Below are 72,089 nucleotides of genomic sequence, written 5' to 3' on the forward strand. Positions count from 1 at the left end.
AGATGACAGTCTGATAACATATTTATTGTATAGGATAGGTTTTGTTAGAAAAATGTGCATATTTCAGGTAGAAATCATAGTTTACAATTGCACCCACCATCACAACTCGACTAGAATAAATACAGAGAGCAACGTGTATTACCTAATTACTAATCATAAAACATTTCTTAAAAATACACAGCGTACAGTAATTGAAAGACACAGATCCTGTGAATCCAGACAATATTTCAGATGTTCTAAGTGTTTTACAGCGAAAACACAATAAATCGTTATATTAGCATACCACATATGCAAACGTTACCCGAGCATTGATTCAAGCCAAAGAGAGCGATATCGTTATCATCGCCAAAATATATTAATTTTTTCACTAACCTTCTCAGAATTCTTCCGATGACACTCCTGTAACATCATATTACAACATACATATAGAGTTTGTTCGAAAATGTGCATATTTAGCCACAAAAAAACGTGGTTATACAATGACAATACTAGCAAAACTAGCCTGAAAATGTCGGGCGCCATCTTTCACAGTGATCTTGTCTCATGAATAACTATTCATAAACTTGACTAAAAAAATATAAGTTGGACAGCTATCGAAAGACAAATTAGTTCTTAATGCAATCGCTGAATTACATTTCTAAAATTATCCTTACTGTGCAATACAGGGTTCGCCAAGCGAAGCTATACCAAAAAAAATGGCGGAATATGCGTTTAACATTTTTCGACAGAACAACGATTTATCATCTTAAATATTTCTTACTATGAAGTGATCTTCCATCAGAATCTTGGGCAATGTATCCTTTCTTGTGTGGGGTTTTTATAAGGTTTTTTGACATGCTTAACTAACTATAAGCTAGTAGGGCTTCTTATGCATTAAAGTTTGAATTGCTGACTCTTGTGAACCTGCATTTTCCATTGTTCTCACTTTTACCAGCGCTCAGGGCCTAACCATGAATATCAGCCTGAAATGTGTGTGTGTTAAAGAGAGCGCTGTACTGTATGAAATATGTGTGTGTATGCAACAAAGTATCAGTAGTGTGGGCGCTGTACTGTGTGACGAGACTGTGCTAATCTTAGAGAGACACAGGAGGGGGTGAATCAGGAGACTGCTGACTGTGGTGTACAATGGACAATAACAGATAAGCTATATACACGAAAAACATATGTGAGGTTCTGAGTCATGCACTATAACCCAATACTATAACAAACGTGATTAGCAACTATATCATATGTGATTGAATACTATAACAAACGTGATTAGCAACTATATCATATGTGATTTGATATTGACAACCTGTTTGGGCGCCTGGATGTCTGTGTGTGTGTGCTGGAAGTAACAGTTAGCTCAGATAAGAAGCTGGGAAGCTGTAGTTAGCCTTGAGCGAGAACAGTGGACAATGTATACAGGTGCAGATATCTCAGACAATGTTATAAAACTGTCTGACCCCAGTCTCTGGGGTGAAGGAGCGTAATCTACACAGCAACAGCAAAAGGACACCAGAAAGCGCAAAGAAGCTGGGACCAGCTTATGTGCCAACATCAACGATAGGCTGGGTGAGTCTAAACCACGCCCAGTCTCTACTCTGACAGGCCGGCTCGGAAGCGGGAACTAACCTCTGTCACGAGTATAATATAATATCTTTGTCAGAAACAAATCAGTTCTCTGTCTTATCCTGCGTGATGAAACATTGAACCCGTATATACGGAAATTGTATTTGCCATTTATTAACTTTTGAATTAAACAATTATTTTAACCAAGTTCAGGTGTGGTACTGTTCCTATCTCAGTTGAACTTTCGCAACCCTAACACTTGGGTCTAATCTTCTTTTGGTCGAAAGATGTCCTCTTGTCCGTCGAAATGCCCACTAACGTTCGACCGGGACCCCGAAACGTGCCCGGCGCTTCAAAGTGCATCACAAAGCAATGCCTCAAAATCGCACTAAACGGATATAAATTGCTATAAAACGGTTTAAATTAACTACCTTATGATGTTTTTAACACCTATAACGAGTAAAAACATGACCGGCGATATATTACTGGCTAAACAACAGCTTGGAAAGAGAGCAGGTCCGACGTCCATCGTGCGTCAGGCGCAGGGAGCAAAAGAACGGTACATCCGGTCTTTGGCCTTTTATACAGGCCCTGATTGCGCAATCGACTCCATTCAAATTGTCACCACTTACTGACATCTAGAGGAAGGCGTGGGCAGTGTTTGTATCCTCATAGCATTTACAGGGACTTTAAAACTGACCTGGGACCAGAGGCCAAGATTTCTGAAATCTCACTCCCTGTCAGGAAAAGTGCTGTAGAATGAGTTCTGTTTCACTCAGAGACATAATTCAAACGGCTATAGAAACTAGAGAGTGTTTTCTATCCAATAATAACAATAATATGCATATTGTACGAGCAAGAATTGAGTACTAGGCAGTTTAATTTGGAGACCAATTTTCCCTAAGTCGAAACAGCACCCCCTATATCCCAGAGAGGTTAAGAACGGAGACAAATTTGACCCTAACAATTACAGAGGCATTTGTGTGAACAGTAACCTGGGGAAGGTTTTCTGTAGTATTATAGGTCTAAACTTCCTTAATAAGCACAATGTCTTGAGTAAAAGCCAAATTGGATTTATACCAAAACATCACACAACTGATCATATTTACACCCTACACACCCTGATAGATAAACATGTCCAGCAAAATAATAACAAAATATACGCTTGCTTTATCGACTTCCAAAAAGCATTTGATTCTATTTAGCATACAGGACTGTTCTACAAAGTTATTGAAAGTGGTGTAGGGGGTAAAACATATGACGTAATTAAAACTTCTTATGGCTGCAAGCCCTAAGTCGGGCTCAATATGACAACAGCCAGTCCAAGTGCAGGGTGCAAAATTCAAAAGATATTTTTTTGAAATATTTAACTTTCACACATTAACCTGTTTGGGCTGCAGGGGCAGTATTGAGTAGCCGGATAAAAGGTGCCCATTTCAAACGGCCTCGTACTCAATTCTTGCTCGTACAATATGCATATTATTATTACTATTGAGTAGAAAACACTCTCTAGTTTCTAAAACCGTTTGAATTATATCTGTGAGTAAAACAGAACTCATTTTGCAGCAAACTTCCTGACAGGAAGTGGAAAATCTGAAATTGATGCTCTGTTCTAGGCCCTGCCTATAAAGGTCCTTGATATTTATTAGAATTCATGCACTTCATACGTCTTCCACTAGATGTCGACAGGCAGTGAGAGAAGAAATGAAGTGTATAACTTGATCTGGGGTCGAATAAAAGCTCTTTGCATGACGTGTCACCAGTTTCCTGTTTTCTGGAGAGCGCGTGAAGGGACCTGGATTTGCCTTCTGATAAGCTGTCGTTATAGACGACTAATATCTCCGGCTTTGATTTTATTTGATACATGTGACAATATCATCGTAAAGTATGTTTTTTCAATATAGTTTTATTAGATTATTGAAATTTTTTCGGGACGTTAGGCGTGTTGCTTTGTCTGCGTATGTTCAGGAAGGAGAGCTTCGCGCCACTTTGCTAGCTTTCCGTACTAATTGACTGGAGAAGAGGACATTCTAAATCCAAACAACAATTGTTCTGGACAAAGGACCCCTTGTACAACATTCTGATGGAAGATCAGCAAAAGTAGGACGCATTTTATGATGTTATTTCATATATCTGTCGTACATGTGAACTAGTAGTTTGCGGCCAGGTTTTGGGCACGCTCTCGCCATAACGTAAACTGCATATCGTAATGAAGTTATTTTTAGAATTCTAACACGGCGATTGCATTAAGAACTAGTGTATCTATCATTTCCTATACAACATGTATTTTTTAGTTATGTTTATGAATAGTTATTTGGTCAGAATATGTGTGTCAGAAAAAGTGTCAGAAAAATATCCGGACGTTGTGGGAAAAAGATGCTACGTTAGCACAATGTATAACCACTGATTTCAGCTCTAAATATGCACATTTTCGAACAAAACATAAGTGTATGTATAACCTGATGTTATAGGACTGTCATCTGATGAAGCTTATCAAGGTTAGTCAAAAATTATATATCTTTTGCTGGTTTGTTACGATCGCTAACTTTTGCTGCTGGGGAATGGCTTGTGTTTCTGGCTATTGTGGTAAGCTAATATAATGCTATATTGTGTTTTCGCTGTAAAACACTTAATAAATCGGAAATATTGGCTGGAATCACAAGATGCCTGTCTTTCATTTGCTGTACACCATGTATTTTTCAGAAATGTTTTATGATGAGTATTTAGGTATTTGACGTTGGTGTCTGTAATTACTCTGGCTGCTTCGGTCCTATTTGTGACGGTAGCTGTGATGGTAGCTGCAATGTAAAACTGATTTATACCTCAAATATGCACATTTTTCGAACAAAACATAGATTTATTGTATAACATGTTATAAGACTGTCATCTGATGAAGTTGTTTCTTGGTTAGTTTGGTTGGTTCTTGGTTAGTTAGGTTGGCTTTGTGCATGCTACCTGTGCTGTGAAAAATGTCTGTCCTTTTTTGTATTTGGTGGTGAGCTAACATAAATATATGTGGTGTTTTCGCTGTAAAACATTTTAAAAATCGGACATGTTGGCTGGATTCACAAGATGTGTACCTTTCATTTGCTGTATTGGACTTGTTAATGTGTGAAAGTTAAATATTTCAAAAAAATATCTTTTGAATTTCGCGCCCTGCACTTGAGCTGGCTGTTGTCATATTGTGCCCGGCTTCGGGCTTGAAGTTAACAAGTCCAATACAGCAAATGAAAGATAAACATCTTGTCTAAACATTTGACAGAAATACGAAATAACATCATAAATGGGTCCTACTTTTGTTGAGCTTCCATCAGAATCTTGCACAAGGGGTCCTTTGTCCAGAACAATCGTTGTTTGGTTTTAGAATGTCCTTTTTCCCTCTCGAATTAGCAACCAAAGCTAGCTAAGTGGCGCGAAGCTGTCCATCGTCACCAAACGCAGAGAACGGAACACGCCAAAACTCCCGAAAAAATTTCAATAATCTGATAAAACTATATTGAAAAAACATACTTTACGATGATATTATCACATTTATCAAATAAAATCAAAGCCGGAGATATTAGACGTCTATAACGAAAGCTTTTCAGAAGCCAATACTGATGTCCTTCCTGCGCCTTCCTGAACAAAGGAAATTGGGGTCATGTCATTCCAAGACCTCTCTTTTGACCATAGATATAGCTAGACACCCCATTTCACCTCTCACAGCCTATTGACATCTAGTGGAAGGCGTATGAAGTGCATGTATACTAATAGATTTCAAGCAAATGAATAGGGAGGCCCTGGAACAGAGCCTCGATTTCAGATTTTGCTGCAAAATGAGTTCTGTTTTACTCACAGATATAATTCAAACGGTTTTAGAAACTGGAGAGTGTTTTCTATCCAATAGTAATAATAATATGCATATTGTACAAGCAAGAATTGAGTACGAGGCCGTTTGAAATGGGCACCTTTCATCCAAGCTACTCAATACTGCCCCTGCAGCCATAAGAAGTTAAATCAATGTATACTGGCAATACGTGCAGCATTAAAATTGGCAAGAAAATAACAGAATTCTTTAACCTTTCACGAGTATCAACCCCGTATCCGGGATCACCCCCCACCCCCCCCACACTGATTAGCATCGCTAGCATAGCTTCACAAGTAAATAGTAGCATCTAAATATCATTAAATCACAAGTCCAAGACACCAGATGAAAGATACAGATCTTGTGAATAAACCCATCATTTCTGTTTTTTAAAATGTTTTACAGGGAAGACACAATATGTAAATCTATTAGCTAACCACGTTAGCAAAATACACCATCTTTCTTTGTCCACCATTTTCTCTCTCCACCACTAGCTATCACCAATTCGGCTAAACTAAGATATTGATAGCAACAAACCAAGAAAAAAACTCATCAGATGACAGTCTGATAACATATTTATGGTATAGGATAGGTGTTGTTAGAAAAAAGTGCATATTTCAGGTAGAAATCACAGTTTACAATTGCACCGACCATCACAAATCGACTAGAATTACTAGATAGAGCAACGTGTATGACCAATTTACTCATCATAAAACATTTCATAAAAATAGACAAAGCATAGCAATGGAAAGACACAGTTCTTGTGATTTCAGACCATATTTCAGATTTTCTAAGCGTTTTTCAGCGAAAACACAATAAATCGATAAGTTAGCATACCACATGTGCAAACGTTAGTAGAGCATGAATTCAAGGCAAAGGGAGCTATAACGTTATCATCGCCAAAATATATTAATTTTTTCACTAACCTTCTCAGAATTCTTCCGATGACACTCCTGTAACATCATTTTACAACATACATATACAGTTTGTTTGAAAAGGTGCATATTTAGCCATACAAAACCGTGGTTATACAATGGAAATAGTCACAACTCAAGCATCAAAATGAGGGACGTCAGCTTTCAGAGTGATCTAGTTTAATCCAAAGCTAATCATATACTTGACTAAAAAATACAGAGTTGACAGGAATCGAAAGACAAATTAGTTCTTAATGCAACCGCTGACTTACATTTTTAAAATTATCCTTACTTTTCAATACAGGGTTCGCCAAGTGAAGCTATACCAAACAAAATGGCGAAATATGCGTTTAAAATATTTCGACAGAACAACGATTTATCATATTAAATATTGCTTACTTTGAGCTGTTCTTCCATCAGATTCTTGGGCAATGTATTCTTTCTTGGGTTTAATCTTCTTTTGGTCGAAAGATGTCCTTTGTCCGTCTAAATGCCCGCTAACGTTCGACCGGGACCCCGAAATGTGCCCGGTGCTTCACATAGAAATGCATCAAAATCGCACTAAACGGATATAAATTGCTATAAAACGGTTTAAATTAACTACCTTATGATGTTTCTAAGTCCTATATCGAATTAAATTACAGACGGATACATTTCAAGTTGATAACCGAGCCTGTGAAAATGGCATCCGGAGGTCCCTTCCTGCGTAAGGGCGAGCGTCGAAAGGGGGGCTACTCTCACTCCTTGGTCTTTTATAACCTCTGAGAGCTACGGAGAAGGCCCATTCCACTTCTCATTGGTTACTGACATCCAGGGGAAGGCGGGTGCAGTTCGTGTCGTTCCATAGGATAGACAGAGACCTTAAAAACTGATCTGAAACCAGAGCTTCGCTCTCAGACCTTTCACTGTCTGTCATGGATTTCGCTGTAGAAAGAGTTCTGGGTCACCCACAGACATCATTCCAACTTTGTATGAAACTAGAAAGTGTTTTCTATCCAATAGAATTAATAATATGCATATTGTACGAGCAAGAATTGAGTACTAGGCAGTTTAATTTGGAGACGACAAAATGCTAATTCGGAACAGCACCCCCTGTAGTCGCAAGAAGTTAACTAGGTGCGGGGCCTTCGACAGGGTTGCAATCTGAGCCCTGCACTCTTCAATATTTACATCAACGAATTGGCCACTATTCTAGAAAAATCGTCAGCCCCTGGTGTTAGTCTCCACAATTCACAGGTTAAATGCCTACTCTTCGCAGATGACCTATGCCTGCTGTCACCCACAGCACATGGCCTACAGCAGAGCCTGGACCTGCTAGAGCAGTACTGCCAGACCTGGGCCCTGGCAGTAAACCCCAAAAATACTAAAATAGTGATTTTCCAGAGAAGATCCAGATCTCAGGGAATTAGACCAAAGTTCACCAATTGGTACAAAATATATAGAGTACTGCACACACTACAATTACTTAGGTTTAAAAACAAGCTCAACTGGACACCTTAATGAGGCAGTGAATGAACTTAGAGAGAAAGCACGCAGGGCATTCTACATCATTAAAAAAAACGAATTCAAATTGAAATACCTAAAATTTGGCTAAAACTAATTGAATGTGTCATTGAACCAATTGCACTTTATGGCAGCTAGGTGTGGGGTCCACTTGCAAAACAAGATTTCATCAAATGGACAAACACCCAATTGAAGCCCTGCATGCACCAAGTAGGTCCGTTTAGAATCCTCTGTGGAAAGGGTTCAACATGGAACCCAAAACGGTTCTACTTGGAACCAAAAGGGTTCTACCTGGAACCAAAAAGAGTTCTCCTATGGGGACAGCCGAAGAACCCTTTCGGAACCCTTGTAGTTACAGTGTTCATGCTTTGTCCACATTCCCCGACAGTAGCTCTCTGTCTCCCCCCCCTCTCTCTGTCTCTCTCTGTGTCTCTATGTCTCTCTCTCTCTCTGTCTCTCTCTCTCTCTGTCTCTCTCTCTCTCTCTCTCTCTCTCTCTCTCTGTCTCTCTCTCTCTCTGTCTCTCTGTCTCTCTGTCTCTCTCTGTCTCTCTGTCTCTCTCTGTCTCTCTCTGTCTCTCTGTCTCTCACAGCTCTCTGCGTCCTCCCCCAACAGGACGGGTAGCCTACTCTCATCAGAGAGTTCTTTGAAACCTTGAATAAGGGTTTCAAATTTGGGGAAATGACACTCTAATTGTTTTATATTTTTCACATCTTGTCAGGAAATGCAGCTCCGTCTCAGGTTCTGCTGTTGTGCAGTGGTTGCACGGCCTTTCCTCTACAGGGAGCCAGGTTTTCCTGTGTCTACCCTTCTCAGTGGCAAGGCTGTGCTCACTGAGCCTGTACTTTGTCAAGGATTTTCTAAGGTTTTGATCAGTAACCATGGTCAAATAGTTAGCTACGGTGTACTGTCGATTTAGGGCCAGATAGCACTGCATTTTGCTTTGTGCTTGTGTTTCCCAATAAGCAATGTAGTTTTGTTCTGACTGTGTTGTAATTTGGTTTATTCTGATTGATTGGATCTTCTGGTCCTGAGGCTTCAGTGTGTTAGTAGAACAAGTTAGTGAACTCAGCCCCAGGACCAGCTGGATGAGGGGACTCTTTTCTTTGCTCAGCTATTGGCATTGCAGGGCTTGGTAATGATATGAGGGGGTCATTGTATTTTAGATGTTTCCAAAACTTAATTGATCTTTTTTGAGTTTTTATTATTAGTGGATATTGGCCTAATTCTGCCCTGCATGCATTATTTGTAGTTTTCCTCTGGACATGTTGGATAATCTTACAGAACTCTTACTTGGAACCAAAAGGGTTCTACCTGGAACCAAAAAGCGTTCTCCTATGGGGGCAGCCAAAGAAGACTTTTAGGATCTAGACAGCGCCTTTTTTTCTTAGTGTACTACATCGCTGTGTTCAAAGCCAGACCTGCCAGACCTTTCAGACAGGTCAGCCATAACAGTTCAGGCATTGTCTATGTCTGATTATACCTAAAACTGACCTTGATATTGAGGAGGCAAAATCACACACTCTCACAACAGGCAACTGGAGAGAGGCAGAGAGAGAATCAGTGAGAAACAGAGAGGGAAACTGAGATGGAGAGAGGAGGAGAGAGGAGGGAGAGATGTAGAGAAGGAAACAGAGGGGAGAGAGAGAGTTGGAGAGAGGAGGGAGAGATGGCGAGAAGGAAACTGAGGGGAGAGAGAGAGGTGGAGGTGGAGAGAGGAGGGAGAGATGGAGAGAAGGAAACTGAGGGGGAGAGAGAGAGGTGGAGGTGGAGAGAGGAGGGAGAGATGGAGAGATGGAAACAGAGGGGAGAGAGCTCAATCCAGAGGCTCAGACAGGAGATTGTACCTTTGAGCAGCCTTGTTGGTAAACATTTTGACCTCTGCAGAGAGGAGAGAGAACACCGTAGAGGACACACACTTTTCTCTGTCCCTCCTTCCTTCCCTCAATCCCTCCCTTCATCCCTCACTCCCTGCCCCCTCTGCAGAAGAGCCCAGCAGGCAAAGCGGTGCCTGATAAGGCATTTTTAGATAGTTTGGATAGATATTTATGTACATGATAGTGATGATAAAACAAGTTCTTAGTCCTCTAAGGTGGGTACAGCGTTTAGGAATTCATACAATGTCTCTGTCTCCAACAAGGCTCAACGAGAACCTTTAGATGGGTTAAGAAGTTTAGCAGGGATTTACAGTATCTGTGAGGCAAAGCACATTGTTGGCTATTTGCTGCCCGGTCCCCCTTGTCCTGAAAGCTGTGTTAGAGAAGAGAGTCACCAGAGTGGATCTGCTGCTGCAGAGGAAAGAGTGTAATGAGAGAGGCTTTTAGAGGGGGTATATAATGAGATATCTAATGAGGGGAATGAATGAGACACAGCAGGGGGACCGGAGGAGGGGGGGGATCACATCCACTCACAGTAAACAACACAGAGGGAGGGAGGGCCTGTGGATACATACACATCAACTGTTTGCCACCTCACTAATGTTTTTTCTGTCCCCATCAGTGTGTGCGTGTGCTTGAATGAATTCATATAAGTGTGTACGGACTACAGGCTATACAATTATTTTTGTATGTCTATATGTGTGTAGGGGAATGTGCAGGTGGCTTTTTGTATGTCTATATCCTTTTCTCAATAGGGTGGCGCCATTTCGACTTTGTAAAAATTCGTTCCCAAATTATACTGCCTCGTACTCAATTCTTGCTCGTACAATATGCATATTATTATTACTATTGGATAGAAAACACTCTCTAGTTTCTAAAACCGTTTGAATTATATCTGTGAGTAAAACAGAACTCATTTTGCAGCAAACTTCCTGTCAGGAACTGAAAAATCTGAAATCTGGGGCTCTGTTCCAGGGTCAGTTTATAAATTTGCATGTAATCTATGGGTCGACATGCACTGCATACGCCTTCCCCTAGATGTCAGTAAGCAGTGAGAATTGGAATGGGGTGTCTAGCTAGATCTGAGGCGGAACAAGACATGTTGGAACGGAAGGACCGGTCTTTTCCTGGTTTGACCTGACGCAGGAAGGACCTCTCCATCGCGCTCTGAAAAGCTTTTGTTTTATAAGTTAGATATCTCCGGCTCTGATTTAATTCGATATACGTGTTAAAAACATCATAATGTAGTTATTTTAAACCGAGTTATATCAGTTTATATCAGTTTAATGCGATTTTCGGTATTTTCTTTGTTCTGCGTTATGGAGGGTTGGCCACTTATGCGCCACATGGCTAACGTTTGCTGCTAATTACACAGTTGAAGACGACGTTCTACAACCGAGCAACGATTATCCTGGACAAAGGACAACTTGTACAACATTCTGATGGAAGCTCATCAAATAGTAGGAACAATTTATGATGTTAATTCGTATATCTGTCGAAATTGTTCAGACTAATATTCCGCCATTAATTTCGGGGCGGTCTCGCTATAACGTAAGCTGTATGCCGTAGTAACGTTAATTTTAAAAATCTAACACAGCGGTTGCATTAAGAACTAATGTATCTTTCATTTGCTGTCCAACCTGTATTTTTTTGTCAAGTTTATGATTAGTTATTGATTAGATTAGGTGCCTCTCCCAAGATTTCTCCCGACATTTTGTTTGCATTTTGGCTACTATTCATATTGTATAACCACGATTTGTGCCGCTAAATATGCACATTTTCGAACCAACCATATATGTATTGTGTAATTTGATGCTATAGGACTGTCATCTGAAGAAGTTTGAGAAGGTTAGTGAAAAAATTAATATCTTTTGCTGGTTTATTCGTTATCGCTACTGTTGGCTTGAATCAATGCTGTTGTGTGGTTGGCTATTGTAGTAAGCTAATATAATGCTATATTGTGTTTTCGCTGTAAAACACTTAAAAAATCTGATATTGGCTGGATTCACAAGATCTTTGTTTTTCATTTGCTGTACACTGTGTATTTTTCATAAATGTTTTATGATGAGTATTTAGGTAATTCACGTTGCTCTCTGTAGTTATTCTAGTTGCTTTGGTGAGAGTTGTGATGGTGGCTGCAATGTAAAACTATGATTTATACCTGAAATATGCACATTTTTCGAACAAAACATATGCTATACAATAAATATGTTATCAGACTGTCATCTGATGAAGTTGTTTCTTGGTTAGTGACTATTTATATCTTTATTTGGTCGAATTTGTGATAGCTACCTATGCAGTAAAAAAATGGTGGAAAAAAAAGTTGGCTCTTTTGCTATCGTGGTTAGCTAATAGAAATACATAGTGTCTTCCCTGTAAAACATTTTAAAAATCAGAAATGATGGCTGGATTCACAAGATGTGTATCTTTCATCTGGTGTCTTGGACTTGTGATTTCATGATATTTAGATGCTAGTATTTACTTGTGGCGCTATGCTAGGCTATGCTAGTCAGCTTTTTTACTGATGAGGGTGCTCCCGGATCCGGGATGAGTACCAAGTAGAAGATATGTATGTAGGGGAATGTGCAGGTGTCTTTTTGTATGTCTATATGTGTGTAGGGGAATGTGCAGGTGTCTTTTTGTATGTCTATATGTGTGTAGGGGAATGTGCAGGTGTCTTTTTGTATGTCTATATGTGTGTAGGGGAATGTGCAGGTGTCTTTTTGTATGTCTATATGTGTGTAGGGGAATGTGCAGGTGTCTTTTTGTATGTCTATATGTGTGTAGGGGAATGTGCAGGTGTCTTTTTGTATGTATATATGTATGTAGGGAAATGTGCAGGTGTCTTTTTGTGTCTATATGTGTGTAGTGGAATGTGCAGGTGTCTTTTTGTATGTATATATGTGTGTAGGGGAATGTGCAGGTGTCTTTTTGTATGTATATATGTATGTAGGGAAATGTGCAGGTGTCTTTTTGTGTCTATATGTGTGTAGTGGAATGTGCAGGTGTCTTTTTGTATGTATATATGTATGTAGGGAAATGTGCAGGTGTCTTTTTGTGTCTATATGTGTGTAGTGGAATGTGCAGGTGTCTTTTTGTATGTATATATGTGTGTAGGGGAATGTGCAGGTGTATTTTTGTATGTATACATGTATGTAGGGAAATGTGCAGGTGTCTTTTTGTGTCTATATGTGTGTAGGGGAATGTGCATGTGTCTTTTTGTATGTATATATGTATGTAGGGAAATGTGCAGGTGTCTTTTTGTGTCTATATGTGTGTAGTGGAATGTGCAGGTGTCTTTTTGTATGTATATATGTATGTAGGGGAATGTGCAGGTGTCTTTTTGTATGTATATATGTATGTAGGGGAATGTGCAGGTGTCTTTTTGTATGTATATATGTGTGTAGGGGAATGTGCAGGTGTCTTTTTGTATGTATATATGTGTGTAGGGAAATGTGCAGGTGTCTTTTTGTGTCTATATGTGTGTAGTGGAATGTGCAGGTGTCTTTTTGTGTCTATATGTGTGTAGGGGAATGTGCAGGTGTCTTTTTGTATGTATACATGTATGTAGGGGAATGTGCATGTGTCTTTTTGTATGTATATATGTATGTAGGGAAATGTGCAGGTGTCTTTTTGTGTCTATATGTGTGTAGTGGAATGTGCAGGTGTCTTTTTGTATGTATATATGTATGTAGGGGAATGTGCAGGTGTCTTTTTGTATGTATATATGTATGTAGGGGAATGTGCAGGTGTCTTTTTGTATGTATATATGTGTGTAGGGGAATGTGCAGGTGTCTTTTTGTATGTATATATGTGTGTAGGGAAATGTGCAGGTGTCTTTTTGTGTCTATATGTGTGTAGTGGAATGTGCAGGTGTCTTTTTGTGTCTATATGTGTGTAGGGGAATGTGCAGGTGTCTTTTTGTATGTATACATGTATGTAGGGAAATGTGCAGGTGTCTTTTTGTATGTATATATGTGTGTAGGGGAATGTGCAGGTGTCTTTTTGTATGTATATATGTGTGTAGGGAAATGTGCAGGTGTTTTTTTGTGTCTATATGTGTGTAGGGGAATGTGCAGGTGTCTTTTTGTGTCTATATGTGTGTAGGGGAATGTGCAGGTGTCTTTTTGTGTCTATATGTGTGTAGGGGAATGTGCAGGTGTCTTTTTGTATGTATATATGTTTGTAGAGGAATGTGCAGGTGTCTTTTTGTATGTCTATATGTATGTAGGGGAATGTGCAGGTGTCTTTTTGTATGTCTATATGTGTGTAGAGGAATGTGCAGGTGTCTTTTTGTATGCATTGTGGCAAACCTCTTCAAGGTTATGAGCGTGTCACAAATTAAGTGGGAAACTGTCACCAAATTACCCCAGAATGAGAGTTCTTTCGAACAGGACAGTACCTGTGTGTTTGTTTCTCCGTCATGGTCCACCCAGGTCGTAGGCAAGGTCAAGGATAGCAGGGTTCGGTACACGAATCGGGTTCTCGGTATGTCCAGGTCCAAACACCAACAGGTAAGTCCAAAACAGTCCAGCTCATACACGGTAAATCCAGCCAATATCTATTGTCTCTTTCTCTACGGTTCATAGATCCTTCCACCCCTCTCTCTCTCTTCCTGGTTTTTCTTGACCCTTTATCTGTGTGTCGGCTCCACCTTCTGAGGGTTCCCCTTGCTTCTGGGACTTGTAGTTTTGGCAGTCGGCCATTTTGTGATCTGTAGTTCTGATCGGGGTGGCCATTTTAGTGATCGGGCAGAGCCCGTTTATTAGTTCTGCTCTCACATATCTGCCATTTATCACTCGACCCCCTTCTTTGCCACAGTATATATGTTTGTAGAGGAATGTGCAGGTGTCTTTTTGTATGTCTATATGTATGTAGGGGAATGTGCAGGTGTCTTTTTGTATGTCTATATGTATGTAGGGGAATGTGCAGGTGTCTTTTTGTATGTCTATATGTATGTAGGGGAATGTGCAGGTGTCTTTTTGTATGTCTATACGTGTGTAGGGGAATGTGCAGGTGTCTTTTTGTATGTATATATGTGTGTAGAGGAATGTGCAGGTGTCTTTTTGTATGTATATATGTTTGTAGAGGAATGTGCCGCAGTGTTGAGGGTCAGCGTGATAGAGATGTTGTTTCCTACCTTCACCACCTGGGGGCGGCCCGTCAAAGTTCAGGACCCATTTGCACAGGGTGGGGTTGAGGCTCAGGGCCTCCAGCTTGATGATGAGCTTGGAGGGTACTATGGTGTTGAATGCTGAGCTGTAGTCAATGAACAGCATTCTCAACATAGGTATTCCTCTTGTCCAGATGGGATTGGGCAGTGTGATGGCGATTGCATTGTCTGTGGACCTGTTAGGGAGGTATGCAAACTGAAGTGGGTCTAGGGTGGCCAGTAAGGTGGAGGTGATATGATTCTTGACTAGTCTCTCAAAGCACTTCACGATGACATAAGTGAGTGCTACGGGGCGGTAGTCATTTAGTTCAGTTATCTTTGCCTTCTTGGGTATAGGAACAATGTTGGCCATCTTGAAGCATGTGGGGACAGCAGACTGGGATAGGGAGCGATTGAATATGTCCATAAACGCACCAGCCAGCTGGTCTGCGCATGCTCTGAGGACACAGCTTGGGATGCCGTCTGGGCCAGCAGCTTTGTGAGGGTTAACACGTTGAAATGTTTTACTCGTGTCAGCCACGGAGAAGGAGAGGGGGGGGCAGTTGTTGTTAACGGGCCGCGACGGTGGAACTGTATTATCCTCAAAGCGGGTAAAGAAGGTGTTTAGTTTGTCTGTAAGCATGACGTCGGTGTCCGTGACGTGACTGATTTTCTTTTTGTAGTCCGTGATTTCCTGTAGATCCTGCCACATACGTCTTGTGTCTTTGTCCCTGTACTGGTATTTCCCTTGTTTGATTGCCTTGTGGAGGGAATAACTATACTGTTTATATTCAGCCATATTCCCAGACCTCTTTCCATGGTTAAATGAGGTGGATCGCACTTTCAGTTTTTCGTGAATGCCGCCATCCATCCAGGGTTTCTGGTTAGGGTAGGTTTTAATAGTCACAGTGGGTACAACATCTCCAATGCACTTCCTTATAAATTCACTCACCAAGTCAACGTATAGGTCGATGTTCTTCTCTGAGGCTGACCGGAACATATCCCAGTCTGCGTGATCAAAACGATCTTGAAGCGTGGATTCCAAATGGTCAGACCAGCGTTGAATGGTTCTAGTCACTGGTACATCCTGTTTGAGTTTCTGCCTATAAGACGGTAGGAGCAAGATGGCGTCGTGGTCGGATTAGCCGAAGGGAGGGCGAGGGAGGGCTTTGTATGCATCGCGGAAGTTAGAGGTGCAGTGGTTGAGTGTATTACCCCTGCGCATTGTGCAATCAATACTGATAGAATTTAGGTAGCCTTGTTCTCAAATTTGCTTTGTTAACTTCTTATGGCTGCAGCCCGGCGTCGGTACACTTATGACAACAGCCAGCTCAAGTGCAGGGCACGAAATTCAAAAGATATATTTTTTAAATATTTAACTTTCACACATTAACAAGTCCAATACAGCATATGAAAGGTACACATCTTGTGAATCCAGCCAACATGTCCGATTTTTAAAATGTTTTACAGCGAAAACAGCACGTATATTTATGTTAGCTCACCACCAAATACAAAAAAGGACAGACATTTTTCACAGCACAGGTAGCATGCACAAAGCCAACCTAACTAACCAAGAACCAACCAAACTAACCAACAAACAACTTCATCAGATGACAGTCTTATAACATGTTATTCAATAAATCTATGTTTTGTTCAAAAAATGTGCATATTTCAAGTATAAATCATAGTTTACATTGCAGCTACAATCAGAAATTGCACCGAAAGCAGACAGAATAATTACAGACACCAACGTCAAATACCTAATTACTCATCATAAAACATTTCTGAAAAATACATAGTGTACAGCAAATGAAAGACAGGCATCTTGTGATTCCAGACAATATTTCCGATTTATTAAGTGTTTTACAGCGAAAACACAATATAGCGTTATATTAGCTTACCACAATAGCCAAAAACACAAGCAATTTCCCAGTAGCAAAAGTTAGCGATCGTAACAAACAAGCAAAAGATATATAATTTTTGACTAACCTTGATTTTCTTCATCAGATGACAGTCCTATAACATCAGGTTATACATACACTTATGTTTTGTTCGAAAATGTGCATATTTAGAGCTGAAATCAATGGTTATACATTGTGCTAACTTAGCTACTTTTTCCCACTACGTCCGGATTTTTTTTTGACACTTTTTCTGACACACATATTCTGACCAAATAGCTATTCATAAACATAACTAAAAAATACATGTTGTATAGGAAATGATAGATCCATTAGTTCTTAATGCAATCGCAGTGTTAGAATTCTAAAAATAACTTCATTACGACATCCAGCTTCGGTATAGCTAGAGTAGCCAAAAGTTGGGCGCCGACGACTAATTCACATGTACGACAGATATATGAAATAGCATCATAAAATGTTTCTTACTTTTGCTGATCTTTCATCAGAATGTTGGACAAGGGGTCCTTTGTCAAGAACAATCGTTGTTTGGATTTAGAACGTCCATTTTCCCTCTTGAATTAGCAAGCGCACTAGCCAAGTGGCACGAATCTCTCCATCGTCAACAAAGTCAGAGAACGGAACACGGCAAAACTCCCGGAAAAATTTCAATAATCTGATTAAACTATATTGAAAAAACATACTTTACGATGATATGGTCACATGTATCAAATAAAATCAAAGCCGGAGATAGTAGTCGCCTATAACGGCAGCTAAACAGAAGGCAAATCCAGGTTCCCCCTCGCGCTCTCCAGAAAGCAGGAAATGGGGGACACGTCATACAAAGAGCTTGTATTCCACTTCAGACCAAGATAAACACTACATTTCTTCTCTCACCGCCTCTTGACATCCAGGGGAAGGTCTATGAAGTGCATGTATACTAATACGAATCATGCCCATTTATAGGCAGGAAGTAGAACAGAGCATCGATTTCAGACTTTCCACTTCCTGGTCAGGAAGTTTGTGCCAAATGAGTTCTGTTTGACTCACAGATATAATTCAAACGGTTTTAGAAACTAGAGAGTGTTTTCTATCCAATAGTAATAATAATATGCATATTGTACGAGCAAGAATTGAGTACGAGGTCGTTTGAAATGGGCACCTTTTATCTGGCTACTCAATACTGCCCCTGCAGCCCAAACAGGTTAACTTAGGGATAGGCGTCCCGTCAGCGGGACACCTGTCGACAACATCCGGTGAAATTGAAGGGCATCTTGGTGTCTGCTTGAGGGGGAATGTACACAGCTGTGACGATAACTGACGAGAATTCTCTAGGAAGGTAATATGGCCGACATTTGATTGTGAGGAATTCTAGGTTGGGTGAGCAGAAGGACTTGAGTTCCTGTATGTTGATGATTACACCATGAGTCGTTAATCATGAAGCATACACCCCCGCCCTTCCTCTTCCCAGAAAGGTGTTTATATCTGTTGACGCGATGCATGGAGAAGCCTGGTGGCTGAACCAATTCCGACAACATATCCCGAGAGAGCCATGTTTCCGTGAAACGAAGAATGTTACAATCTCTGATGTCTCTCTGGAAGGCAATCCTTGCTCTAATTTTGTCTACCTTGTTGTCAAGAGATTTTTTTGTATGTATATATGTGTGTAGGGGAATGTGCAGGTGTCTTTTTGTATGTCTATATGTGTGCAGGGGGATGTGCAGGTGTCTTTTTGTATGTCTGTATGTGTGTAGGGGAATGTGCAGGTGTCTTTTTGTATGTCTATATGTGTGCAGGTGTCTTTTGGTATGTCTGTATGTGTGCAGGGGAATGTGCAGGTGTCTTTTTGTGAGGGGCTTTGTAGTGCAACAATATTTTTATGGATGGGCTGATTGTTATATGTAAAAGCCATTGTTGCATGTGGAAATGTCTCGGTCTGGAATATAGACGGCAGCTCTGCCTCTGATCTAACGAGGCATTATGCTCTGCGGTAGACAGCTTTGAGGGGATTTCAGAAGAGGAAGTGTGAGATTTTAACAAGGAGAAGATTTGATTTGGCAAACGTTGAGCAGGTTGCAAAGGAGTGAAAAAAAAGACAGGCTTCAAGCTGAGTCCCACCCACTCAAATGCTGTGCGTCTATTTAGAATTGGATATAGGAAACCAAAGCCCTGATCTGCCATTGTGTAACATAAAAAATGCCACAAATTTAGCTAAAGCTGTGGAATTAGCTTTTCTTACGAATATGCTTCTCTTTCTGCTAAAGATGGAAAGAAATGTGCATTGGGTTATCTAATGACTTTGCTTTCGTTTATTCTATCATACTGTATGTCCGTTACACTAACCTTACAGTACATCCAGCCAATAATTTAGCTTTCATCACTTTCATTGACAAGATTGACATGGTTATTGAATATGAATGTTCATTCTTTACATCAGCTTGATGTCACAGTCCCATTTACATGCAATACAGGTACCCACTGGGCACAGACGTCAGTTCAACGTCTAGTTTTGATTTACATTTGGGTGAGTTGTCAACTAACGTGAATTCAACGTGAAATCAACAGCAAAAAAATCGCAATGTCATTGGATTTAGAAAAGACGAAATGCCCTTATGTTGATGACTTTTTGCAAATACAATTAGTTTTCTACGTTGATTCAACATCCTCACAGATTTTTGGGGGGTTGAAATGACTTGGAAACAACGTTGATTCAATCAGTTTTTGCCCAGAGGGTAAGGTCATAAAAGTAGCTAAGATCACCCTTTGTTTTTTTTTTACATAGAACTCTGTAGTTAGGGAAATGATTACACTGCATAGCAACAAGGCAATCAATGAGAGTAGAGAATGGGAGAGAAATGTTCATCCTCTCAGTGCCAAACATAACATTTTATATTATTATCAGCTGCATCACTGTCTCAAGGGAGGTTAGTGGAATTATCACATAATGGTTCTGCTTTGTGGGAGCTTATTACCCTAACGCCGTTATTGGAGATTATCAACGGTGAGTGACATAACCACAGTCATCATATAATACATCAATACATCATCATAATACATCATATAATACACTGAACAAAAATATAAACACAACATGTAAAGTTCCCATGTTTCATGAGCTGAAATAAAGCATCTCAGAAATGTTCCATACGCACAAAAAGCTTATTTCTCTCAAATGTTGTACACACATTTGTTTACATCCCTGTTGGTGAGCATTGCTCCTTTGCCAAGACAATCCATCCACCTGACAGGTGTGGCATATCAAGAAGCTGATTAAACAGCAGTATCATTATTACACAGGTGCACCTTTTGCTGGGGACAATAAAAGGCCAATCTAAAATGTGCAGTTTTGTCACACAACACAATGCCACAGATGTCTCAGGTTTTGAGGGAGCATACAATTGGAATGCTGAATGCAGGCATGTCTACCAGAGCTGTTGCCAGAGAATTTAATGTTAATTTCTCTACCATAAGCCGCCTCCAACATCCAACCGACCTTACAACCACAGACCATGTGTATGGCTTTGTGTGGGCGAGCGGTTTGCTGATGTCAACGTTGTGAACAGAGTGCCCCATGGTGGTGGTGGGGTTATGGTATGGGCAGGCGTAAGCTGTGGACAACGAACACAATTGCATTTTATCAATGGAAATTTAAATGCACAAAAATACGTTGATGAGATCCATTGTGAGGCCCATTTGTTTTTTAAAGGTGTCTGTGACCAACAGATGCATATCAGTATTCCAAGTTTAACAGTTTAACTTTAGACCGTCCCCTCGCCCCGACACGGGCGCAAACCAGGGACCCTCTGCACACATCAACAACAGTCACCCACGAAGCGTCGTTACCCATCGCTCCACAAAAGCCGCGGCCCTTGAAGAGCAAGGGGAACCACTACTTCAAGGCCTCAAAGCGAGTGACGTAACCGATTGAAACGCTATTAGCGCGCACCACTGCTAACTAGCTAGCCATTTCACATCCGTTACACAAGTAATGTGAAATCCATAGATTAATGCCTAATGAATTTATTTAAATTGACTTATTTCTAAACTGTAACTCAGTAAAATCTTTGAAATTGTTGTATGTTGTGTTGGTAGTACGTACAGTATATACGGTATAATGCATTAGGGGTGAACACAACATACTGTATATACTGCAGCTGTAACGTTTGTCGTCGGAAGGACACCAAGGTGCAGCGTGATAGCCGTACATTATTTAATTTAAATGTTCCACCAAGAAAAACAATAAACAATACAACGAACGAAAAGCTTTGTCGTGCAAACTACATGCACTCAAACAAAGACAAGATCCCACACTGAAGGAGGGAAAAAGGGCTGCCTAAGTATGATCCCCAATCAGAGACAATGAAAGACAGCTGCCTCTAATTGGGAACCACACTCGGCCAAACACAAAGAAATAGAGAACATAGAATGCCCACCCAAATCACACCCTGACCTAACCAAACATAGAGAATAACAAGAATCTCTAAGGTCAGGGCGTGACAGCAGCCAACAGTTAAAATATCCTCTTCTTCTCCTGTGGGTTTATGGACCTCTGTAAACCAAGATAAGCGTGCTGGCTACTATGATACAACACTTACAGTCCATTAGAAAAGTATTTAGACACCTAGACTTTTTCCACATTTTGTTAATTCTATTGTTTTTTTCCCTCATCTATCTACAAACAATATCCCATGATGACATAGCAAAACAGGTTTTTAACAGAAATATCACATTTACATAAGTATTCAGACCCTTTACTCAGTACTTTGTTGAAGCAACTTTGGCAGCGATTACAGCCTCGAGTCTTCTTGGGTATGACGCTACAAGCTTGGCAAACCCGTAGTTGGGGAGTTTCTACCATCCTTCTCTGAAGATCCTCTCAAGCTCTGTCAGGTTGGATGGGGAAAGTTGCTGCACAGCTATTTTCAGGTCTCTCCAGAGATGTTGGATCGGATTCAAGTCCGGGCTCTGGCTGGGCCACTCAAGGACATTCAGAGACTTGTCCCGAAGCCACTCCTGCATTGTCTTGGCTGTGTGCTTAGGGTCGTTGTCCTGTTGGAAGGTGAACCTTCGGCCCAGTCTGAGGTCCTGAGCGCTCTGGGGCAGGTTTTCTTCAAGGATCTCTCTGTACTTTGTTCTGTTCATTTTTCCCTCGATCCTGACTAGTTTCCCAGTCCCTGCCACTGAAAAATGTCCCCACAGCATGATGCTGCCACCACCATGCTTCACCGTAGGGACGGTGCCAGGTTTCCTCCAGACGGGACGCTTGGCATTCAGGCCAAAGAGTTCAATTTTGGTTTCATCAGACCAGAGAATCTTGTTTCTCATGCTCTGAGAGTCCTTTACGTGTCTTTTAGCAAACTCCAAGTGGGCTGTCATGTGCCTTTTACTGAGGAGTTGCTTCCGTCTGGCCAGTCTACCATAAAGGCCTGCTTAGTGGAGTGCTACAGAGATGGTTGTCCTTCTGGGAGGTTCTCCCATCTCCACAGAGGAACTCTGGAGCTCTGTCAGAGTGACCCTCGGATTCTTGGTCACCTCCCTGACCAAAGTCCTTCTTCCCTGATTGCTCAGTTTGGCTGGGCAGCCAGCTCTAGGAAGAGTCTTGGTGGTTCCAAACTTCTTCCATTTAAGAATGATGGAGGCCTCTGTGTTCTTGGGGACCTTCAATGCTGCAGAACGTTTTTGGTACCCTTCCCCAGATCTGTGCCTCAACACAATCCTGTCTAGGAGCTCTACGTACAATTCTTTGACCACATGGCTTGGTTTTTGCTGTGACATGCACTGTCAACTGTGGGACCTTATATAGACAGGTGTGTGCCTTTCCAAATCATGTCCAATCAATTGAATTTACCACAGGTGGACTCCAATCAAGTTGTAAAAACATCTCAAGGATGATCAATGGAAAAATGATGCACCTGAGCTCAATTTTGAGTCTCATAGCAAAGGGTCTGAATACTTATGTAAATATGGTATTTTATCTGTTTTTTCTTGTACATTATGGGGTATTGTGTGTAGATTGATGAGGGGAAAAAAATATTTTATCCATTTTAGAATAAGGCTGTAATGTATCAAAATGTGGAAAAAGGGTAGGGGACTGAATACTTTCCGAATGCACTGTCTATCCTCTTCAACCAATACTGTTGACTTGGATGCATCTTGACATATTCCCTCTTGGTCAATCCTAACCCCACTTTGTTCAGACTCTTCCCATCCTTTCCCCTTCTTTATGCAGTTACGTTTCCTCTCTCTCTGTTCTCTCTCTGTTCTCTCTCTCTGTTCTCTCTCTCTGTTCTCTCTCTCTGTTCTCTCTCTCTGTGTATCTGCTGGCAGTGCATGTTTCCTGTGTTGTGCATCTAGCAGGAGGTTTGTACTCATCCTACCATAAGCCACCTCTGGTCCAGGCTTTGATGTGTTTGGTGTCCACTTCTGGAAAACAACACGTACGCTACTCTGAGGTCCTTCCGTTTCCCCCCACCCTGACTACTGGACCTCATTGAACAACCCCTCCACCTGTCCTAGAATGCCCCCCAATAGTACCTGTCGTGTCCCAACTCACCTTTTCAGGCGGGTTCACTTCAGACCTTTCTCTCACTGTCTCTCTGTCTGTCTGTCTCTCTCTCTCTCCTTCTCTCGCTCTCTCTCCTTCTCTCTATCTTTTGTTCTTTTTTTTTTTTTCTCTCTCTCTCTCTCTCTCTCTCTCTCTCTCTCTCTCTCTCTCTCTCTCTCTCTCTCCCCCGCTTTCATCCTTTCATCTGCTCCTAAGCTCAAGGCAGACTCTTCTGTAGAGTACAAACAGCATACCATGTTGGGATGTTTTTGTTACCATGGCACCAGGGGGAAGCCTAGGCAGAGAGCTCTGTCAATATTGTATATATATTTGTATTATTAAGTGTTCTTTGTTGCATTTAGATTTTTTTTGGTTTGTTTTTGATAACCTGTTCAGCAAAAATATCTGGTGGTGGTCCATGGAGTTGCAGGACTGATGATGGCAAGTTTGTTTACTTTGCTTGGCTAGCATTAGCTAGCTAGCTGGGAAGTCTGTTTACTTGGCTTTGCTAGCGTTAACTAGCTAGTTGGGAATTCTGGTCACTTGGCTTCGCTAGCGTTAGCTCGCTAGCTGGGAAGTATGTTTACTTAGCAAGTTTGTTTACTTTGCTTGGCTAGGATTAGCTAGCTAGCTTGGAAGTCTGTTTACTTGGCTTGGCTAGCAATAGCTAGATAGCAAATCTAATTTGAATGATGCATCAACACCTGATCAACACAGCACCAGATTTTTATTCCACCTGCCTCGGTTTCTGGAAGGATGTGGACTATGGTGTAAGGGGATTACAGAGGCTCACCTCGGTCTCTCAGGCACTTATAGCTGCCGAAGCATCACCCAGGTCCCCTCAGCAGCCTCTACTGATAAAATACATTTATTATTATTATTATTATTAGAGGGGTTGGAGAGACTGACATAGATCAGGTGGAAGCGGTTGGTAGTTATGGTTTGATGGGTTGTGGCATGGACTGGACAATAGGGCCTCAATTATGTTATCTCGTCTTTACTTGATATGACATCAAGCACCATCAAGAAACAACAACAGGTTGTGTAGATAAATATAATGTCCTTTGAAGATGGTGCAATTTCTACCATCTATTGTCTGTATGTTGAGTCATCCCCAACTATTTCAACAGCAGATGCATTTCTCTCAACATTAGCCTGCCTGTGTGTGCAGCCCGTGGGCGTAGCAACCAGAGTGTCCCTTCCCAGACCTTCCGTCAATCAGAGTCGCATCACCAGGCAATGTCGCCATCACCATGCACCCGTCACTCACAGACTGGTCCGGTGACACTCCTCTCCACCATTCTGCAGGTGACCGCGTTGTCCCTGGAGGCGGAGATGAGGGGGACTGGGGTTGGGAGAGGAGGGGGGGGATAGGAGGGGGACGGGGGAGGGAGAGGAGGGCAGGAGATAGAGGTGTTGATGGCTCTCTGGTCAGCAAACATGCCTTCATTGTATTCATTACTAATACTGTGCTATAATTGGTAATTGCTATAGCATGACCTGAGAAGCCTGTGTACCTCCCTATTGACTGTGTCAGAAATAATCACTCTGCCCACATGTAACAAGGCAGGAAGATCTCAGCGTGTCACCATCATCAACACCTCTCACTCTCCACAGGAAAGTCACAGGAAAATCTGTTGTCCAGGGCGAATGTGTCACTGCCCACGACACACCAACAACAACCTGCAGCTCTGAGGAATTCAGCCAAGACATGCAATACTGCCTCAGCACAGAGACACTGACATCAATACAGAGACAAGCTTCAGTATACCTGCAACTGGAACTGCAATGACTAACACAAATGACTGAAACAATGCTGTCGCAAAGTGAAGGAGCAAATATCGCCTTCTGGTGAAGTTTCAGACACCAATTAAGTTTTTCCTTCTCATTATTGAAGCGCTGGACTGGTCAAAAAGTGGTGGTGCAACAGAAAAACCCAAAGATCCTTTCAGGGAACTTCGCCACCGGTGGTCATTCATTTCAGAGCAATTACGAAGCAAGATGTCCATAATCAGTCGTTATTGCATTGTAATTGACTCTATGTCTGAGTAATGAGGCTGGTGTTGGGTGTTGTGATTTGGCTGGTTAGTTCTGCAGGCTCCGCTGGTCTTGGGGAGAGGCATAATCAACAGCAGCAGCAGTGGAATCTCTCTAAGAGAGCCTGGATGGTGTGTGTGCCCTCTGGCCAACCATAATAAGAGGAGCTGTCATGGGAGAGGGCCAGGAGACAGCAGCTCCATTTGCAGTTAAGACACAGTGGAGATGGATCATGCAGCTGAGCCGCTGTCTGTGTCCAGACAAATTAGCTCTGAACTAATATCCTCCTGACAGGGTTTAGGATATGTTTCTACAGTAATGGTTTGTCTATTCATAATGGGTCTCTTATGTTGGATGTTTTTAGGAAAATTCAATTCCATCTTGATATCGGATGACTCTGAATTGTGTGGTGGAAGACGTATCAGATAGGCACTGGTGCTGACCCTGCCAATAATTGATATTTTCTATTAAACCTTTTGCTACAGCTCAAATAATGATTCTGTATATTCTGCCCCATCCTGATTGCTGGTAATTACAGTCATGTGACATTTAGAGTCTGAATTGTATACATTAATATGCTTTTCTTTTGTAGTTCTCCTGTAGGGACTGCAGCTGCACTTCTCTTGTCTAAAGGTAATTTGACTATTGAGGCTTTTACAGACTTCTAATGGCCTCCTATCCATTTGCATATTTTATGCATTACCGAGCTTTACAGCACGACTTGGGCAATTAAGCACTTGAGCAATTTCTCAAGGGTCCCCACCTGGACCTGAACCCAAACAACCCCTACATCTCTCTCAAGTGCATTCATATCGTGAGCATTTATCTTAATAGAATTAATTCTCAAATTCACACAGTATCACCAAAATAGTTTGAAAACGCCGTCAGTCTGATGGGTGCTGGAGTGATGGGGAAAAAGAAACATAAAAACATAAAACATAAAAAGAAACATGTGTTCTTAGCCTTCCCCCTGCTGGTAAATGGAGAAGTACACGTAAGTAGAAATTATTAGGGCTGGGACTTTTTCCTGCTCATGTATCCAGGAGCTCCTGTGGACCTCATTTTATTTTTTAGCCTACAGTTAGGGATATGCTTTACTTGACCATGTGACCTCTGGGATATGTTTTATTCGACCATATGACCTTACTAGGAGTAAATCCTGGCTGTGGACATGGTCCTGTGTCACAGTGTCACCTCCTCATCCATTTCAACAGGCTGATTTACTACTGTCTTTCTTCTAAGAGTAAAGGTGCTGGGTATGTCAACAAAAAGACTGGAGTTCCTCTACCATGACCCTTCCAGTAAGGAGATGGGAGACAGGCTGTGGTGAGGTTTTCTTTACCTGCTGGACATTGTTCTCTCAGACTCAGGAACACCATCTGTTCTTACCTTATGAGTTGATTGTGTAATGTACTGAGAGACAGGTGTTAAAACTTGTTCACTGGGAATATCATCACCTTCTCTCATCATCCTTTATTTGAATATACTGTTCCTTCAGTGAGACACGGAAGGGCAGAATACCTCAGGTGCCCATCTGGTTTTAGAGGTGAATGTTTCAATTCAACATACTGTGTTCGTAAAGCAAATAACTTGAAAGTCAGCGGGCGCTCAATTAATCATGCCCTCCAGCATTGCCTGATATATCAGTGAAATGTTTGAAGTTACCTAATCAAGGTGGTGGCAATAGTGATGTGAAGTGGGTAATTAAAACTACTGGCAATTTTAGATTTTCATTTAGATTTTATATCAGTCATCAGTCATATTTTTAATGATCATGAGCTGATAATATAGAAGCAGTAATTGTAAAACAAAACATTTAACCCAAATGATAATTTATGCATACACCATTAGTTCTCAGCAGTAGGGTACTGATATAGCCGATATTGGTTGAGCTCTGAAATACATACTGCAAAAACATGTGTCATCCACAGTCAGTAAGCTAAGGTAGAATGGTGTAATTCTATTTAATAATAGCAGACTCGTTTCTGAAATCGTTTGGTTTTTCCAGTTATTTTCCTTTATTCCCTGCCTTCATCTCAGAGGACAGGCCAACCAAAGCAAAGCCCCTGGATTCCTGAGCAAACCACTATGCGCCTTGGCCCTGGTAGCGAGAGTTTTGAATGTTATTGTAACTGACATCATGTGACTACAAAGAGAACAGAAACTGTTGAGAGGACAATGGAGAGACGAAGAGAACCCTGAAATGCTATACTGCACTGTAGTCTATTGTATGTGGAGTGGATGTATTTGAAGTGGGCAGATATTGGTGTTTTACTCTTGTCTGTGATGAAGCTGTCAGACACTTACTGTGTATACAATATGTGGCATGCAGGTGGATTCTAAGACCGAGTATGATGATAATGAAGATGAAGATGACGATGATGATGGAGACGTGGTATTCCTCACAGTGGTGATAGTCTCAGCCACCATCGTTGTCTCTGTGTGAGGTAGCAATAAGTCTGGGGACGAGGTTACAATATGACCATGATGACCATCATGCTAATGCTGATGGAAACCATATTGGAAACGACTGTGACCACGATGATGATGATGATGATGATGATGATGATGATGATGATGATGATGATGATGATGATGATACTGGACAGGTTTTACAGGTTGTAGACCAGCTGCAGTCAGTCTGGTGTCAGCTCTGCCTCAGCCAGTAGCACAGTGAGCGGCAGGCCAGCCACTAACAGAGCAGCCATTCCCTGGGTCTTGATGACTTCCAGATGACAGCCCAGACAGCCTGGCCAGAGAGAACTCAGCACTCAGTCACAGACAGAGAGAGGGGGGAGGCAGAGATAGGGAAGGGGGGGAGAGAGAGAAACAGAGAAACAGACAGAGTGGTGGAGAGGAAAGGATGAAGCAGTTGCATATGAAGTGGTTTAGCAGTGCTCCAGTCAGCGTTCTTACCTCATTCTCCTGATGGTTGTTTGTACACAGCTCTCTCCAGCTGGGGCCTGGCTGGCTGCTTTGATTGGCTGGTGACTGACTCACATTCGGATCCCAGGGAGACAGACAGACGACAGGCAGTGTCAGTGTATGTGTGCTGGGCCGAGAGTCAGCATGATGCATTGGTGGGGTCTACTCATCACTGTGTTCTACTGCCAGCTGTATCTGGCTGCTGCTCAACACTGGAGGAAAGGTAGGACACCTGAGTACTTCACAGAGTTTAGGCTGACTTCAGGTCAGTTTCAGGTGTCAACATAGGCACGTTTATAGAAAGTTAATGGTTGTTGTGTAGACGTTCTCAGAACTAAGAGCAATAAGATGGAATGAACTGCATTTTGGAATCAAAGGAAAAAATATACAATATGGTTATGTATTAAGTATCGTTGTGTGTTATTATAACTGAACGTTTTGCTGCCAAATAGATTATTTATGTGGAGTTAAGTAGGCAAAAAACAATGTTTGCAGACTTTTATGAGATTTAATGTTATTGAAGAAAAGACAAATGTTTTGTTTGCTTTGGCAAGGCTGTGGGTGTTAGTCTCCTGTATGTATATGATTGTGCTGACGAGAAGGAGAGCAATGATATTTTCTGAATATCTTTCAACAAAGTTCACAGCGAATAACAACTTCACGTGCCTTCTTGTAATTGGATCCAAACATTTGGATCCACATTCATACATTTTCCCTCCCTCCCTCCCTCCCTTCCACACACGTCAATGTTTGGTTCCTTAGAAATGTCGACGGCCGAAAATAGATCCCTCTAAATGAAGGAATGTAGGAGGGTGGATTTCAATGGAAATCACTGAATCAGTCACATGATGTTGAACCTGCCTCAGGAAACGCGACTTAGCTCAGGTCTTTGCTGGCAGATGAGATCCAGTCATATGCATGATGTGTCTGTGTGGATACGAGCCTGACATGATCAGATAAAATAATACAAACTTTATTAGTCCCAGCGGGGAAACTGGTCTGTCAATCAGTCATGTGTCTCAGTATCCATTCTGAAAATATTCTTACATTATTACATCCATGTCATACTAGTACTAAGCTTATCTACTGTATGGCTATTGAACGTCAGATCACCCCTAAAGACCACATCTGCATATTTATGATTTGATAGAGGGGACAGACAGACAGTGATTTAGAATAGGGGACAAACTGTAAGCGTAGCCCATGTGACTGTCTCTGGCCCACTGTGTCCCTCTGACTGCTCCCCAATTCTTCCCCAGCTGTTTTGACTGTAGCAGCTTGGAAGAACATCTGCATATCTGACTTGATGTATTGTTATCCCTTCAATATTGAGACATATCTTGTCCCATATTTGGAGCTCTCAGGTCTTCGGTCCACTGGGAAAGTTCTAATTAGGACATATACTTAGCTTGCTCCAGAGTGTGTGTATTCTGTGGAAAATATCACTTTAGACATCACAATGCAAATGTGTAAACTGGTTAAGCAAACATCATTCATCAGTTGTAGTATGGGAAATGTTCCTGATTTTGGTTTTGGCTCTGACTTTAATCCAAATAACCATTACTGTAAACCTGGAGGACAGTGACCTCTGTTTTTGCTGCTTTTCTCAAATCACGACACAATTCCAGCCAGGGCCATTTAGCACTGCTTGTAATTAATGGCTTTGTGTTTTCCCCTGGCTCATTGCAAGTGCTTAGAGGGAGATACAAGTTCCCTGCTTGTTTGTGAGGACACAGGGGACAGTGTCCTAGCAAACACTGATTATTTAGTCTTGCAAACACTGATTATTTAGTCTAGCGCTACAGTGGGCTGAGAAGCACGAGCGATGATTGGTTTCTTCTAGCTCATAGCTTTGAAAACTGAGATCTGCTTTCATAGGTGGATCATCCACTTTAATATGGCTGCAAGCCCGACGCCGATACACTTATGACAACAGCCAGCTCAAAGTGCAGGGCGCGAAATTCAAAATATATATTTTTTTAAATATTTAACTTTCACACATTAACAAGTCCAATACAGCATATGAAAGGTACACATCTTGTGAATCCAGCCAACATGTCCGATTTTTAAAATGTTTTACAGGGAAGACACAATATGTAAATCTATTAGCTAACCACGTTAGCAAAAGACACCACTTTTTTTTACTCCATCAGTTTTTTACTCCATCAGTAGCTATCACAAATTCGACCAAATAAAGATATAAATAGCCACTAACCAAGAAACAACTTCATCAGATGACAGTCTGATAACATATTTATTGTATAGCATATGTTTTGTTAGAAAAATGTGCATATTTCAGGTATAAATCATAGTTTACATTGCAGCTACAGTCAGAAATTGCACCGAAAGCAGCCATAATAATTACAGACACCAACGCCAAATAACTAAATACTCATCATAAAACATTTCTGAAAAATACATAGTGTACAGCAATTGAAAGACAGGCATCTTGTGATTCCAGACAATATTTCCGATTTATCAAGTGTTTTACAGCGAAAACACAATATAGCGTTATATTAGCGTAGCCACAATAGCCAAAAACACAAGCAATTTCCCAGTAGCAAAAGTAAGCGATCGTAACAAACAGGCAAAAGAAATATAATTTTTGACTAACCTTGATTTTCTTCCTCAGATGACAGTCCTATAACATCAGGTTATACATACACTTATGTTTTGTTCGAAAATGTGCATATTTAGAGCTGAAATCAATGGTTACACATTGTGCTAACTTAGCTACTTTTCCCCACTACGTCCGGATTTTTCCTGACACTTTTTCTGACACACATATTCTGACCAAATAGCTATTCATAAACATAACTAAAAAATACATGTTGTATAGGAAATGATAGATCCATTAGTTCTTAATGAAATCGCAGTGTTAGAATTCTAAAAATAACTTCATTACGATATGCAGCTTCGGTATAGCTAGAGTACCCAAAACGTTGGACGCCCACGACTAGTACACAGTTCGACAGATATATGAAATAGCATCATAAAATGTTTCTTACTTTTGCTGATCTTTCATCAGAATGTTGGACAAGGTGTCCTTTGTCCAGAACAGTCGTTGTTTGGAATTAGAACGGACTCTTTCCCTCTTGAATTAGCACGCGCACTAGCCAAGTGACACGGATCTCTCCAACGTCAAGTCAGAGAACGGAACACGGCAAAACTCCCGAAAAATGTTCAATAATCTGATGAAACTATATTGAAAAAACATACTTTACGATGATATGGTCACATGTATCAAATAAAATCAAAGCCGGAGATAGTAGTCGCCTAAAACGACAGCTTTTCAAAAGGCAAATCCATGTCCCTCTTCGCGCCGTCCAGAAAACAGAAAATGGAGGACACGTCATTCCAAGGGCTGTAATTCGACTCCAGATCAAGTTACGCACTCCATTTCTTCTCTTACTCCTTGTCGACATCTAGTGGAAGACGTATGAAGTGCATCTAAACTAATAAATAACATGGACTATAATAGGCAGCCCCTGGAACAGAGCCTCAATTTCAGACTTTCCACTTCCTGTCAGGAAGTTTGCTGCAGAATGAGTTCCGTTTCACTCACAGATATAATTCAAACGGTTTTAGAAACTAGAGAGTGTTTTCTATCCAATAGTAATAATAATATGCATATTGTACGAGCAAGAATTGAGTACGAGGCCTTTTTGAAATGGGCACCTTTTATCTGGCTACTCAATACTGCCCCTTCAGCCCAAACAGGTTAAACCAGCAACCACTTATTCCATATGTGATCGGCTAGATTCGGAAACCGAGTCTACTGTGCATCAGACGACTGTGTTGGCCCGCTGAGCTAAAGCCTAGACATTACACGAGTCTTCAGGTCTCAGGCAAGGTTACACATCACATGGGCATTGCACATAGATGTTTCTTTGTGTTGCTGTTGTTCTGCTGAGGTGGAAAGAAGGTTCCCTCCTGTTCTTCACTTCTGACTCGAGCTTAACACAGTGGACTCAACTTATCATCTCTGTGTGGAATTCCAGCTCCACCAACCTCCACTTATAGATACACACTGGAAGGCATCAGGAAAGGATGTGCTGCTGGATAAAAGTCAACATTGGGGCTTAGGCTTTCCAATACATACTGAATCAGCCCAAATCTGGGTGAAAACGATGACGGCAATGTCTGGCATTCCTCGCAGCTGCTGCATGTATTGCGCCTGTGCAACTAGTGGTGAAACACATACATATTGCTGGCTGGTTGGAGCAGCCATTTTGGAGCTAATATCTCCACAGTGGTACAGCATCACCTTAACATCAAATGATTCATGGAAAACGAAGCATGGAAATGAACCTCATAGACCTCATAACCTCACTGTTCACACTGGCTCTGTGCCAATAAAAGTTGTTGTCCCTATGGGTGTGTTCTGTATGCTTATACATTCCAACGCTGCTTATTTAACCCTGTTTCTGAATTGGGAGAATGTGGCAAGTGTTGTCCTGTCGAGAGTGTGAGGCCTTGGTGGCGGGACGGTTAGAAGTACAGTGGAGGGGGACTGGGAGTAGCAAGAGCTGGTCTTGGATCAGATTCCATAAGGAGTACAGTCGGAGAACAGTGGGTGGAATTGTGCTGGGTGTCAGTTGACCAGAAGCTGATTCCTGATCAGTTTCCATTGAGAGGGCCAATGTTTAAACTATGACCCTCATTAAGCTCAGTGAGCCTATATTTCTCTTGGCTCAAACAGCAGATTACTGTACAGGGATTGGATATCTGGCTTAGATTAGTAACAAGAGCACGTTCTACAGTAGTAGGGAATCTAACCAAGCTCAGATAGATACAACACCTGCCAGAGAGTGACATTCTATGAGAGAATGAGTAAACTATGGTGTAAAGTATGGACAAACAGTAGCCCTCCGTGTTATGTTTCATAAAGCTTAGTCACAACAGCGTTGAACTCTGAACTATTGGGAGAAAAACGTAATTTTCCCCTTAGTCACACTGTCACGTTCCTGACCTGTTTTATGTTATTTTTGTATGTGTTTAGTTGGTCAGGGCGTGAGTTGGGGTGGGCATTCTATGTTTTGTGTTTCTATGTTTAGGTCGTTTGTAATTAGCCTTATATGGTTCTCAATCAGGGACAGGTGTTTTACGTTTTCCTCTGATTGAGAACCATATATAGGTTGGCTGTTCATACTGTTTGTTTGTGGGTGATTGTCTTCCGTGTCTGTGTCTGCGCACCACACGGGACTGTTTCGTTTGTTCGTTCGTTTGATGTAGTCTGTTCCTGTTCGTGAGTTCTTCGTGTAGTTATGTAAGGTCCATGTTCAGGTCTGTCTACGTCGTTTTGTTATTTTGTAATTTTCCAAGTGTTTTTCGTGTTCGTGTTCGTCTTTAAATACATTCAATATGTCATCACACCTCGCTGCATTTTGGTCTTCCGATCCTTCTCTCCTCTCCTCGTCCGAGGAGGAGGAAGAGCTAGACAGCCGTGACAGAATCACCCACCCACCAAAGACCAAGCGGCGTGGGAGAGCGCAACAAAGTAACCAGGACTCGTGGACATGGGAGGAAATATTGGACGGAAAGGGACCCTGGGCTCAACCAGGAGAATATCGCCGCCCCAAAGCTGAGCTGGAGGCAGCGAAAGCAGAGAGGCGGCGATATGAGGAGCTAGCGCGGAAGCAGGAAAAGGATCTGGGCTACACTACGTGGGAGGAGATCGACAGGTGGTCGATCGACCCAGGGCGAGTGCCGGAGCCCGCCTGGGATTCTCTGGCGCAGTGCGAGGAGGGATACCGGCGAATGGAGGCAGCACGACGACGCGGTAGGAAGCCTGTGAGTAAACCGGGGGGGGGGCTTAAAGGGAGAGTGGCGAAGTCAGGTAGGAAACCTGCGCCTACTCCCTGTACTTACCGTGGAGAGCGAGAGTACGGGCAGACACCGTGTTACGCAGTAGAGCGCACGGTGTCTCCTGTACGTGTGCATAGCCCGGTGCGGGTTATTCCACCTCCCCGCACTGGCAGGGCTAGATTGAGTATTGAGCCGGATGTCATGAAGCCGGCCCTACATATCTGGCCACCAGTGCGTCTCCTCGGGCCGGCTTACATGGCACCAGCCTTACGCATGGTGTCCCCGGTTCGCCTACATAGCCCGGTGCGGGTTATTCCACCTCCCCGCACTGGTCGGGCGACGGGGAGTATACAACCAGGTAAGGTTGGGCAGGCTCAGTGCTCAAGGGAGCCAGTACGCCTGCACGGTCCGGTATTTCCGGCGCCACCTCCCCGCTCCAGCCCAGTACCACCAGTGCCTACACCACGCACCAGGCTTCCTGTGCGTCTCCAGAGCCCTGTGCGCACTGTTCCTTCTCCCCGCACTCGCCCTGAGGTGCGTGCCCTCAGCCCGGTACCTCCAGTTCCGGTACCACGCACCAGGCCTATAGTGCGTCTCAGCCGGCCAGAGTCTGCCGTCTGCCCAGAGGCGCCTGAACTGCCCGTCTGCCCAACGGCGCCTGAACTGCCCGTCTGCCCAACGGCGCCTGAACTGCCCGTCTGCCCAACGGCGCCTGAACTGCCCGTCTGCCCAACGCCGTCTGAACTGTCCGTCTGCCAAGCGCCGCATGAACTGCCCGTCTGTATTGAGCCTTCAAAGCCGCCCGTCTGCCATGAGCCTGCAAAGCCGCCCGTCTGCCATGAGCCTACAGAGCCTTCCGCCAGACAGGAGCCGCTAGAGCCTTCCGCCAGACAGGAGCCGCTAGAGCCTTCCGCCAGACAGGAGCAGCCAAAGCCTTCTGCCAGACCGGATCAGCCAGAGCCTTCCGCCAGACCGGATCAGCCAGAGCCTTCCGCCAGACCGGATCAGCCAGAGCCTTCCGCCAGACCGGATCAGCCAGAGCCTTCCGCCAGACCGGATCAGCCAGAGCCGTCAGCGAGCCATGACCAGCCAGAGCCATCAGCAAGCCATGACCAGCCAGAGCCGTCAGCGAGCCATGACCAGCCAGAGCCGTCATCCAGCCATGACCAGCCAAAGCCGTCAGCGAGCCATGACCAGCCAGAGCCGTCAGCGAGCCATGACCAGCCAGAGCCGTCATCCAGCCAGGATCCGCCAGAGCCGTCATCCAGCCAGGATCCGCCAGAGCCGTCATCCAGCCAGGATCCGCCAGAGCCGTCATCCAGCCAGGATCCGCCAGAGCCGTCATCCAGCCAGGATCCGCCAGAGCCGTCATCCAGCCAGGATCCGCCAGAGCCAGCCAGCCAGGATCCGCCAGCCAGCCAGGATCCGCCAGCCAGTCCGGAGCTGCCGTCCCTCAGTCCGGAGCTGCCCCTTATCCTGGTGCTGCCCCTTATCCTGGTGCTGCCCCTTATCCTGGTGCTGCCCCTTAGTCCGGTGCTGCCCCTTAGTCCGGTGCTGCCCCTTAGTCCGGTGCTGCCCCTTAGTCCGGTGCTGCCCCTTAGTCCGGTGCTACCCATTAGTCCGGTGCTGCCCCTTAGTCCGGTGCTGCCCCTTAGTCCGGTGCTGCCACTTAGTCCGGTGCTGCCCCTTAATCCAGTGGGGTTAATTTGGAGGGTGGCCATTTGGAGGAGGCTACGAAAGCGGGTACGAAAGCGGGTAGTGACTATGGTGGGGTGGGAACCACGCCCAGAGCCTGAGCCGCCACCGTGGACAGATGCCCACCCAGACCCTCCCCTAGACTTTTGGTGGTGCGTCCGGAGTTCGCACCTTGAGGGGGGGGTTCTGTCACGTTCCTGACCTGTTTTATGTTATTTTTGTATGTGTTTAGTTGGTCAGGGCGTGAGTTGGGGTGGGCATTCTATGTTTTGTGTTTCTATGTTTAGGTCGTTTGTAATTAGCCTTATATGGTTCTCAATCAGGGACAGGTGTTTTACGTTTTCCTCTGATTGAGAACCATATATAGGTTGGCTGTTCACACTGTTTGTTTGTGGGTGATTGTCTTCCGTGTCTGTGTCTGCGCACCACACGGGACTGTTTCGTTTGTTCGTTCGTTTGATGTAGTCTGTTCCTGTTCGTGAGTTCTTCGTGTAGTTATGTAAGTTCCATGTTCAGGTCTGTCTACGTCGTTTTGTTATTTTGTAATTTTCCAAGTGTTTTTCGTGTTCGTCTTCGTCTTTAAATACATTCAATATGTCATCACACCTCGCTGCATTTTGGTCTTCCGATCCTTCTCTCCTCTCCTCGTCCGAGGAGGAGGAAGAGCTAGACAGCCGTGACACACGCTGTGTTCCTACCATGACCTTTCTGTTCTGTCCAGGGCCCAGGCATTCCTCAGACAGACTGAAGCACTGCATGATCGATGGTCTGTTTGTGTCCACTTCATACATGCTCCGACTTCCAATCAGGCTACTTATTTGGACCTTGTCTGTCTGTACCTGACCCTTCAACCCAAAAGCACATGGCCCTGTACTTTCAAAACAGTCCCTGCCAGGTATTCAGTGCTGTAATGGAAAAGAAAGCAAATAACGTATTGAGGGAGAGATGTTGCATGCACCAAACTTTCTTTGGGTTGGGCTGGGTCGTCTCTAGGTCATGTTAACAACATTTCTCAATGTGTCATATTTTTCTGTTGAGGTCAAATACTTGACCACAAGAATGTCTCTATGTACTGTAGCTGTCTCTCAAACTGGTGAAGGGTATTACCATGTCACTACTGTGACTTCTGCCTCAAATCATCCCCTCACTGTTAAGAAGCTCAGAGTAATACAGAGAAAACACTGTTGAAAGAAGCCGCTCAAAGCCCCATTATCTCACTTAATGTTAATCACGCCTAGGTCATTTTTGAGAAAACAGGCGAATCATTTGTAGATATAATAACTACTACATCTCCCCTACAGGTGAAATAATAGGTGTGAAGGAGGTGGTTCAGTGAATGGTCTCATCTGAGATCAGAATACCTGCCTGAGCTGCATTTAGCTCAGGAGCTGCCTTTAGCTCAGCAGTCTTGTGGTATGCAAGAGACCAAGGTTGGAACCCAGTAAGCTTGTGTCCAGGTGTTTCTCTGCTTCTGCTCCTGGTTAGCTCCCCTTATAAATGACAGAGCTGCCTTAGTCTGCGGTCCTGAAGGCTGAGAGAGAGGGCTTTTATGAGGAGCAGACCACAGCTCCTGAACTCTCAGGCCTGCTGCGGCACATGTGCCCTGACACTTTGAAATCTGACCACCCTACCCTATAGCCTATGCCCTATAGACACACCTGGCTCTTTGAAAAGAGGGGGCATCTATAACGTGGGACATACCTGAGATTACCGGTGTCAGAGGTTTAAAGGTTTTCACCCGGTTTCACATAGGGACATCTGCTGCAGTTTACACCCTAGTTGTCTCCCACAAACCTGGGGCTAGATAGTTTAACCTACGTAGACATGTTTACAGTATGCAGTAAGTGTAGGATTTTACATGACCTATAGCCACTGTGTCAATGTATTTGACTATATTGTATACTGTAGACCTATGCCACTGCGTAAATACTGCAACGTGTGCTGAGTTTGACTGACCTCCTGGTCTCAACAACGGCAACCATATTCACCCGCTCAACGGGAAATTCTGGATCTATTGTATTTCAGGCCTTCTTTTGTTTGCCATTGGTTTAATGAGTCATTCAACTACTCAAAATGCTATCTCTCCTCTTCTCACTTTCTCTCTCCTTTCTCTCCAGCCCTTTACCCATCAGCTTTTAGAGTGAAGCGTGGAACACACTCATTGGTCAACCCCACCTTCCAGAACTCTGTGGAAGATGTTAACCTGCTGTTTGAGGTGAGTCGAAAATAGCCAGCTCTGCTGAAATTACATTAATGGGCTTAAAGGGGATTTAACTCATTGTGAATGTTACATGGAAACAAGAAGATTGTTGTCAGATAAAGTTAAATCTTCCACAAATGTAAGTTGTATTGCAGGCTCTCAGTCTGTAACAGTCTGGCTCTTCTCTCCGACCCACAATGGATCATCTAGAGACCTCCTCTCAGATAGTTTTGTCTTTAATACTTAATAATGTTCTGACAGTGAACTCCATATCCCAGAGGCCCCTGCTTCTTCTCGTTGTTGAGCCAGACCATATCCACTGTGGGCACAACCCAGATTCATCCACACATATTACAGCTGGTATGTTGGAGCCCAAGGAGCAAACATTATGTCTGGACATATACCACTCAACCATCCTCCGCTCTGATGTTTAAGTGGAAAACATGGACACAGAGGTTATAGGTTATTCAAGGTTTGTGAATCTTGTGGGGTAGCAGCAAAACATGCTGCATCAGAATCAATGCCACTCAAGATTTTATATTCGCCATTGCTTCTAAATAAAATATCTTAGGCATAACAAGTCAAAATTACCTGATAGCTCGTCTCTTGTGCTTTTGGGAAGAATTCTTGACTTTCAGAGACTCCTTGTCAGTGCCAAATATCAAATTGGCCCATATTGCACTTATGGAGATCTGAGAGCGCATAGGGTCTAAGGGCTGATTTGGAATTGGGCAATACAGTATGGGAAGAGGCTACATTTCTACAGTTTGTTATGACAGAGCTCTGAACATAGCTGAGCAAACAACGGAAACCAAGAAGTATGTGTGCAGTAAGCAAAGTTGGAGAGCTCTTGTCTTCAGCAGTGGATCTATGTGTGTAGGTGTGTGTATCTCCTCAGAGTTCCATTCAGAGAGAGAAGTGAAAGTTAAAGACCTATTGAATGTTTGACTCCTCTTCTCCTACTAATTGAAGAGCTGAAACATTTCCTGTTTGATGTGAATCTTGTGGGTACTACTGCTCGTCGTGCTGCAGGGAAATTGAGGTTGAAGGTGGGAAGGGCAGAGGCAGAGAAGCTGTAGGCAAAGTGAACAGTCCTCATGGGTTCAAACTTTCTGAATTTCATACAGTTGAACTTGGGCAACGAGAGTCATGGTTGGAGCAGGAACGTAGTTTTGACCTACTGGGAAAGGGAAGCTGAAGCCTCAGTCAGCAGTCGTCATCAGTAGCAGTGTGTGGGTAAAATCACTGGGGAAACCAAGACAGGATAAAAAAACATATTACAACCTATGTGTTGTGGTAATTGCGTTGTTTGTTCTATAACCTGTTAGTTCATACGCCTTGACACCATGATATATAGGCCTAAGGCCGAGACAAGAAGAAAACACAGTGGCAGAATAAATTCAACCAGACCTTTGTTTCATCATTACAAAACCAGAGCGCAACCTCTGTCCAGTGAAGTTCACAAAGCATATTGAATGTAACAAACAGTTACATGAACTACAGCATGGTCAAGCAAATTAACGTTTCTGACATTTCTGGACTACTAAACAACTATTGATTTAGAACCACGGAGAGTTACCACAAGTCGCAAAGAAACAGGAGCTGCCTCCACTATTCCAGCACCATTTCAACTTCAACATTTCAACATTATAAAATCACCTATGCTTAGTCTAATACAGTGACAACTAAAAGACACCAAAAACTATTTAGTCCAATCAACGTAAGCTAAATATGATGTGGCTTTCCATGGTTCAGATTTTTCTCTCTCTCTCTCTGTGTGTGTGTGTGTGTGTGTGTAGTAGTAGAAAAAGTAGAAAAAACAATTTGCCAATGCCATTCTCCTCTCTTTCATGTTGATGAAACGGTCTATGACTCTATTATGCAGTACATGTTTTTATTTTTTGTTGTCCTAGGCTACCTAGTTAAAATGCTTGCTCGCTAGCCTAACTTCCTTTCATGGGCAACATTAGCTAGTTAACCTTCTACATCTAGCTACATATTGAACTTCCATCCTCTCAGGTCAAGGGCACAATGTATGAATTTATCCTTGGATCAGAATCACGGTTATAATAATTTGCCAGTATGGTGAATTAAGTAAAACCACAAGTCCAAATCCCTTTCTCCATCGATGGCTAATTTAGGAAAGGGCCAATTTTAGCTAGCTAGCCACCGAAGGAAAAGAACACAACGAAATGCAACAATTCAAGTTGTTTTTGTCAATGACGTTTGAGTCTCGATGTGATGTGATAGAAGTAAAGTCTAATCCAAACTGGCTTCCCTTGATGCTTTTTTTGGTGAGCCAGGACCGTTTACAGTTTAGCTCAACACTGGTTGGTTTTTATTTTATCCTTTTGTTTTATCAAGGGAGGCCAAATGCCAAACTATTTTTGACCAGACATCATCAGATAGATGGCCTATACATACAGAGACAAAGGGGCGCAATTTCACTCGCTTTAATGCTTTCTCTGGGGAGATGCATTCTGCCTCTTGCGAATTGAAGTAAAATTCTGAAAGACAGACACGAAAGATACATTTAAAAATAAAAACAATTATTGGACAATTTTTAGGGGAAGCCTGACTTCCCTTGGCATCCATGAATAGATTCCAACGGGAGTCGGGTTACTCAAGGTAAATCGTCCCTCTATACATGGAAGGAACGGAAACTTATTTTTAAGGTCTTAATTATTGAGTGTTTAGTCCGATTCAACAGAGGAATAAGGCAGCAAACATCTTTTGTAATGTATTGTATGACCCCTGGTGGTAAGAGCTTGACTTGTGTTCCAGTTATACCATTGGTGGTGCATGAGATGAGATTCACCCTGACTATGTGTGGGAAATTGCTCTGTTGATTGAATCATTCAATCAGTCAATTGATTAAATCAATCAAACAATCTCAGAACATGAAGGTATTGAGATGACAGACAATTGAATAGTGGATCTGATAGAACCTGTAAAGAATCTGATACAACTGTGTCTGTCTTCTAGATCCTGCTGGCAGGCCTGCAGATCGAGGGTGAGGACAAGCCCTTCGTGATCCCAGACAAGGAGCTGGCGTCTCTGAGGAGGGTCCAAAAGCTGGAGGTTATCTGTGAGGACGTCCTGCCCAAGAGACTCTCTGAGATCAGACGTCTGACCTCCCACCTGTCCCAGCGCAGAGGTGCCCTAAGCAGGGAGGACTTTGAGCGCACAGTGCTTACTATGGTGTACACTGCCCAGACTCTGGCTCATACCACCTCCCAACACCAGAAGGCGCTGTGGGGAGACGCCCTGCTGCAGCTGTTCAGGGCCATACAAGAAGATCTGACGCCTCCACCCAGGACACCTCAGCACAACTAGTGTTATGGACATGTGGACACATTCTTTTAGATACTGTAATATACTGATCATTTTATATTGTAACACAAGTCACTTTTTGGCAGAAAATTGAAAGGATGTTTTCTATTGAGTTGTATTGTATAATCAAAATGACTGTTCTGATAATGTAATGTGTTTGGTTATGATCAAATGATATGATCTAATCATATTGAAAGGAGGATGTGGGAAAAGGAGGGATGTGAACTATATCCTGTTCATGTTCTATCTACCGGATTCCGCCTTGTTCCAGGACTTCAGATGTAAACAAACATTTTAAATATTTCATCAGTCACTCTGTCATGATTCATTACAGGTCTTTATCAAATCTTCTGTCATAATCTTCTCAGTTGTTTATCACAATCACATAATCTTTTCCCAGCACAGTCCTGTTGCGAAAAGGAGCTTCATGAAAAAATAGTTCCATGAGGTGCAGAAATATTGTATTGAACTGTAGCATTGCTTTGGTGAAGACAGGGGTATCAATTTGCTCAGCTTATTTCTCTGCAATTGATATTATAATAAAATAATTATCAATATATATATTTTTTAACTGTAACATCGTTATGGCCATGTTATGAACCAATCTAAACATTGAAGAAGACTGTTCAGCTGAAAAGTATGTGTATGCTATCCTGATGCAGTAAAAAATATTATTTATATATAATGAAGGAAGCTTTATGCAACATCTTTTAGACTGCAGACCCATTACAATTTTTGGGGCTTATCTGGATTCACAGGTTTTACGCACCAACAATACTTTTTGGAGAGCACTATGGTCCTCTTTTGATATGGCCTTGTTATGATTATGTGCAAATGATTGATATGACTTGAGAATGTTCATTCACATTTGCAAAAACGTGGTGAAGGATTTGCCTCAGTCCCAAGCTGTTTTTATTTTGGAATTAGAGGATTTTAGCTGCTCTAGCCTGCAGGGAAGATGTCAGACTAGATGTGAGACATGGGGCCTCAGGCTTTCTACACATGCCCCAGATCTACACATTCCAGCTCTTCAATGGCTACAAAGAAAGGTGAGTGCCTAATCTGTGTCCTGTTTGCGACATAGTCCACCGCTGCTAGAACAGACTTTCCATTGACATACTGTTGCCTACAATATTTCTCACTCTTCCACAGCCTACAGATGACAGGTTCAGGATGGCGGCCATTTTGCATGGAAAACTCCTCTCCTTCTCTGTGTCCAGTTGCTATTGTTTCCGGATGGTGATAGAACTGGTCTAGCTCTCCTGGTGGTCACACATCAAGGCAGGGGTGACTCCATGCCCCATGCTCCTGGTAGAGTCCACTAGAGCCCTCATTGATGAGAAACTGCAGATTGTGGTGAAGAACGTTTTTCCCCAAGAAAGGAGATCACCCTTCGTTCCTTTCAGCGCTCTGATGGGAGGCGTTCGGCCATTATGCCAGTGATGAAACGGGGATGGTCAAAGGTAAGAACAGGTATGGTTTTGGGCTTGTGTTCCTACTTTGCCAGGTGTTACTATCTATGTTTGTGATACTTCATGCAAATATATTTTTTTGAAAAATTACAATATTTTGACTCGTTTATCAACTGTACAAATTGCTGTAGTAAAGCAACTGAGTTGTGTTATTGTCCTGTACCGTGTGTGAAGTTGCCGAGGACATCCGTTTTTGTGGTTCTTATGTGGGCTTAGAGTCCATGGGCTTACTGTGGATCATGAGGCCAGTGTCTGGCAGTGAAACACGACCCAGGTACACACACACACACACACCAAATGACATTAAGATATGCCTCTGCTCCTGTATGAATTCTGAATTATTTTCAGTTAACTCTCCCTACATAGTTGACTGTTTTTTTTCTCCCTGTCAGGTTGAGGAAGAAGGACATCTGTACTCCACTGCTGGTCCAGATCTCTGTGTACAGTGGCCACATCAGCCAGGACTTCAGTGAGCAGGCTGCTGTATCCTGTACAGTCGTAGAGCGCTGGTGTATGGCCCCCGTAGTCCAAAAGATAGACATCAACAAGGACGGAATCCAGGGAACCCTTTTTATACCAGCAGGTGACTAAACAAGATATTTTGTATGCAATTAAATATCCTAAAACGCATTACGGTATATCATTAGACCAGAATGTTCTTGAAGTGTGACCAGAATGACCTTGAAGTGTGACGGACTGTTAGATAATGGATGCAAGTGTAACAGATATGTATACTATACTATACTATATTACTGTATATGTTTTCCTCTATAAGGTCCTGGACCATTCCCTGCTGTGCTGGAGCTATCTGGGGGAGGAGGGGCATCACTCCTGTTTGAGCATCACTCCTCCCTGTTAGCATCCCAAAGCTACGTCTCCTTAGTGTTGCAGTACCCCACGGACTTCTCTACAACAGTTGCCATAGGATGCAAGTACTTTGAGGTATTTGTACATTTCATTGTGGAAAAAGATGCAACAGGCCTGAAGTGTGTGTGCTCTGGAGTTTGTTGTAAACCTGTCGCCCCTACTTCAGACAGCCTTCACTATGCTGAGACCATCCCCAGGTGGCCAGTGATAGAGTGGCATAGTTGGCTTCTCACTGGGAATCCTTATCCCTGGCCGTTTACTCTGATGTCATTAACGTGAGTATTCCACACCTTCCTCTTTGAATTTGACTTGTTTGATTGATAACCAGTTAATTAGTGAACGCAAATACTGTAAACAATTATTTTACAGGTGCTCTGTAGACACACCCCTCTCCTATTTGCCAACATATTTTTGGATAATTCCCCTCTTTTCCAGCCCAGATGTATGGTGTGTATATGTGGCAGCCATGTTTTCCCTTTCAGATTGTCCCTTGTGTCAATAGCTGACAGGTACAACATGTGAGTGTGTTTTAACCTATTCCAAAGCAATAGTAAATGACCTCATTTTGGAATGCACTGAAATAGTTTTTTGCTCAAATCCCTAGAAATATGCACAAGATGCACTTTGATGAGAACAACCATTTGATCTGGAGAGACACGATCCAGCCCATCACTGAGAGTGGCCCTAAAGTAGAGGTGATGACATATTTCAGACTGCATTGTATGCACACTATACTGTATGTATTTGTACAGTGAGGAACTGACATGTGTTTGGACCTATTTTTTGACCCCATAGGTCAGGAGGTTAAAGTGTCCATTACTGATGGTCATTGGAGAAGCTGACCAGAACTGTGCCACTGCAGAATCTGTCCAGGATGTAAGTATTGTACATTTTAGTTATTTAGTAGACATTTGTCCAGAGCAACATACATGAGCAATTAGGGTTAGTCACTTCGGGGATTCAAACCAGCAACCTTTCAGTTAATGGCACCACACTTTTAACCACTAGGCTACCTGCCACTACTTGATAATGCATACAAGTTGACACACTAAAAGCCCTATCCCAGATATCACCTGACCTCTGACCTCTATGCACAGATGCGCAGTACAGTATGTTGGAGAGGGCAGGGAACCTGTGTCTTACCCTGGGGCTGATCACCTGATCAAACCTTTCTACACTCCTCACTTCCGCTCCAGCACCTTCCTTAGGCTTTACACCAAGAACAGGGTCAAAGGTGAGGGATTTTACAGAGCATCTCTCATCTGCTCTGACTTACTGTACGGCTAGATCAAGGACCCAGTCGATAGTATCACTAGACATTACACATTACATTACAAGTCTCTGAAAGGGATTGTTTTCCATTAGTATTTTTACCCTACTGTAAAACTGTGATGTGTTTGTTATGCTGATGAATGAGGACCCAAAAGCGACGTAATAGTAACAGAGTCTTTATTCCAGTAATAAACAAATAATGATTCTCCTGGATATTAACAATGGTCAAATCCTCTCGTCAATAGAGAGGAACGACTGGAGACGCGACCACAGACTGCAGGTCGCTTCAGGAAGGCACTGGCCGTAGCTGACATAGACACCTGCTCACACGCAGCATCTGAAGAAGGCAAAGAACACGACAGGGCGGAACAAGGACACAGGAACAGCAAACATCAAACAAGAATCCGACCAGGCAGAAGCGGAAAACAGAGGGAGAAATAGGGACTCTAATCAGAGGGCAAAATAGGGGACAGGTGTGAAAGAGTAAATGAGGTCGTTAGGAGAATGAGAAACAGCTGGGAGCAGGAACGGAACGATAGAGAGAGAAAGAGGGAAAGAACCTAATAAGACCAGCAGAGGGAAGCACAGGGACAAGACATGAAGATCAAAGACAAAACATGACAGTACCCCCCCACTCACCGAGCGCCTCCTGGCGCACTCGAGGAGGAACCCTGGCGGCAACGAAGGAAATCATCAATCAACGAACGGTCCAGCACGTCCCGAGATGGAACCCAACTCCTCTCCTCAGGACCGTAACCCTCCCAATCCACTAAGTACTGGTGACCACGTCCCCGAGAACGCATGTCCATGATCTTTCGTACCTTGTAAATAGGAGCGCCCTCGACAAGGACGGGGGGGGGGGAGGGAAGACGAACGGGGGCGCGAAGAAAAGGCTTGACACAAGAGACATGGAAGACAGGGTGGACGCGACGAAGATGTCGCGGAAGAAGCAGTCGCACAGCGACAGGATTGACGACCTGAGAGACACGGAACGGACCAATGAACCGCGGAGTCAACTTGCGAGAAGCTGTCGTAAGGGGAAGGTTACGAGTGGAAAGCCACACTCTCTGACCGCGACAATACCTAGGACTCCTAATCCTACGTCTATTGGCGGCTCTCACAGTCTGCGCCCTGTAACGGCAAAGTGCAGACCTGACCCTCCTCCAGGTGCGCTCACAACGTTGGACAAAAGCCTGAGCGGAGGGAACGCTGGACTCGGCGAGCTGGGACGAGAACAGAGGAGGCTGGTACCCAAGACTACTCTGAAACGGAGATAGCCCGGTAGCAGACGAAGGAAGCGAGTTGTGAGCGTACTCAGCCCAGGGGAGCTGTTCTGCCCAAGACGCAGGGTTTCGAAACGAAAGGCTGCGTAATATGCGACCAATCGACTGATTGGCCCTTTCTGCTTGACCGTTAGACTGGGGATGAAACCCGGAAGAGAGACTGACGGAAGCACCAATCAAACGACAGAACTCCCTCCAAAACTGTGACGTGAATTGCGGACCTCTGTCTGAAACGGCGTCTAACGGGAGGCCATGAATTCTGAACACATTCTCAATGATGATTTGTGCCGTCTCCTTAGCGGAAGGAAGCTTAGCGAGGGGAATGAAATGTGCCGCCTTAGAGAACCTATCGATAACCGTAAGAATCACAGTCTTCCCCGCAGACGAAGGCAGACCGGTAATAAAGTCTAAGGCGATGTGAGACCATGGTCGAGAAGGAATGGGAAGCGGTCTGAGACGACCGGCAGGAGGAGAGTTACCTGACTTAGTCTGCGCGCAGTCCGAACAAGCAGCCACGAAACGGCGCGTGTCCCGCTCCTGAGTAGGCCACCAAAACCGCTGGCGAATAGAAGCAAGCGTACCCCGAACGCCGGGATGGCCAGCTAACTTGGCAGAGTGAGCCCACTGAAGAACAGCCAGACGAGTAGAGACAGGAACGAACAGAAGGTTACTAGGACAAGCGCGCGGCGACGCAGTGTGAGTGAGTGCTTGCTTTACCTGTCTCTCAATTCCCCAGACAGTCAACCCGACAACACGCCCTTCAGGGAGAATCCCCTCGGGGTCGGTAGAAGCCACAGAAGAACTAAAGAGACGGGATAAGGCATCAGGCTTGGTGTTCTTATTTCCCGGACGATAGGAAATCACGAACTCGAAACGAGCGAAAAACAACGCCCAACGAGCCTGACGTGCATTAAGTCGTTTGGCAGAACGGATGTACTCAAGGTTCTTATGGTCAGTCCAAACGACAAAAGGAACGGTCGCCCCCTCCAACCACTGTCGCCATTCGCCTATGGCTAAGCGGATGGCGAGCAGTTCGCGGTTACCCACATCATAGTTGCGTTCCGATGGCGACAGGCGATGAGAAAAGTAAGCGCAAGGATGGACCTTATCGTCAGACTGGAAGCGCTGAGACAGAATGGCTCCCACGCCCACCTCTGAAGCGTCAACCTCGACAATGAATTGTTTAGTGACGTCAGGAGTAACAAGGATAGGGGCGGATGTAAAACGCTTCTTGAGGAGATCAAAAGCTCCCTGGGCGGAACCGAACCACTTAAAGCAAGTCTTGACAGAAGTCAGAGCTGTGAGAGGGGCAGCCACTTGACCGAAATTACGAATGAAACGCCGATAGAAATTAGCGAAACCAAGAAAGCGCTGCAACTCGACACGTGACTTAGGAACGGGCCAATCGCTGACTGCCTGGACCTTAGCGGGATCCATCTGAATGCCTTCAGCGGAAATAACAGAACCGAGAAATGTGACAGAGGAGACATGAAAGGCGCACTTCTCAGCCTTCACGTAGAGACAATTCTCTAAAAGGCGCTGGAGTACACGTCGAACGTGCTGAACATGAATCTCGAGTGACGGTGAAAAAATCAGGATATCGTCAAGGTAAACGAAAACAAAAATGTTCAGCATGTCTCTCAGTACATCATTAACTAATGCCTGAAAGACAGCTGGAGCATTAGCGAGACCGAACGGCAGAACCCGGTATTCAAAATGCCCTAACGGAGTGTTAAACGCCGTTTTCCACTCGTCCCCCTCTCTGATGCGTACGAGATGGTAAGCGTTACGAAGGTCCAACTTAGTAAAGAACCTGGCTCCCTGCAAAATCTCGAAGGCTGACGACATAAGGGGAAGCGGATAACGATTCTTAACCGTTATGTCATTCAGCCCTCGATAATCCACGCAGGGGCGCAGAGTACCGTCCTTCTTCTTAACAAAGAAAAATCCCGCTCCGGCGGGAGAGGAAGAAGGCACCACGGTACCGGCGTTGAGAGAAACAGACAGATAATCCTCGAGAGCCTTACGTTCGGGAGCCGACAGAGAGTATAGTCTACCCCGAGGGGGAGTGGTCCCCGGAAGGAGATCAATACAACAATCATACGACCGGTGAGGAGGAAGGGAGCTGGCTCTGGACCGACTGAAGACCGTGCGCAGATCATGATATTCCTCCGGCACTCCTGTCAAATCACCAGGTTCCTCCTGAGTAGAGGGGACAGAAGACACAGGAGGGATAGCAGACATTAAACACTTCACATGACAAGAAACGTTCCAGGATAGGATAGAATTACTAGACCAATCAATAGAAGGATTATGACATACTAGCCAGGGATGACCCAAAACAACAGGTGTAAAAGGTGAACGAAAAATCAAAAAGGAAATGGTCTCACTGTGGTTACCAGATACTGTGAGGGTTAAAGGTAGTGTCTCACATCTGATACTGGGGAGAAGACTACCATCTAAGGCGAACATGGGCGTGGGCTTCCCTAACTGTCTGAGAGGAATGTCATGTTTCCGAGCCCATGCTTCGTCCATAAAACAACCCTCAGCCCCAGAGTCTATCAAGGCACTGCAGGAAGCAGCTGAACCGGTCCAGCGTAGATGGACCGACAAGGTAGTACAGGATCTTGATGGAGAGACAGGAGTAGTAGCGCTCACCAGTAGCCCTCCGCTTACTGATGAGCTCTGGCTTTTACTGGACATGACATGACAAAATGTCCCGCAGAACCGCAATAGAGGCAAAGGCGGTTGGTGATTCTCCGTTCCCTCTCCTTAGTCGAGATGCGAATACCTCCCAGCTGCATGGGCTCAGTCTCTGAGCCGGTGGGAGGAGATGGTTGAGATGCGGAGAGGGGAAACACCGTTAACGCGAGCTCTCTTCCACGAGCTCGGTGACGAAGATCTACCCGTCGTTCTATGCGGATGGCGAGTGCAATCAAAGAGTCCACGCTGGAAGGAACCTCCCGGGAGAGAATCTCATCCTTAACCTCAGCGTGAAGTCCCTCCAGAAAACGAGCGAGCAACGCCGGCTCGTTCCAGTCACTGGAGGCAGCAAGAGTGCGAAACTCTAGAGTAATCCGTTATGGATCGATCACCTTGACATAGGGAAGCCAGGGCCCTGGAAGCCTCCTTCCCAAAAACTGAACGATCAAAAACCCGTATCATCTCCTCTTTAAAGTTCTGATAATCGTTAGAACACTCAGCCCTTGCCTCCCAGATAGCTGTGCCCCACTCCCGAGCCCGACCAGTAAGGAGTGATATGACGTAAGCGATCCGAGCTCTCTCTCTTGAGTACGTGTTGGGCTGGAGAGAGAACACAATATCACACTGGGTGAGAAAGGAGCGACACTCAGTGGGCTGCCCAGAGTAACATGGTGGGTTATTAACCCTAGGTTCCGGAGACTCGGAAGACCAGGAAGTAGCTGGTGGCACGAGATGAAGACTCTGAAACTGTCCAGAGAGATCGGAGACCTGAGCGGCCAGGGTCTCAACGGCATGACGAGCAGCAAACAATTCCTGCTCGTGTCTGCCGAGCATTGCTCCCTGGAACTCGACGGCAGTGTTGAGAGAATCCATAGTCGCTGGGTCCATCTTGGTCGGATTCTTCTGTTATGCTGATGAATGAGGACCCAAAAGCGACGTAATAGTAACAGAGTCTTTATTCCAGTAATAAACAAATAATGATTCTCCTGGATATTAACAATGGTCAAATCCTCTCGTCAATAGAGAGGAACGACTGGAGACGCGACCACAGACTGCAGGTCGCTTCAGGAAGGCACTGGCCGTAGCTGACATAGACACCTGCTCACACGCAGCATCTGAAGAAGGCAAAGAACACGACAGGGCGGAACAAGGACACAGGAACAGCAAACATCAAACAAGAATCCGACCAGGCAGAAGCGGAAAACAGAGGGAGAAATAGGGACTCTAATCAGAGGGCAAAATAGGGGACAGGTGTGAAAGAGTAAATGAGGTCGTTAGGAGAATGAGAAACAGCTGGGAGCAGGAACGGAACGATAGAGAGAGAAAGAGGGAAAGAACCTAATAAGACCAGCAGAGGGAAGCACAGGGACAAGACATGAAGATCAAAGACAAAACATGACAGTGTTGTTGCAGTGATCATGTTGTGGGGAGGGAAGTCCAAATGGAGGAGGATCCTGGAGTTCCTTCAGAAGAACCTGTACCAAAGATAGGACCCCTCTGTCCCCTCAGAGCTGTGAGATCCTCCTGGACTAACTCCATTATAGTTGTAGCTTCATTATCTGTCAGGGCCCTATTCTTGAAATTAAAGAGAGACAATATTGGTTGGATTTGTTTTTACTCACCAGGTGGCAGCATTGTACAGTCTCTTAAATGACTTGTAGTTGTCATAGTAGTCAATGTCCTGACAAATACAAGGAGGAAGAAGAGGAGATGGTCGACATCCGCCTTTCATCAAAGTCCTTATGGGGAACCCTTTCTGTTTAAAGACCTTGGGTCAGACCATGGCTGCTCGGTCACGGTTGAGTTGCGGTCTTCCAGCCAACCTGGTTTGGATTCCAAACTCCTGTGAGGTAACATGAAGTGTTATTGATATCAGCTGAGTTGGAGAGAATGAACACTGCTGCTTTTAACTCTGATCAACTGCATACTTTTTTATTTTTTAGATGTCACCCATATATTCTCACTTCAGACTCCATTCTGGCAAAGGGGACCGATGGCCTAAACATCTCCATGTGTTGCACATATATTAAACCAATAGCCTGGTCTGGATCTGTTTGTGCTGTGTTGCTCCTATGGTCATTGTCATCCCAAACATCGTCATGCACAAACAGATCTGGGACTACGTAGGCTACTAAACCAATGCCTTTTCTAGTGATGAAGGATAAATTCCAATCTGGCAACCCTCCGTGCCATTGATCTAAGGCCTTGTCTAGTGATGAAGGAAAAATACCCAATCTGGCAACCCGCCGTGCTGTTAAACCTTTACAGACTCAGCAGCCTTGTGGTGTGACTTGGCATCCCCCCCTTCCCCCCTATTATTATGAGGAGGAAGTAATCCAGCGCCTGTATCCCATGCATCAGACACACTCTCCGGCCCGCCATGGAAAACATTCCACTGGCAGCCCCTCAGCACGGCCAAAATGGGCCAAATTCCTACTTTTGAAACTCCATTGAAAGAATATGTTCATGTTGTGAGCCGAAAAAGGGGAATAATAGATTAAAGCTATTTTAAAAGAAAACATTTGCATTAATCATTGTCACACATGGCGGCGGTAGAGAAGAGGACGGAGGGGAGGGGTTTAGAGACACAGTCAGAAACTCCAGATGTTATGTTCAGATGTTCTGATTTATGAGCTATAGAGCCAGGCACAGTGTGATGCTATTACCCAGATAATGATGCCACCTAGTGACCATGGCAATGTACAAATCCTGTAACTCTCTGGTTAGGGTCCATGCCATGTTAAAGTGGGCAGCCCACAGAACACTAGATCTAGAATCCCTACTCCCCAGGGGCTGATAGTGAGGTAGGATTTTAGAAATGTGACCCACCCACTTTTAGTGGGGAGGTGGAAGGGAGGGTTGAAATACTTCCCTGTCCATCCATAGAGTTTTGACAGACTGATATAGCATGTGTAATGGTTAGGGAGCCTGGCTTTGACAGTGAGAGGGGAGAGGGGGGATGGTGCCAACAGCGTGTGCGTCTGCGCTCGCGTGCTTGTGTGTGTGTTTGTTTCCTATGTGTTAGTCAGGGAATGGGATACCTCAGTGTATCCAACAGCCAATTACACAGTATGAGGAGGGTAGAGTCCAACCCATAACAACCTACATTAACAGCCTGCATGAGCTCATGAGATCAGCCTGAAATTAAATAAACACACTACCACTACTTTGAATCATGTCACCAAAAACAGTTAAAACTACGTCTCAAAACAGATCAAATAAATAAAAGCTGTTTAGTACATTTACGTATGCCATGCGTTCATTTGATTGGGTTAATATATGCGTCTGTCGCTGTTTTTGCCCTCAAAGATGAGTTTCACAGCATAGACTGTCAATCTACTTCTTGCCAAGCACTTGCCCGTTTTGATGTGGTTTCTTGGGGAAGGCTTCTCCTCCAAAACCCCATAATGCTCAGTAACCGAAGCGGCCACATTTATCACAGCTCTTGGAATTCTGGCATTCTGCTCCATGTTCTCACAAAATGAATTTGTTGTGCATAGCACCCCTGACACAGTCGATAAGCGATGGGAGATCGTTGTCAAGGAGGGAGTGATGAGGCTTAGGCATGAGGTGGTTCTCTCTTACTCCCCCATACAGTTCTTATCTAGTATTGTTATGTAGAGGTGCTTAGTTCTCATGAGAGTTCTGGTATTGTTACGTAGGGCTGCTGGGTTCTCATGAGAGTTCTGGTAGTGTTGTGTAGAGGTGCTGGGTTCTCATGAGAGTTCTGGTATTGTTACGTAGGGCTGCTGGGTTCTCATGATAGTTCTGGTATTGTTGTGTAGAGGTGCTTAGTTCTCATGAGAGTTCTGGTATTGTTACGTAGGGCTGCTGGGTTCTCATGAGAGTTCTGGTATTGTTGTGTAGAGGTGCTGGGTTCTAATGAGAGTTCTGGTATTGTTGTGTAGAGGTGCTGGGTTCTCATGATAGTTCTGGTATTGTTGTGTAGAGGTGCTGGGTTCTCATGATAGTTCTGGTATTGTTGTGTAGAGGTGCTGGGTTCTCATGATAGTTCTGGTATTGTTGTGTAGAGGTGCTGGGTTCTCATGAGAGTTCTGGTATTGTTGTGTAGAGGTGCTGGGTTCTCATGAGAGTTCTGGTATTGTTGTGTAGAGGTGCTGGGTTCTCATGATAGTTCTGGTAGTGTTGTGTAGAGGTGCTGGGTTCTCATGAGAGTTCTGGTACTGTTGTGTAGAGGTGCTGGGTTCTCATGATAGTTCTGGTATTGTTGTGGAGAGGTGCTGGGTTCTCATGATAGTTCTGGTATTGTTGTGTAGAGGTGCTGGGTTCTCATGAGAGTTCTGGTATTGTTGTGTAGAGGTGCTGGGTTCTCATGATAGTTCTGGTAGTGTTGTGTAGAGGTGCTGGGTTCTCATGATAGTTCTGGTAGTGTTGTGTAGAGGTGCTGGGTTCTCATGAGAGTTCTGGTACTGTTGTGTAGAGGTGCTGGGTTCTCATGATAGTTCTGGTATTGTTGTGGAGAGGTGCTGGGTTCTCATGATAGTTCTGGTAGTGTTGTGTAGAGGTGCTGGGTTCTCATGAGAGTTCTGGTACTGTTGTGTAGAGGTGCTGGGTTCTCATGATAGTTCTGGTATTGTTGTGTAGAGGTGCTGGGTTCTCATGATAGTTCTGGTATTGTTGTGTAGAGGTGCTGGGTTCTCATGATAGTTCTGGTATTGTTATGTAGAGGTGCTGGGTTCTCATGATAGTTCTGGTATTGTTGTGTAGAGGTGCTGGGTTCTCATGATAATTCTGGTATTGTCATGTAGAGGTGCTGGGTTCTCATGATAGTTCTGGTATTGTTATGTAGAGGTGCTGGGTTCTCATGATAGTTCTGGTATTGTTGTGTAGAGGTGCTGGGTTCTCATGATAGTTCTGGTATTGTCATGTAGAGGTGCTGGGTTCTCATGATAGTTATGGTATTGTTGTGTAGAGGTGCTGGGTTCTCATGAGAGTTCTGGTATTGTTGTGTAGAGGTGCTGGGTTCTCATGATAGTTCTGGTATTGTTGTGTAGAGGTGCTGGGTTCTCATGATAGTTCTGGTATTGTTGTGTAGAGGTGCTGGGTTCTCATGATAGTTCTGGTATTGTTGTGTAGAGGTGCTGGGTTCTCATGATAGTTCTGGTATTGTTGTGGAGAGGTGCTGGGTTCTCATGATAGTTCTGGTATTGTCATGTAGAGGTGCTGGGTTCTCATGATAGTTCTGGTATTGTTGTGTAGAGGTGCTGGGTTCTCATGATAGTTCTGGTAGTGTTGTGTAGAGGTGCTGGGTTCTCATGATAGTTCTGGTATTGTTGTGGAGAGGTGCTGGGTTCTCATGATAGTTCTGGTATTGTCATGTAGAGGTGCTGGGTTCTCATGATAGTTCTGGTATTGTTGTGTAGAGGTGCTGGGTTCTCATGATAGTTCTGGTAGTGTTGTGGAGAGGTGCTGGGTTCTCATGATAGTTCTGGTATTGTTGTGTAGAGGTGCTGGGTTCTCATGATAGTTCTGATATTGTTGTGTAGAGGTGCTGGGTTCTCATGGGACGTCTGATATGCTCTGTTTCAACACAACCCTCTGCAAGGGCCTTTAACTAAATTTGTCCCGGTGTAATCCTACAACAGGTGCTTGCTTCCCAACTTCCCAAGGGAAAATGTGTGTGTGTGTGTGTGTGTGTGTGTGTGTGTGTGTGTGTGTGTGTGTGTGTGTGTGTGTGTGTGTGTGTGTGTGTGTGTGTGTGTGTGTGTGTGTGTGTGTGTGTGTGTGTGTGTGTGTCATTTAATAATTTTTGTTCCCCATTTTATGTTCCTCAGTTTAGTTAGAAAAGCAATGGTAGATACAGTAGTCACAATAGGTCCATGATAGTTATAATGCCAATATGATACTGATGAGATCAATTTGTTTCAGACCATTTCCGTCGATCCATCTGAAATTTGATATATGAGCATTTACATATTTATACTGAACAAAAGTCTAATTGCTACATGCAACAATTTCTGGGATTTTACTGAGTTACAGTTCATATGAGGAAATCAGTCAATTGAAATAAATACATTATGCCCTAATCTATGATGCCCTAATCTATGGATTTCACATGACTGGGAATACAGATATGCATCTGTTGGTCACAGATACATTTTTAAAAAGTATCTAGTTTGACCGCCATTTGCTTCATGCAGCGCGACACATCTCTTTTGCATAGAGTTCATCAGGCTGTTGATTGTGGCCTGTGGAATGTTGTCCCTCTCCTCTACAATGGCTGTGCGAAGTTGCTGGATATTGGCGGGAACTTGAACACGCTGTCATACACGTCAATCCAGAGCATCCCAAACATGCTCAATTGGTGACAGGTCTGGTGAGTAGGCAGGCCATTGAAGAATTGGGACATTTTCAGCTTCTAGGAATTCTGTACAGATCCTTGCGACATGGGGCCGTGCAGTATCATGCTGAAACACGAGGTGACGGTTTAGGATGAATGGCACGATAATGGGCCTCCGGATCTCGTCACAGTAGCTTTCAAATTGTCATCAATAAAATGCAATTGTGTTCGTTATGCCTGCCCATACTATAACCCCACCGCCACCGTGGGGCACTCTGTTCACAACGTTGACATCAGCATACTGCTCGCCCACACAATGCCATATAGGTGGTCTGCTGTTGTGTGGCCGGTCATACTTACTGCCAAATTCTCTAAAACAACATCGGAGGTGGCTTATGGTAGAGAAATGAACATGAAATTCTCTAGCAACAGCTCCCTGAAAACTTGAGACATCTGTGGCATTGTCCTGTATAACAAAACTACACATTTTAGAGTGGCCTTTTATTGTCCCCAGTACAAGGTGCACATGTGTAATGATGTTTAATCAGCTTCTTGATGCTGTTTAATCAGCTTCTTGATATACCACACCTGTCAGGTGGATGGATTATCTTGGCATAGGAGAAATGCTCACTAACAGGGATGGAAACAAATTTGCGCAAAACATTTGAGAGAAATAAGCTTTTTGTGAGTATGGAACATGTCTGGGATCTTTTATTTTAGCTCATTGAACATGGGACCAACACTTTACATGTTGTGTTTATATTTTTGTTCAGTGTACTTTTTTCTTTGGATCATGTGGTTTAACTACTTGGGTACCCCCAACTAAGAATTCAGGCAACACTAAATCTAGGTCATATCTAGAAAAGATTCCCTTGTGGTAACGGTTGGAATTTGCGGATACTGGATGCCTGCTGGGTCTGTTTTTGTTACACCTCAGCATTTGATTGGTCCATTAAACATGGGCTCACAGGTGTTTTACAGGTACTGATTGACTTCCACAAGGCTGGAGAGGAGACCATGAACAGCTCAGACGTGGTTGCTTCAGATATAGTTGCTTACATGTGAATCACTCCATTTCTTTCATCAGGTAAAGATAATCTTTCACAAAACTGATCCTCCTGAAGAGCTATGTCAGCTCACACAAGCCCTGGCAGGGGCCCAAATGAGAGCGGAGCACGCTGCAGTTAAATCACATCTGAACTCATCACTGTCACTGTAATGTAGGCTGTGACAAACAGCATTTTCCATCTCATATCCAGCATTCGTTTTTTTGTGTCGTCGTCATTTATTTGATGACACATGGGATTGATGCAGGCAATATAAACAGAAAAAGGAATGTTTCAAGCAGGGCTCGTTCTAATTGAAATGTGTTCCAGATGAGTCAGAGTTCTCAATCACATTGTGCGTGTCAAGGTGTGTGTTGGGGGGGTCAGGGGGTGTGTTGGGGGGGGGGGGGGGGTCAGGGGGTGTGTTGGGGGGGTCAGGGGGTGTGTTGGGGGGGTCAGGGGGTGTGTTGGGGGGTCAGGGGGTGTGTTGGGGGGTTTGGGTGTGTTGGGGGGTCAAGGCATGTGTTGGAGGGGTCGGGGGGGTGTTGGGTGATCAGGGGGGGTGTTGTTGGGGACAGGGGCTGAGTTCGGGGGGGGTTGGGGAGTGTATTGGAGGGGACAGGGGGTGTATTGGGGGTCAGGGGGTGTGTTGGGGGGTCAGGGGGTGAGTGCCGGTGGCTATATCCCTCAGGGAGTCTTTAGCTGCACTCTCTGGTGAGGGTCTGTTGACTCTGTCAAATAGCTGTTGGCATGGCCCACTGATTAAACGGTAGAAGAAAAGAAGGAAGGAGAAGAGGGGGTCAGGGGGTCAGGGGGTCAGGGGGACCCAGAGGCCCCTGATCACTTTGGCATGAGGCCGACCGAGACCTACAACCATTCAGCCCGCCAGGGACGTTTTTGCTACTGAAAAATATCAAATCTGTGTTCTTACTGGACAAGTTTGGTAGTATACCTCCACGTTTCTCTCTACACCAAAATGTTTTCTCTACTGAACACCACCCAGCAGTTAATGCCAGAGGAGCAACAGCCTTATCACGTGCCCACACTGCCCCTTACTGCCCAGTCCCCACAATAGACTCAGTGTATTATCTATGTGGTTACAGCAGTCTGTTTTTAATAGACTCTCTCACTTTGGACATTGTGCAAATGTATCTGCCATCACAGGCTTGGGTTTCTCTCCCCTTGTTGCTTGGCATCTTTGTGGAGGCGGTTATCACACAACTGATTTTTCTATTGGTTGTCGTCCAAGGAGAAACTCTTGTGTGATTTTCTTGGAAAACATAAGAAGATAACTGTGAATAATGAGTAAACAACTGGCTCCATGAGGTGTGCTGACTGGTGGAAAACACCTTGAGAATAAACACTGCACTTTCCTGCGCTGAGGTTTAAGGCCAATGGTTACTGACCCAGAAACAGACGGTTGGACTGAAACAGTCAAACACTTGACTGTAAATTAACTCCAAACTGTTTAGGTCCTTGGCAGATTTCCATCCTAGCATTTTCTCTGTTTATTTAAGAAATAATCATTAAAGGGGTAATCCGCAGTTGAAACAATAACAAAGCATAATCCCCGCCCATGTTTCGGTAATACATTTAGCTGTGAGATAGGGCTGGAGAAATGTAACCACTCTCAAATTCATAGACAGAGCTATGGATGCAAGGACTGACCGTTCATGATATAAAAATTACAGTTTTAACTTTGTTTTGATGCTGTATAGTGTTTGTTTACATTTACTTTGTTTACAAACATTGGAGTAACTAAGCTCATGAGGCCTTTATAAGTTATATTCTTCAAGAATCAATTAATTCATCATTAATGTATACGTCCAAAAATGAATGTATCAGCTGCAGACTGTCCCTTTAAGTGACTATAGTATCTGTGGTCAGCAGGCTCTGTTTTCTCTGTAGCCATCTTCGTATGGTTTTAATGTGCATCGTACTGTTGTGTCAACACATACAGGAAACCCAGTGTTAGGCCTCGACGTACGGGGAATTAAAGTGCGTCAGTGTGCACATACAGTACCTGTGTGCTTGCGTGCGTGTGCACGTTCGCGCATTCGTCTTTGTGTGTGTTCCCCTCAGATGCGCTCCAACCCACCCCTGAGCTGCCAGTCACCAGAGGCAGCAGGGCCATTATGTGTGTGTATGTGTTCAGTGTGAAACTAGCTGTGAAGACGTGTGTGGCCCTCGGGGAGCCAACCTGACCCTGTGAGCCGTTTAGTCAAACTGCTTATCCTTCCATTTCAACACGCCATCTGATTTGTATTTCAGGGGAATGTCCACCTACAGTATGATGGACCTTAGGGGTATGACAGTCTCCACTTGATGACCTCATCAGTAAGAGACACATGTAACATAACCTCCCTAGATCATCCCTTAGTCGTCACCGCTGGGTGGTGGTGCCTTATGGGAGTGGTGCCTTATGGGAGTTTTTAGCGGTCTCCATCTGACAGACATTGTTTGACCAAACACACCCCAGGCTTTATTCCACAACGGGGAAAGTATGTTTACTTGGATCACATAGTAGAAAGTAAAAAGCTGTTGGCTTGGTGAATCCCTCTTTCCCCTCCTTTCTTGTTAATGGTGTTTTTCAGGGGAACAGATGTGTTGACTGAGTCACATAAGGACTCTGCAGATGCTCTGGGTTGAGGAGTTGAAGCATTCGTGTCCTGGAGAATACATCACACACAGTAGGAGGGATATGATGTGGTGATCAATGTGTCCACATGAGGATTCATGTAGAGAGAGATAGAGAGAGAGAATATTAAAGGAAATGGGGATACCTAGTCAGTTGTGCACCTGAATGCCTTCAGCTGAATGTGCCAATGTGTCAACTGAAATGTGTCTTCCGCATTTAACCCAACCCCTCTGAATCAGAGAGAGAGAGATACAGTGCATTTAACCCAACCCCTCTGAATCAGAGAGAGAGACATACAGTGCATTTAACCCAACCCCTCTGAATCAGAGAGAGAGAGAGATACAGTGCATTTAACCCAACCCCTCTGAATCAGAGAGAGAGAGATACAGTGCATGTAACCCAACCCCTCTGAATCCGAGAGAGAGAGATACAGTGCATTTAACCCAACCCCTCTGAATCAGAGAGAGAGAGAGATACAGTGCATTTAACCCAACCCCTCTGAATCAGAGAGAGAGAGAGATACAGTGCATTTAACCCAACCCCTCTGAATCAGAGAGAGAGAGAGATACAGTGCATTTAACCCAACCCCTCTGAATCAGAGAGAGAGAGAGAGAGATACAGTGCATTTAACCCAACCCCTCTGAATCAGAGAGAGAGAGATACAGTGCATTTAACCCAACCCCTCTGAATCAGAGAGAGAGAGAGATACAGTGCATTTAACCCAACCCCTCTGAATCAGAGAGAGAGAGAGATACAGTGCATTTAACCCAACCCCTCTGAATCAGAGAGAGAGAGATACAGTGCATTTAACCCAACCCCTCTGAATCAGAGAGAGAGAGATACAGTGCATTTAACCCAACCCCTCTGAATCAGAGAGAGAGAGAGATACAGTGCATTTAACCCAACCCCTCTGAATCAGAGAGAGAGAGATACAGTGCATTCGGAAAGTATTCAGACCCCTTGACTTTGTCCACATTTTGTTACGTTACAGCCTTATTCTAAAATGGATTAAATAAATACACATCCTTAGCAATCTACACACAATACCCCATAATAAAAAACAGAAATACCTTATTTACATAACTATTCAGACCCTTTGCTATGAGACTCGAAATTGAGCTCAGGTGCATTCTGTTTCCATTGATCATCCTTGAGATGCTTCTACAACTTGATTGGAGTCCACCTGGGGTAAATTCAGTTGATTGGACATGATTTGGAAAGGCACACAACTGTCTATAAAATATTCCACAGTTGACAGTGCATGTCACAGCAAAAACAAAGCCATGAGGTCGAAGGAATTGTCGCTAGAGCTCCGAGACAGGATTATGTCGAGGCACAGATCGGGGGAAGGGTACAAAAACAGCATTGAAGTTCGCCAAGAACACAATGGCTTCCATCATTCTTAAATGGAAGAAGTTTGGAAACACTAAGACTCTTCCTAGAGCTGGCCACCCGGCCAAACTGAGCAATCGGGGAAGAAGGGCCTTGGTCAGGGAGGTGACCAAGGACTCAATGGTCACTCTGGCAGAGCTCTAGAGTTCGGAGAACCTTCCAGAAGGACAACCATCTCTGCAGCATCTCAGGCTTTTATGATAGAGTGGCCAGACGGAAGCAACTCCTTAGTAAAACCCACATGACAGCCCGCTTGGAGTTTGCCAAAAGTCACCTAAAGACTCTCAGACCATGAGAAACAAGATTCTCTGGTCTGACGAAACCAATATTGAACTCTTTGGCCTGAATGCCAAGTGTCACATCTGGAGGAAACCTAGCAGCATCATGCTTTGGGGATGTTTTTCAGCGGCAGGAACTGGGAGACGAGTCAGGATCGAGGGAAAGATGAACGGAGTAACGTACAGAGAGAGATCCTTGATGAAAACCTGCTCCATAGTGCTCAGGACCTCAGACTGGGGCAAAGGTCCACCTTCCAACAGAACAACGACCCTAAGCACACAGCCAAGACAATGCAGGAGTGGCTTCGGGACAAGTCTCTGAATGTCCTTGAGTGGCCCAGCCAGAGCCCTGACTTGAACCCGATCCAACATCTCTAGAGACCTGAAAATAGCTGTGCAGTGACGCTGCCCACCCAACCTGACAGAGCTTGATAGGATTTGCAGAGAAGAATGGGAGAAACTCCCCAAATACAGGTGTGCCAAGCTTGTAGCGTCATACCCAAGAAGACTCGGGGCTGTAGTCACTGCCAAAGGTACTTCAACAAAGTATTGAGTAAAGGGTCTGAATACTTATGTAAATGTGATTTTTATTTTATTTATTTATTATAACTTCACAAAATGTTTGAAAAACCTGTTTTTGCTTTGTCATTATGGGGTATTGTGTGTAGATTGATGAGAAAAAAACACAATTTAATCAATTTTAGAATAAGGCTGTAACGTAACAAAAAGTTGGAAAAAGTCAAGGGGTCTGAATACTTTCCGAAGACACTATATCTTGGCATCACTGACAGACTTTACAGTTATGATCATGTTTGCTCCTATCTGTTAAATAGGCCTATGATTGATGTGTAGTCAACTAAGGTACGCATATAGCTCTAGGAATGAGCTTTTACTCTTCCTCATCCCACTGATATATATGTAGGCGACATAGTGTATGTCCATATGCACAAAGCTTCCGCCTGGCCTTTGTGATTCCCTCCCAATACAGCCGACTTGTAGTTTACCCAGGAAATCCTTGTCTGGTTAGGGTGCCAAGATTGCCCAGAGAGAGGTTATCTAGCGAACATCTGCTCTCTGTCCTGAGCGTTGGCTTTGGTTCTCCTGCAACGTGTTCAGTCTTATAGTCCAGACATGGAGTCCAGACATGGAACTCTAAACACATCATGATTAGATAAGAGGCTTTCTCTTTATCACATTCAAGTCTTTGCTTTACAGCTTTGCGGTGACTCTCAAGGACATGTATGCTGATTATGCGGAACAGTAAATGTGTTCATTAATCTGGTCCAGTATATGGCTTGAAGCGTGGAGTCCTGACCTAGTGACGGCTCCATAAATAAGTCCATGAGTCCATTAATGCAGTCGGTACTGCCTGACATGGAGCCATTCATTTAGAAACACCGAGAATCAAAACTCACTGTTACTTCTTACTAAACCCTGACTCATTAAAACATTGATAACAGGTTCTAGTGTCCATAACTCAACACACACCATGCAGGGAACCTCTCATACATTTGCAGATGCAGCAATGGAAGAAGTGACCGCTGGCCCAGCGCCGGACACATGGCAGATGAACCTTGGTCCTCTCTGGGGCTGTAATGAGGAAGAGGGCCCATAGCGTGCTGGAGGAATATGAACCACAGGTTAATGTTGACAGAATCAATCAGAGCCTAAGTAGAATTACCTAAGCCTGTCCCGCCCGGGTCCCCAGGTCATCCATTCACATAATTAGCAAAGTACTATTCATCTACAGAGGGAGAGGGGCTTGGATACAGCTCCCTCAGCGCTCTGAGGCTGGGCCAATTAAATAGCTGGTATTAATACAGCCATGTACACACACACACACACACACACACACACACACACACACACTGTAACGGGTGTCCTCCTCCTCTTCAGACGAAGAGGAGGAGTAGGGATTGGACCAACGTGCAGCGTGATATTTGGACATAATGAAGTTTATTAAAGTACAGACGAAAACCGAAAACACTTCAACAAACTACAAAATAAGAAAACGACGTAGACAGACCTGAACATGGAACTTACATAAATACACGAAGAACTCACGAACAGGAACGGACTACATCAAACGAACGAACAAACCGAAACAGTCCCGTGTGGTGCAACATACACAGACACAGAAGACAACCACCCACAACAAACAATGTGAAACAACCTACCTATATATGGTTCTCAATCAGAGGAAAACGTAAACCACCTGCCTCTGATTGAGAGCCATACAAGGTCAATTAACACTGACACTTAACATAGATACACAAAACATAGAATGCCCACCCCAACTCACGTCCTGACCAACTAAACACATACAAAATTAACAGAAAACAGGTCAGGAACGTGACAGAACCCCCCCCTCAAGGTGCGAACTCCGGACGCACCACCAAAAGTCTAGGGGAGGGTCTGGGTGGGCATCTGTCCACGGTGGCGGCTCAGGCTCTGGGCGTGGTCCCCATCCCACCATAATCACTCCCTGCTTCCGTATCCCCCTCTCAATGACCACCCTCCAAATAAACCCACCTAAATTAAGGGGAATCACCGGGATAAGGAGCAGCACCGGGATAAGGGGCAGCTCCGGACTGAGGGACGGCAGCTCCGGACTGAGGGACGGCAGCTCCGGACTGAGGGACGGCAGCTCCGGACTGAGGGACGGCAGCTCCGGACTGAGGGATGGCGGATCCTGGCTGGCTGGCGGATCCTGGCTGGCTGGCTCTGGCGGATCCTGGCTGGCTGGCTCTGGCGGATCCTGGCTGGCTGGCTCTGGCGGATCCTGGCTGGCTGGCTCTGGCGGATCCTGGCTGGATGACGGCTCTGGCGGATCCTGGCTGGATGACGGCTCTGGCGGATCCTGGCTGGATGACGGCTCTGGCGGATCCTGGCTGGATGACGGCTCTGGCTGGTCATGGCTGGATGACGGCTCTGGCTGGTCATGGCTGGATGACGGCTCTGGCTGGTCATGGCTGGATGACGGCTCTGGCTGGTCATGGCTGGATGACGGCTCTGGCTGGTCATGGCTCGCTGACGGCTCTGGCTGATCCTGTCTGGCGGAAGGCTCTGGCTGATCCTGTCTGGCGGAAGGCTCTGGCTGATCCTGTCTGGCGGAAGGCTCTGGCTGATCCTGTCTGGCGGAAGGCTCTGGCTGATCCTGTCTGGCGGAAGGCTCTGGCTGATCCTGTCTGGCGGAAGGCTTTGGCTGCTCCTGTCTGGCGGATGGCTCTAGCGGCTCCTGTCTGGCAGAAGGCTCTAGCGGCTCCTGTCTGGCGGACGGCTCTGAAGGCTCATGGCAGACGGGCGGCTTTGCAGGCTCAGTACAGACGGGCGGCTTTGAAGGCTCAGTACAGACGGGCAGTTCATGCGGCGCTTGGCAGACGGACAGTTCAGAAGGCGTTGGGCAGACGGGCAGTTCAGGCGCCGTTGGGCAGACGGGCAGTTCAGGCGCCGTTGGGCAGACGGGCAGTTCAGGCGCCGTTGGGCAGACGGGCAGTTCAGGCGCCGTTGGGCAGACGGGCCGTTCAGGCGCCGCTGGGCAGACGGCAGATTCTGGCCGGCTGAGACGCACTGTAGGCCTGGTGCGTGGTATAGGCACTGGTGGTACTGGCCTGGAGCGGGGAGGTGGCGCCGGAAATACCGGACCGTGCAGGCGTACTGGCTCCCTTGAGCACTGAGCCTGCCCAACCTTACCTGGTTGTATGCTCCCCGTCGCCCGACCAGTGCGGGGAGGTGGAATAACCCGCACCGGGCTATGTAGGCGAACCGGGGACACCATGCGTAAGGCTGGTGCCATGTAAGCCGGCCCGAGGAGACGCACTGGTGGCCAGATATGTAGGGCCGGCTTCATGGCACTTGGCTCAATGCTCAATCTGGCCCGGCCGATACGAGGAGCTGGTATGTACCGCACCGGGCTATGCACACGTACAGGAGACACCATGCGCTCTACTGCGTAACACGGTGTCTGCCCGTACTCTCGCTCTCCACGGTAAGTACAGGGAGTGGGCGCAGGTCTCCTACCTGACTTCGCCACTCTCCCTTTTATCCCCCCCCCCAAGAAATTTTTGGGGTTTACTCACAGGCTTCCAGCCACGTCTCCTTGCTGCCTCCTCATACCACCGCTCCTGGGCTTTAGCTGCCTCCCTCTCTTCCCGAGCGCGGCGATTCTCTCCTGTCTGAGCCCAGGGTCCTTTTCCAGCCAATATTTCCTCCCAAGTCCACGTGTCCTGGTTTTTTTTGGCCGCTGTTGCTGGTTCCTATCACGCTGCTTGCTCCATGGTTGGTGGGTGGTTCTGTAACGGGTGTCCTCCTCCTCTTCAGACGAAGAGGAGGAGTAGGGATTGGACCAACGTGCAGCGTGATATTTGGACATAATGAAGTTTATTAAAGTACAGACGAAAACCGAAAACACTTCAACAAACTACAAAATAAGAAAACGACGTAGACAGACCTGAACATGGAACTTACATAAATACACGAAGAACTCACGAACAGGAACGGACTACATCAAACGAACGAACAAACCGAAACAGTCCCGTGTGGTGCAACATACACAGACACAGAAGACAACCACCCACAACAAACAATGTGAAACAACCTACCTATATATGGTTCTCAATCAGAGGAAAACGTAAACCACCTGCCTCTGATTGAGAGCCATACAAGGTCAATTAACACTGACACTTAACATAGATACACAAAACATAGAATGCCCACCCCAACTCACGTCCTGACCAACTAAACACATACAAAAATAACAGAAAACAGGTCAGGAACGTGACACACACACACACACACACACACACACACACACACACACACACACACACACACACACACACACACACACACACACACACACACACACACACACACACACACACACACACACACACACCCCCCTCTGGGATTAGAATACAGGGGTGGGCATCCCATCGGCCCCTGTGGATTGGGCCTTATTGATCTGGCCTGAAGTCATCCCCTTTAAAACATGAGGGACTCAATAGGGCGGTCACACTGTTGGAGTAATATAACTGATTGGTACTGTTAGGTCAGAGACCTGGGTGCAATTCAATTGTTGGACGTGGTAGTAAAAGAACGAGCAGCATACTCAAAATATGCCTCTTCAATTGAGTGAAAGTGAATGGGAAGACTAGGGGGTAAGGATGGCTTGATTGAAAGAAAAAAAGCTCCCGGCACACTGCACTTTCATAGTGTCACTTGTTTATTTTGTGCCAACGTTTCACCTTCACACCCGTAGCTTGTGGTGGGAGAACGGTCTGTGAGTGTGAGGGTGTTCTTGTTTGTTTTCTATTTACCCAATATGTATGTCTTATCGTCACCTTGCTCCCAGCCTTGCCTCGTGTTGTCCACATGTGTTTCTAATCCAGCCTGCTGACTGCCTGATGGTTTGGTGTAATGAGCATATATCTTATGATGCAGAGCTGGCCTTAACACTGCAGCAACCCTCCCTCAGAGAATGAGCTCATATCTAAGCTTCCAACATGAAGAAGAAAACAAGCAATCTGTAAGTGATTCCAGGATATGGTCAGGAAGATATTGCAATCAGCGGGCTCTACGGAAAGTCTAAGATCGTCAAGATGTACTGGTGAGAACGCTTATGGAAATTGTAAAAAGTTGCAAGTTGTCTAGCGATTTACAGTATATCCACATACTGTATCATTAAATTAATGTATATTTGATTGATGGTAACACTTATTGAATACCAGAAATTGTAGGACATTGTTATATGCAGTATACACCTATGTACACCTACTACTTGTTATTGTCATACTTTACGGATGACATTTCAAAAAGCCTGGAATGAAAGGAATGGGTAAGTTTAATTGGTCACTTATCTCTTTATTTAGCTGTATCTGCTTGATCAGTGGCTTTCAGGGAAGTTTATTTGTTACTAAGCTATTTTTAAAATGCCCAGAATAAAATAGCTATAGGGCCGTTTTTCTTTCACTGTGAGAGGAGACAAAGGCAATGCCTTTCTAATTCAAAAAGTTAAGACTGGAATATGTTAAACCTAATCTGAAAAGACGTAACAATGGATAGACAAGAGAACTCACTTCCTGTTCAAAATGCAGACACCAATCAGAAGTAGTACTCAAAGTAGGCTCAAATCAGTCTCTTTGCTGCTGATTGGTTTGCTCTTAGGGGACCTCCTGATTGAAATGTGAACCCAACATAAATAATTGTCTGCTGGCATAGACCGAAAGAGCTTCTGGAACGCAACTGGTAAGCGGAAATCAAGTGTCACTTTTCTCCTCTTTCCATTAATGCACTCGCTGCAGTTCCTTTTCACATGAGGAGGCGTGCAATCCTAGCATAGCCTTCGCCTGTTAAAAAATACATTCATCAACAAAGTAACAATGAGGCTGATAGCAGGCCTTTAAAATGAATTAAACCTAATTGAATTCCACTGTGCTGATGACAGAATGCGTTCAGATCCTGATTTGTGGCTGTGATTGGTCATGCACGCCTGTTGACCCCTGGCCCCAGGAAGCATATAAAACAGCAGGATGTTTGCACAAGGCCAATTCATAAGTGCTGCGAGACACAGTGGCCAATATCCCCTCCCCTCTCTTCTCTGTGCTAGCCTGCCAACCCACTCTAATCAGATAAATTTGTCTTTGTTTCTACCTAATTTATACAGCATGTGGAGGGAGGGACCACAATACACAGGGCCCCCTGCCTGCAGTTACTCATGGAGAATGAAGTCACTAGGTTAAATGAAAATGTATAGCTTTATTGATCATGTGATTTCTAGATAAGGCACTCCTTGGTGAAGGGAAAGCATGGTCACAATGCAATTCCATTTGTTTTGATTAGGGAGTGGGTTACATTTTGTCATGTTTGGCTGGATGTTAGAGGTTAAAAGCATTATTCCTGGTGACTGGGGTTCCTGGAATGGTATCTGCTAGTAAACAAAACGTCACTCTGAAGTGGAAAATCAGATCTAAAACATCAGATTTCTGGAAATAGTGAAGCATTTGGCAACACACTTTTGTTCAGAATTGGGTCTTATTCGCTTTCAAATTCTACACCAGCTCCATAAAACCAATGATTATCCAATAATGCTCCAGATAGCGGACCATAACAATGCCTGATAATATTGTGCAGATGATTTAGCCGTGGAAACATTGGTCGGGCCTTTGCTGAATCGTGTTTATCTCCCAGGAAGCGAGACATCTGGGTTGGGAAAGACTGAAGGCCACGGCAGATTGCAAATTGAATCCCTGACCTAGGCCTAGGGAACATGCTGACCTTCACGTACACTCTGTGTTCAGGCTTTCTACATCCACAGGTGAGTGGCTTTAGTGGGTATCTGGAGGGCGGTCTGGGGTAACCTTGAGTGGATGTAGGTTTGTAGGTCTACATAGCTCCATAGGGATGGATGAAATAGGGCTGGGTACATGGGGCTAGTTAGTTTGAGTTCATGGTGAGTGGTTGTTGGGGTTGCCGGTCCGTGGGGAGGGCCACGGTCACAGGCTCCACCGTGAGTCTCCCAAGGCAGCATCGGCATGGAAACTAACGTCATGCATCTGTGTTTAATACCCAGACCGGGTAAGGGATATGGCTTGAACCCTGACCTCTAGAGAAATCCAGCCATTCGTCACGCATCGTTGGATCAGGGGGTGGCAGCTCCCAGCACATCTGTTCAGAGGCAGGCAGCATGTGGGGCCACTGGGCCGAGGCTTCTGTGCATCCATAGCAGTCTGTTGGTGTATGGAAATGGATGGCAGTTGGAGTTGTAAGCTCTGGGATAGCCTGACCCTCGTTGATTTATGTTGCCTATCCTGAGAGGTTTACCTTATCTAATGCAGTGTTTTTTCTTGAACTTTGAACTTTCTATGAAACTCAAACAGCTTTGCTTGAGTTGAAAGTCAGGCTAAACTCAACATGTATTTATATATTTTGATTCATTTGCTATCTAGATAGACATTTCAAATAACGTTGAGGTTGTTCATCTGTGGGCCATTCAGGTCTCCATCCATGTTGAAAGCTATTGTGAATTTGAGTCTTTGGGGAACGTGAGGCGTTTACATGTTCCAAGATGGATGGCACTTACTTTCCCTTGCTCTGAGACTTTGTGTACATTATACCTTATTGTTACCATTGACGTAGCGAGAGGTTTGGACTTCCACATACACAAACTGGGCTTAGACTTTGGGCTGCCAGACAGACCATTGACAACTATTCTGTGTTGAATGGGTAGAGATGAACGATGGAGGCATATGTAGTGAATCAGGCATTCTCTCCATTTCCTCAGCGGTCAGAAAGGTCATTCCTCTGATTGACACTTGGATTGTGACGGAGACTCAATCGGAAAAGCATGACCATTCCCAGTTGACGTTGACGTGATCTGCTCAGGGAAGAATGGCCATAGAATACTGATTGGCATCTGCTGCTTTGAGCAGAACGACTATTGAGCGATTCGACCCCGCCGTGACCCGATTGAAGAAGGAATGTCCCGTTGAGAATTTTTCTACATTGACACGAGCTGATTAAAATTCCGGCAGAGGATCCCAAATGAACAGCTGAAGATCCCGGTGATGATTCACATGATCCAAGATGACAGTCAAATTACAGGAGTCTAGATGCAGAAGATAAAGCAGAACTAAAAACGCCCTAAAGGAACCTTCTGCCTTCACCCCCATGTTAAACTGTCAGCTACAGCCAAGTAGATTATGATGGATCGGTCTGTGTGGAATGTTGTTTTCTAATGGTTCTCTAGGCTCTGATTGGTTCTCTAGTAACTCATCAGCGTCCGTCTTTAGGGGTGTTCAGTGTCAAAGTAATCAGAGGTATTATCAAAAGCTTTTGACCCACCAACCAAATCATTAGCACATTGCTGATAGGAGAATTTAGTCAGTGGTTAAAGCAACAATCCCCGGAAAGACGGAAAGCTGCTTTTCATACCAGATTTTCAGCTTCCAACTTACCGGACGGGTCGGCACGAATACGGCTGCATTCTTTCAGAGGCTTCGGTTGTGTGTTTTTAAACTCCATCTGTAACCTCTGAGTAGGAAGAGTTAACAAGTCCTCCACCTGTCTAAAGGAAGGTCAAACTACGTCCTGTGTGTTCACTTGTTTTCTGTCCCAGTAGAAACTGTCGGCAGGGTCACATGAGTTCCAGACAGGAGTGCTCCATGTTAGATCCTGGGAACTGATACACTCTGGATTGAAGGAGAGTGTTTTCAGGTGTTCCTATTCCAGGAGTATGAGCCCAGCTGGCTGTGCTGTTCTGATCTGTTCATACTGTGGTATTTTACCTCCTTTGGCCACTTGCTTTGATATTGTTTCAATTTTCCGCCACAAAGGCAGTAGAACTCTCCATCAGTACTAGAACTCTTCACCAGTATCTCTTGTTGGCTTATGGGAGATGAGGAGAAATAAATGAACACAATATCAGTGATGTAAAATGAGGGATGAAATGTGATCAAATCCAGTAGAAGGCAGAAGTCATTGTAATGGAATTGAATGGTGCTTTATGGGAGGGTAATGACCCATAACCATGTACTTGACAAGCATAGAGGAAGCTATGATAATGGAAGAGAATGAGAAGCACTATACTATAGCTCTGGTCATGAGGTGAAACCTACTGTGGTATCTGCGTATCGGTCAGTCTTTCTGTCCCTCAGCCCCATGTCTCGTTCCCTCTCTGTGTCTCTCTCTGTGTCTCTCTCTCGCTCGCTCTCATCATTTGAATAACTTATTTAGTAGCTGGTAACATCCGCTGAGTAATGCTACACAGTCTGTGGCTTCTCAATGTGAATGGAGCACTTTGAGCAGCTGAAACATGGACAGAAAGAAATAGACTCGTCCATTCGCTATTATGAATCATTGGAGGAGGCTATTATTATAGTGTACATGGGACATTGGTCCTTTAAACTTGACCTTTTCCTGATAACTGTTCACATCATGACATAAGTTACCATGCATCTGTACTAGACCCATTGTCACCCTCCAAAATCCATGAAAGTGAAATGATATGCCATAGATCCCTGGATAGGAAGGTCAGAATTATCTCTGCTAGTAACTGTAACTGTACCCTTTATCACAGACCATGGCTAGACAAAACTACAGGAAGTGGTATAAATCTTATAACTCAACTCCAATATGCTTTTCCTATTGAAGTTAATGCCTGCACTAGAGAGATGTAATTGAGAAGATAAAACCTGCGAGGGCGCGTATGATATTATTATACTGTACCCCCTGCTGAGGTGTCTGGCACTGTGACAGACAATATTGTTCAGTGGCAGGGGGTGAGGGGTGGGGTTCTCCAAACAGTTCACTGTGCTGTATACCAGACCTGGGTTCAGATACTATTTGAAATCTTTCAAATTCTTCTAGTGTTTGTTCTAGCCTGCCTGGAGTGCCAGATGGTCAGGGTTTGCACTATTGTGACTACTCTATTGGCCAGGAAAGCTCATTCAAGCCTAGCGGCAGTATTTACAAAGTATTTCAAGTAGTGTTTGAACTCAGGTGTGGTGTACACATGTCATAAACAACAGGAAGGCCTCATACAGAGCCAGTCTAGGTCACAGACAACAGACGGACCAGTTGAGATTAAAGTTGACTTGTACAGTGCACCTCAGGGAAGGAAGAGGAGAGTAGTAGGAAGGTGGAGATAGTATAACAGTTGATTGATTCCCTAATCTAACTCTGGCCTTTCCTGTGGGACTTTCTGGGAGCTGATACGTATGAGACTGTGTTGGCAGAACTAATGGTGAGAAGCAGGGCTATTATTAGACACCTGATGTCTGTCTTTCCTCGCACCCTGGCTGCCTTAGTCTTCATTGGGCGACATCGAGGGTATGCGATTCATAATAGGATCAGGTATGGCGATATTATGAACAGTAGTCTGGGGTCAAACAGACGTCAGCCAGAAGCTAGTTGAGAAGTAATCGTTCATTTTGACACAGACTCGCTCTTATGAGTCTGTCTGGGTATTATGAGTCACTTAGTTAATGGAGTTCCTCTTCTCCTTTCCTTTCTCCACAGGCTGTTATTTCTGGACCTTCCGTCCAGCCTCCACCTTGAGATGATGTCCTTTAGATATGGAAATGCACTCGTTTGAAGAAAATCTCCCTCTGTTTCCCTCAAATGCCAAGTCATTCCACATTAGACTGAAGAAGTAGTCTCGGCTGTGCTGATTCCACCAGAACTGCAACTGTACTACAGTAATGGAATTCTTAAACACGGTCCGAGGGGAGCGCTTTCAAAGACGAGTGTCTGAGGAGATCTACCTCAAGCTGTTTCAACACCGACCGTGACTCTGTCTGAATTCCTCCTCTCTCTCTCTCTCCGTCCAGGGTGGCTACGGCCAATCTATTAATCTAACACACAGTGCTTTTCAGATCAGATTCCCCCCTCTCGCTGCCTGGTAGGTTATTACCTATCCCACTATTCACGTTTTCTGCTGTTGTTATTGCAGTCTTTCATGGCTAAGTGGCAGCAGCGGCCTCAACTATGTGCTGTGTGCACAGATGGAGGGAGAGATATGCAAAACCAGAGCAGCTGCACCAACAGAGAAAACAATATGTCC

The 72,089-nt window shown here is 44.4% G+C and overlaps 1 protein-coding gene and 1 pseudogene across 1 annotated transcript; both read left to right on the top strand.

Moving 5' to 3' along the window:
- Positions 1 to 28,179: 28,179 nt before the first annotated feature.
- On the top strand, positions 28,180 to 41,785 carry LOC120032309 (protein FAM180A-like). The gene is made up of 3 exons (XM_038978340.1): positions 28,180 to 28,464; positions 37,862 to 37,959; positions 40,930 to 41,785. Exons 1-3 carry the CDS (start codon positions 28,362 to 28,364, stop codon positions 41,278 to 41,280), a joined length of 552 nt encoding a protein of 183 aa, XP_038834268.1. The 5' UTR covers positions 28,180 to 28,361; the 3' UTR covers positions 41,281 to 41,785.
- A 794-nt stretch (positions 41,786 to 42,579) lies between these two features.
- On the top strand, positions 42,580 to 58,425 carry LOC120031865 (annotated as a pseudogene).
- The last annotated feature ends 13,664 nt before the right edge of the window (positions 58,426 to 72,089 follow it).

The sequence above is a fragment of the Salvelinus namaycush genome, chromosome 38 (assembly GCF_016432855.1).
Source record: "Salvelinus namaycush isolate Seneca chromosome 38, SaNama_1.0, whole genome shotgun sequence".
In the NCBI taxonomy this organism is placed as follows: domain Eukaryota; kingdom Metazoa; phylum Chordata; class Actinopteri; order Salmoniformes; family Salmonidae; genus Salvelinus; species Salvelinus namaycush.

Bases quoted from the DNA above. Each gene is read 5' to 3' on its own strand.
- LOC120032309 (XM_038978340.1), top strand. From the start codon at position 28,362: ATGTGTGCTGGGCCGAGAGTCAGCATGATGCATTGGTGGGGTCTACTC. The intron at 28,465-37,861 runs GTAGGACACCTG...CTTTCTCTCCAG, and splicing joins TGCTCAACACTGGAGGAAAG to CCCTTTACCCATCAGCTTTT. The intron at 37,960-40,929 runs GTGAGTCGAAAA...TCTGTCTTCTAG, and splicing joins ATGTTAACCTGCTGTTTGAG to ATCCTGCTGGCAGGCCTGCA.